The sequence below is a fragment of the Ips typographus genome, linkage group LG9, assembly GCF_016097725.1.
Source record: "Ips typographus isolate SLU linkage group LG9, UJ_Ityp_2.0, whole genome shotgun sequence".
Classification (NCBI taxonomy): Eukaryota; Metazoa; Arthropoda; class Insecta; order Coleoptera; family Curculionidae; genus Ips; species Ips typographus.
Window position 1 is genome coordinate 1,032,150 of NC_138430.1, and position 72,089 is coordinate 1,104,238.

General features: G+C 34.9%; 1 protein-coding gene and 2 long non-coding RNA genes across 3 annotated transcripts in view; 1 reads left to right on the forward strand and 2 right to left on the reverse strand.

Moving 5' to 3' along the window:
• The first annotated feature begins 26,077 nt into the window (after positions 1-26,077).
• On the forward strand, positions 26,078-26,907 carry LOC145733833 (uncharacterized). The gene has a single exon (XM_081986851.1). It carries the CDS (start codon positions 26,155-26,157, stop codon positions 26,782-26,784), a length of 630 nt encoding a protein of 209 aa, XP_081842977.1. The 5' UTR covers positions 26,078-26,154; the 3' UTR covers positions 26,785-26,907.
• Positions 26,908-50,017: 23,110 nt separating this feature from the next.
• On the reverse strand, positions 50,018-51,245 carry LOC145734150 (uncharacterized). The gene is made up of 2 exons (XR_014179353.1): positions 50,826-51,245; positions 50,018-50,695 (listed from the first exon to the last, which is right to left on the reverse strand). It is a non-coding gene; the product is annotated as an uncharacterized LOC145734150 (long non-coding RNA).
• A 20,538-nt stretch (positions 51,246-71,783) lies between these two features.
• LOC145733344 (uncharacterized) overlaps positions 71,784-72,089 on the reverse strand; it is a 5,167-nt gene continuing 4,861 nt past the window's right edge. Inside the window, exon 2 of the long non-coding RNA XR_014179185.1 lies at positions 71,784-72,089. This exon is cut by the window's right edge and continues 554 nt beyond it. This is a non-coding gene — a long non-coding RNA (uncharacterized LOC145733344).

Below are 72,089 nucleotides of genomic sequence, written 5' to 3' on the forward strand. Positions count from 1 at the left end.
ACCGTTCTAACTGTGTGGAAAGACCATTTCCTAATGCTGCCATTTGTTGCACTAATTGGCCGAACATTGATTTAATTTCATTCATTGGTGTAGCAGCATGATCGGCTGGCGGTTCTCTCTCCTCTTGAATAGTCGCGGCCCTGATCCTTGGCTTTAAGTCATTGCACGCAGCTTCAACTTCCAGCGCTCGAACTAGTAATTCGCTGCTGTTGCTTCCTTTGAACATCTTCAGCATTTTCTTTACTTCCAGATCTCGAATCCCATCTACAAAACACTGTGCCACAAGTTCTTCTTGGATTTCATCCGGGACGGCTGGGTAAGCCAGATGCACAAGGCGACGAATTTCGGCCTCAAACTCTTGTAAATTTTCACCAGTTTTCTGCAGTCTTGCCTTTAATTGTGTTTGGTACACTCCTTTCCTATGCTGATCCCCATAACGTCGTTCTAATGCAGCTACTAATGCGTCATAGTTGCTTTGTTGGGCGATAGGCAGAGTCTGTAACAGCTCCAATGCAGGTCCTCGTAATGCCACCACCAGTGCTACAGCCTTTTCCTCGTTACTCCATCTATTTGCATTTGCAGCGGCCTCAAATTGGAGTTGGTACGTTGCCCATGAAGTTTGACCGTCGTATGTGGGAGTCTTGATCTTGTTGAGCCCGTTTCCGGTGATTACTGTAGAGCTGGCTCCTCTGCTGTCAATTTTCTGCTCTAAGTCACGTAACTTTATCTCGACATCATTCTGGATTTTATTAATGTCCTCCCGAACATCATTAATGTCCTCCCGAACATCGTTCTGAATTTTATTAATGTCCTCCCGAACATCGTTCTGAATTTTATTAATGTCCTCCCGAACATCGTCTAATTTTACCTGAATGTCATATTCCATCTTTTTGAGACTATGGGATACATACTCTTGGATTTCTGTTTTGGTCCCCGCTAGACCATTCAATATTTCTACGTTACGTTTTTCTTGCCGCTCTCTATCTTCTTGACGCATTTCTATATCTTGTTGTAGCATTCTTTCTTGTTGTTGTCGAATCCTTTCTTGTTCTTCCTTGTCTTGTTGTCGAATCCTTTCTTGTTCTTCCTTCTCTTGTTGTCGAATCCTTTCTTGTTCTTCCTTGACTTGTTGTCGAATTTTTTCTTGTTCTTCCTTGTCTTGTTGTCGATTTTGTTTAAGCATTTCCATCATAGCTGCAAGTTGGGCCTCCATGTTTGCACTTTGACGTCTTGTTATTGGCATAAAATAAATTTAACACACCACTGTTCCGAAAATCTCTAGTCCGGTTCTGAACACAAGTCTCTAACCCGAAGTTTAGTTCCAATTCACGTCGCACTAAAGTCTCATCGCACTTCTGACGCCAATTGTTACGATTTTCCCGTGGGTTCACACAAAGTCAGTTTAACTTAACAATTAATAAATTTATTAACACTTCAAAACACTCCGTACAATAATTAACACAGCTACTAAAAACACTACTACAATTCCACAATTATTCCACTATTTAAACTTAACCTCGTTCCCAAATTCACTACTACTGCGGTCGAGACCGCGTCTTTTATATTCGCAAACCACGTTCTAGAATGACCGCGAAACGCTTCGCGGGTTGCCTTGATCATTCAAGAATTTTCCAGGTGCGGCGCTTCCTAACTGTGGCCTACTTTAATACGCGCCCGGCCAGATATTGCGGCGCATCGGTTTCATCCCGAGGCGAGCGCTCGTTAAGAAGTATCGAGCATAGTAGGCCCAGACCGTAACAATAGCTTGTATGGTGACAGGTTCACCCACTCACACTCAATCTGTGGAACAATCACTGTTTATGTGGTAAGACCAGTTTTCTTTGCCACCTATTGTACCTAAGCTTTTCACTTCAAGAAAATGAATACTGTACCTTCAACTGTGAATAAATAATTAATACAAACGTTCAGTGTACAAAGTTTTATTTGGAACACTTGAGTGTGTGGAAAAAAGAACACAATTATAATGTTAATACCTAAACCTAGAATAGAATAGCTCATGTAGATAGCTCAATTGAAAAGTTGGTTTTTCAACAATACCTACCCATATACAAAAAGTTTTGTCACCTGACTGATAATTTGACTGTGTAAGTCCATATTCTCTTCTTAGAAGGGGTTTCTCAGAGGTTTTATAGCCAGTTTAAGATTATTCACATTTCACATGCACATCAAATTTTGAGATTTAAGTCAGATATCAACACTGAATCATTTTAAGTTTTAGTTGCAACACTGGTGAAGACCCTCGCTGATGATAGTCCATGAAGTTAAGCACATTGAAACTAAATCACATCACTTTTGAAGGAAGTATTTGGCCCCTTTGTTGTTGTCCCTGTACAGTAGGAAACTTATCTTCATTGTCCACTGTTTTCATCACTTTAAATCGTCTGGTAGTGTTATGAAGAGGCTTGAGATAGGTGATTCGGTCATCCTCATTAAATATTTGCAGGCAAAACCAGTGTTTTCTTTAAGAATTTTGCTACAAAGTAAATAAGTTTAGTAGAGACATTGAATGAGGTTATGAATGCAACTTACCAGATTTTTGGGCTGTGGCTACTGATAAAGTGTTTTTATCACGATTTGATTGTATTTTCTTCGCATTATGTGGGTAGTAACTCAAAATTATTACTAAATAAACTTGTTTTGAATGTTTTTATTACAGAATGACTGACAACGATTTGTTATGATTTTGAAAGGTTGGTAACACGACCGGATATAAACTTTCCTTAACGACCGCTTGGCGGGAGATTTAAAATTTCCGAATTTTAGATCCGTTTTTCGTCTTAATGGTCAAATCTACGATATTGAAAAAATTACAAGTTGATAGCCGAAAATGTGCACTACAACTTTTATCTAAAACGTTTTTCCATCAAATAAACCGTACAGGCGCAAAAAAATCAAAACCGTTTTCCCATGTTAATCTCCTATGTCCAGGGTGCTCTTGTACACCTGGTATGTTCTGTATTTAGAGATATAAAGAAAATAGGGTTTCCTGTGATTATTTGACGAAAATTCTATTTTGGGTATTCTGAAGGAAAGCATCAAACAAAGATCAGGGTTTTCTATGGATACTTATGAGTCTTGAATGTTTAGAAATGAATGTTACCGTGTGGCCAGAGTTTCTGGGATACTTAAGAAATGTTAAAAGATTATTTTGTTTTTAATCTTTCACTGTTCCTACTGCTGGGATTTTTCAGAAATGAGAGTTGTACCGTTCTTGCGTTCTGGCATTAAAATTGTTGATTTCTGTTTTAAATGTTGTGTGATTGTAAAATAGCCAAAGCTCGAATTGATTTGGAGATTGGAGACAAATCTAAACATAGTAATGGGGAGTCCTCAGAAACTAAAACTCTCCCGGCCAAAGATCAGCCCTTATTTCAGACAACGACTCTTATACCTTTATTCGTTTTTGAGAAAACCCTTGACTTCTTCATGCGAAGCTAAGATGCACAGGAGAGTGTCAGGAAAAGTTTCAGCAAGGTGTTCAGAGCTTTCGGCCAACGTAAATGCGGCAAAGCTTCTTGTAAACTATGCACGATATACAAAAATCAATAGACTTTTTAGACACTCTGTATACGAAACATTGAGTGAGTTCGTTCAGATCCCCACTCCTTTGCTAAATTAGAATGTCTATTTTGGAGAGTATTCTTCTGCGAAAATCCCCTAAATCTTATTCTTAGCAAAGCCGTTAACATCAAATACGTCCATATGTACTCCGTCAAATTTGTGACTTTTTTTTTGCGAAATTCACATTATTTTTCCCCAATACTCGATTTCCGCATAGTCCATGTAGTTAGTTATGAAAATGATATCTCTTTGCAGCAATTTCACGGTCACTGCTTTATGAATTACAGGAAATCGATAATATTACATATCAAATTTTCAGCAAAAAGGTTAACCGCATTTACACTGGCCGAAAACTCTGAACAAATTGCTCAATCTTTTCGACAATCTCCTCCGGTCAATAGCTATCATGAAGGTGTCAAGTGTTTCGTCAAGAAATCTTGGAGATATTAGGAGTTTGTGTTTGAAGTAAGGGCTTCTGTTGGAAGGGTTTCAATTTCTGAGGGCGGATCAATTCTAGCTTTGGCCATTTTACAATTATTACACAACACTTATAACAAAAACAAAAACGAACGAATTTAAAGCCAGAACACAAGGACCATACAAATCTCATTTCTGGAGAATCCCAACATTAAGAGCAGTGAATTATTCAAATCAAAATAAGTTTCTCACACTCCTTAAATGTCCCAGAAACCCTGATCACACGGTCACTTTCCATTCTGAACACTCAATACTCCGATGTATTCGTAGGGAACTTTGGTCTTTGTCTGATTCTGTTCTTCAGAATAACTAGAATAAAATTTTCTTCAAATTGTTACAGGGAATTTTATATTCTTTACATTCCAAACGATTGTCGTTATTAACTAAGAAATTACAGAACCTATACTTAAAGTATAAAACAAGTTTTTACACTTAAGTTTAATATATGTTCTGTAATTTAATAGATAAAAATTACAATATTTAGAGATATAAAGAAAATAGGGTTTCCTGTGATTATTTGAAGAAAATTCTATTTTGGATATTCGGAAGGAAAGCATCAAACAAAGATCAGGGTTTTCTATGGATACTTATGAGTCTTGAATGTTTATAGAAATGAATGTTACCGTGTGGTCAGAGTTTCTGGGATACTTAAGAAATGTCAAAAGGTTATTTTGTTTTTAATCTTTCACTGTTCCTACTGTTGGGATTCTCCAGAAACGAGAGTTGTACCGTTCTTGCGTTCTGGCATTAAAATTGTTCATTTTTGTTTTAAATGTTGTGTGATGATTGTAAAATAGCCAAAGCTCGAATTGATTTGGAGATTGGAGACAAATCTAAACATAGTAATGGGGAGTCCTCAGAAACTAAAACCCTTCCGGCCAAAGATCAGCCCTTATTTCAGACAACGACTCTTATACCTTTATTCGTTTTTGAGAAAACCCTTGACTTCTTCATGCGAAGCTAAGATCCACAGGAGAGTGTCAGGAAAAGTTTCAGCAGGGTGTTCAGAGCTTTCGGCCAACGTAAATGTGGCAAAGCTTCATGTAAACTATAAACGATATAAAAAAATCAATAGACTTTTTAGACACTCTGTATATAAAACATTAAGCGAGTTCATTCATATCTATGACTTGTTAGTCATTAATACAAATTTCGTTGGGCTCTGACTCTATGATTTCAAGTGTACCAATTACCTAAGAGTTTTAAGAAACTTAACTTACTGAAACAAACTTTGTTTTTATTTTGATAAACAGCAAGCTAAGAGTTTCGGAGTGATGATGACCGCATTTTAAGCATAATGAAAATAATTTATTTGTTTATTATGTGTTACAAACAATTAAATTTCGAATTTTGATTGTGAAAAGATCGGGCCATTACAGCGGCATTGTTTGTTATTTTTTGTTGATTATTTAAATAAAAATTGTGAATATATTTGTATTATTTTTGTATATTCTTGTTTGTTTAGATATTATTTAGGATATTATAAGTTTGTTTGTTTCTTTAATGTGTTTGTAGTTTTTGATAATTGTAATGTTACTAATTTTAAGTATGAACTGTTACCATTGGTAAATAGGTTTAATAAAAGTGAATCCTTTATATGCATATTAACATTTAAATTAGGAGTAAAAGCGCTACTAAAAGAAATATTGTTCCTCAAAAAAACTTCTACCTCACTTTGTTATTAATGTGTTAATAAACAAATTATTGTAAGCTTGGTTTTGAAATTCAAATAATTAGGATTATTTTTTTTTTCTTTTTTATTATTATTACCTGTTTATTTTGCAACTTATTTCGTTCTTGTAATCCTACAAGACATATTTTTGTGGGAAAATTAAAGAAGTTCTGTGTAATAAAAGTAATTCTACATATACCAATTTCCACACAACTTGAAACCGGTGAGAAACAACAAAATTGATAACATTCTTGAAAAATCTAAATAAGTACTTATGTTCTGTTCTTAGATCTCAGATTCTAGAAAAAATATCCAAAAAAAAGTTCTTGTATACATAATGCTTTAAGACTTTCTAAGGGAGCTAGGAGCTTTTTTAATGGGTTCTCTGAAGTCGGGTTTTAGGTGATAATTTAAAAACAAATTGCAATAAATAATTTAAAATTTATTCTTAGACATATATTCTGAGGATTGCTGATTACTAAAAAGCGAACATAAACACCAATTTTTTTGCTCTTTACATTTTTCAGTTTTGGAGGTTAGTTCAAACAAGGAAACAAGGGATGCTTCTTGAGAATTGTGATCTAAAAACATTCTGGTAAACGATACGTTGTACGATTAGTTGCGTCACAAAAATTTCAGATCAAAATCTTATGTGGTTTTTAGATAATTTCGTCGAATTTGTATCTATCTTGTTTAGCTAAACTATTATTTTGACATAATAATCGTTAAATTAAATTATTAGTTAAAAAATGGGTTATTCCAGAAATTTAAGCAACTAGTTTGACATTTGTAAAATAGGTAGAATTCTAAAATTAGCCTTTTAAGTGGAAATTTCAAGCTTCTCAAATAGTCTAGTAAAATAAGGTTGCTGATAGTAACAAAGAACCTAAACGTCGGATATCAAATTATGATATTGTTAAAAAGGAAAAGTGGCAATATTAGTGTGTTCTTTTAATTTCATTTATCTCATCAAGTCAAATAAATTATAAAAAATCTAGTTTTAAAAAAATTATAATACTAATAATAAACAATAATATAAAAAAATAAATAAAAAAAAATTATATGTGGTAGTACTATAATAATAATAATAATAATAATAAATCATTTATTTCTCCAATTAAGCATGCAAAACATGCAACTGAGGAAAACGTCAATACATTTACAAGAATCCTCAAATAATGCGAATACATAAAATTGAATGAATACATAAAACTTAATACAAAACTACATAGATTACGTTACATCTAAAAACTCTTCCACACTGTAACAGTTTCTCTCAAGTAAGAGCCGCTTTAATCTAGACTTAAACACATTGACGTTAGGTGAATTTTTAATGGAATCGTCAATGCGGTTATAAAACTTACACCCGTTAAAGAAAATGCCTTTCTGGTATAACCCAGTTCTGTGATAATTCGGCAGCAACTGGTCCTTATTACGTGTATTGTGTGAATGCGATGTACGATAAGTTTCAAACTTGGTATTATTTTTGAACACGAAAACACATACTTGATAAATATAAACAGAAGACAAAGGAAGAATTCCAAGTTTTTTAAACATAGGGCTACAGGACTGACGTGGACCTATCCCAGTCATTATCCTGATGGCGTACTTCTGAACTAAAAATATTCGCGACACATGAGCACTGAGACCCCAGTTTAGTATGCCATAACGCAGGTGTGAATGAAAGTTTGCATAATACAGAGATAGGAGAACATCAATTTTAAAGTGATTGGCCATAAATTTAAGAGCATAACAGCTTTTGCGCAGCCTACCACTGAGTATATTTATATGATCCTGCCAATTCATGCCACAATCAAAAGTAATGCCCAACATCTTCGAAGTAGAGCAAGAAGATAAAGCATTATCCTTTCCCTCGAAAATACCAATTTCTCCAAGTGAACTTCTGTTATTAGAAAAATGAACAAAATTAGTTTTATTTATATTCAACTTTAAGTGATTTTTTTGGGACCATAAACAAATTCGATCGTAAATTATTTCTGTTTTCTTAATTACAGCGTCAGTACTCCGATCAATTATCAGAATATTTGTGTCATCCGCATATGCTGTGACCCGTACATCAGAAGCACCCTGCTCAATAAAGTTTAATAAATCATTAGCAAAGACCAAGAAAAGGTCCAATAATAGACCCTTGTGGAACACCGGTAGTCAAAAATGAGCATTACTCTGTTTATTATTAATGGTAACATATTGTCGTCTGCTGCACAGATAAGAGGAAATTAGGTCAAAGCTTTTACCACGAAAACCACATCTGTGCAACTTTGCAAGTAATATATCATGGTTTACCAGGTATACAAAGTAGCTGGTTAAATAGTTGATCATCTAAGGCGTTAAGCACAAGTTCTACGAGTTGTGTGGGAGAGAGCGTCGATTTAGCTTCCTCAAAAGTAAAAGTCGCGATGTCGTCGTGTACAGACGTCTGTGCTCGATGCTCGGAGAATTTTATAGTCAGTACTAAGTTAGTTACTTGCAAAGCGTGTTTAAATAAATTCCATGCTCAATGCTTATCAATAAAGGATTATGTGTACAGAGCTCTAAGTAGCGAAGGCAGGAATTTGTTCTGGTGCTGTGATGATTGTGTCAATGTTATGGAAGTGAATCTACAGATTGGTGTAAAACTGTCTAAAATGGAAAAACAATTTGAAGAAAACCAAATCCAGACAAAAGAGCTAATAAAAAAGCTTGGAGAAACACATCCACCAGTGGTAGCGAATATTAATCAGTGGTCTTCCACAGTCAAAAAAGATAAATTTCCGCCGTTAATAATAAAACCTAAGCAAGCCGGCCAGGACAGTGAAGCAACAAAGAACGCAGTTATAAAAAAGATAAACCCAACAGATATATCAGCAGAAGTAAAAAGGTGTAAACAAGCAGGGAACGGGTCAGTGGTCATAGAATGCAGTGATAGAGACTCTTTGCAAAAAATGCAAACCAAGGCATTAGCTGAACTATCGGATCAATACACTGTTGCAATTCCTAAAATTATATTGTCACGTTTTGGGGGTAGCGTAGGAAGAGAAACAAAATCGTAGCTCAAGTATGTCTTCTTTATTAGGCTAGGCAGTGAACACTGTCCAAGAGGGGGTTGTGTGGGTGTATGTGCGTAAGGCCTTCTGATGTGCCGCCAAGCGGAACCCGCTCGATACGAGCAGGGTGCCCCTATGTCCGACACGCCCAAAGGATTTACTTAAGGCACTGCAACAGGGTAACGAGCCGTCCGGGCACTAGAAAGTTCGGACTGTCGCTCGTGACCTCCCTCTGGGGATGACAGTACGGTGCATCTTTTATACTCGGCAGCTAACCTCATTACGTTAACCTTGCTGACTATGGTGGTTACTGGGTGTGCACCGTAACTACTAACACGGGTGTGACATCTCCCCCTTCCAACAAGTGTTCGCCCCGAACACTAAAAGTCTATGTTTACTCGAACAACTTACTTATTCTCTATTCTTACTTTATAAAGCAGGTGGGGATATACTTTATTCAAACCAACTTCTTAAAGCTAACAGGTGTTACTTATCTTCTAGAAAAGGGGTGGGAAAAACTTTGTTGAACAAATATCTTAACTACTCCTCGATTTTTAGACGTTGCCATGTTTGCATACTCAAAAAACAATTATTCCTTTCATTGGGTCACCTTTCAACCTTGTTGTTGCGTCCATCTTCTTGCCTTCTCATTTAAGCGTAAATTGTCCCCTGCATCGGGCAATCTTCCAGTACCTTCTCTCGGCACTACATTGTCTAAGCGGAAATCCATCGCTTAGCTTCGACATCTTTGGTCCATTGCGTGCTCTCTTTTTAGCACACGTTGCTTTAGACTACCATACATTGTCATTTCTAAGCCCATCTGGAGAACCTTCTTCAGCCCGTCATTTAAGGGACTCTGGGTGCACGCGGGTGTATAACCGACGGTGCGGAACCCATCCGAAGATGCTGGTTTCTCCTAGGCTTGCTCCTCTTCTTCTCGCTTCTTTGATCAGGTCAATTTGTCGATAGACGCAACGAGGTAATTAGGTGGCCCCTAAAGTCAACAATTAATTAGCAAACAAGCCCGACTCCAATAACATAAACAGACATAACATGTATTTATAAACAAAACACCTGATACTTGCGCGATTTTGCTACCTCAGCAAAGTACCTAGGTCGGGAATTGTGTCACTAGAAATCGAGATATTGTTATTTCATTAACTATACATACACTTATTTTACGAAACCTAGTCATCAAAAAATTTAGTTTTATCTTACCCAATAAAATACAAAACTAATATGTGCTCCTATGCACTAAAATGTTTAGGGCAACCTACAGGCCGCTCTTGATATTGCCCTACTCAGTTCAAGCAACTGCGGACCTGCAGGCTGGTTCTTCAAAACTCGTCTTGATTCTTCTGGGGTGTGCTTGAACTTGTATGGGTGGGCATTGTTGTGTCGTCTTCGTGATCTCTCTTTGTCTCTCTTCTTTCTTCTGGTCTTTGCCTCTCTTCTTTCTTTTCTGTTATTCCTTCATCTTTTTCCTGTGACTTAATTGGCTTCAATTTGCGAGAGTGTGTCTATCAATATGAAGATTAATAGACGGGGATTGAACGGAGCGCCTCCACCATGTCACGTTTAAGGGGGTAGCGTAGGAAGAGAAACAACAAGATCGTAGCTCAAGTATGTCTTCTTTAATAGGCTAGGCAATGAACACTGTCCAAGAGGGGGTTGTGTGGGTGTGGGTGTATGTGCGTAAGGCCTTCTGATGTGCCGCCAAGCGGAACCCGCTCGATACGAGCAGGGTGCCCCTATGTCCGACACGCCGAAAAGGATTTACTTAAGGCACTGCAACAGGATAACGAGCCGTCCGGGCACTAGAAAGTTCGGACTGTCGCTCGTGATCTCCCTCTGGGGATGACCCCAGGGTTCGGTGCCTTAGCCGAGCTACGGTGCATCTTTTATACTCGTCAGCTAACCTCATTACGTTAACCTTGCTGACTATGGTGGTTACTGGGTGTGCACCGTAACTACTAACACGGGTGTGACAATATGTCCAAAGATTATTATAATCGGAGTCGAAAATAAATATGTAGATGACGAGGCTGACTTTGTTCGGAGAGTAAAAAATCAGGGTTCATTACAAGCCTTGGAAAATGTTGAAATTAAGTTCATTAAAAAGTTTGTGCCGAAAGGAAAAACCTATCATAATGTAATTTTGGAACTATCTCCGGATGCTTTTCAGTGCCTGGTAAAAAATAAGAGGGTATTTTTCGACTGGGATAGTTATGCGGTGTACGAGTACATTGGTGTCTTGCGCTGTTACAAATGTTGGAAATATGGGCACAAAGCAGTAAACTGTCAGCAAAACAACATAATTTGTCCACTATGTAATCAGAATCACAAAATTGAGGAATGTACTTCCAATGTAAAAGAATGCACAAACTGTAGATTTGCCCACGACGTCTTGAAAATCTCAGATATTGACTACAGACACAGTGTATTCGATAAAAATTGCATTAGTTATCAGAGAGCGCAGGAAAAGGTTAAAGCGAGAACACAGTATTCATAGCAACCAGAGCCGTTTGACCAGAGTGATTGTGATGGACACTTTTTAATGTTACACATGAACGCCCAGGGATTATTGTCACATCTCGTAGAAATTAGGAAACTGCTGCATGATGTACAACCTGAAATACTCTGTATTAGCGAAACACATGTAACTTCCGAGATTGGAGATAGTGAGTTACACATTCCGGGATATATTGTTACACTTTGTTATTCGAACAGTACACATACAGGGGGAACAACCATTTACATAAAAGAACATCTTAAATTTACTACATTAAAACAGGTTTACATTGATTATAATTATTGGTCTACCTGGATTAAGATTGACCTAGGATTCGAAAGCATTATAGTGGGGGCTATTTACAGATCACCGAACGGTAACTGCAGAGATTTTTTTAAATTTCTTGAAGAAGAATTAGATGCAGACAGCAGCCAAAAGAACAGAACTTTTATATTGGGTGATCTGAATATAGACTTTTTAAAGAATGACGGTAATGTAAAATGTGTAAAATAATCGGAACAGAATTGACACTAAATGAAAAATTAACAAAAGATACAAATACTTTCAGAAGGAAATTAAATGAGGAAGCAATTGCAAATTTAACTCAGGAATTGGTCGGAGCCAGCTGGAATTTTACTTCTACTGATGTTAATGTGTGTTATATGCTGATTTTATGAGCATAATACTAGCTGCCGTGGATAAGATAGCACCAATTAAGAAAATCAGCATTAGAAAATATCCATGGATTACCGATAAAGTTTCTGAAGTGCAGAAAGACCGCGACAGAGCTTATAAAAAATTTGCTATAACTAAACAGATAACAGGGATTGGGTAGCCTACAAGAATCTTCGCAATAAAGTTACAAACACAATAAGGACTGAAAAAAGAAAACATTACAATGACAGAGTGGATAGGTGCAAGGATGATAGCAAAAAAATGTGGAGGACCCTAAAAGAATTATTAGGCAGTAAAAAACCTGCTACGGAAACTTCCCATGTGCAATTTAATAGCATTAGACCACCAGAAGAGAACTTCAATAACTTCTATTGTGACAGTATTCGGGAAGTTTCGGAGAGTATAGAAAAGCGGAACTGGAATTATATGTTCGTATCTCAGCAGACAGAATTCAGCATGTTTACACCGTTGAACTTAAGTGAACTTAGGTCAGTTGTAAATGAGCTTAAAAGTAAAAGTACTAGTGATGACTATTTTACTGTTAACATGTTAAAAAATCTATTTTGCGTAATAGGATTTGCCTTGTTATATCTGGTTAACACATCACTAAGCTCAGGTTGTGTTCCAAACGAACTGAAAGTTAGTTTAATTGTGCCAGTGCCCAAAGTTCCTAAGCCATTATCCGCATCAGATTTTAGGCCTATAAATTTGCTCCCTCTTATTGATAAAGTAATAGAAACAATTGTATGTCGCCAGCTAAGAAATTATTTTGAATCAAATAAATTATTATATTCGGGGCAATCAGGATTTAGATCAAATCACTCGTGTGAATCTGCTCTCCAATATGTTTGTGCTGTGTGGAGAAATGAAATGGCTCGTGAAAATGTGACTGTCAGCGTTTTTGTAGATCTACAACGGGCGTTCGAAACGATTGATAGGGATATTCTGCTAAAAAAACTTCATAATTATGGTCTAAGGGATAGTGTACTTATATGGTTTGAGAACTATCTACAGAGCAGATTCCATAAAACTAAAGTAAATAATCGCATATCAGAAAAAATAGTAAGCCATTGGGGGGTTCCTCAGGGTAGTGTACTTGGGCCTGTCTTGTTTATAATATATGTGAATGATTTGCACTTGTTATTAAAAAGGTCTTTTATAAGTCTATTTGCGGACGACACTCTTATTTGTATGTCGGGTAGGCCGAGCGAAAACATTGCGGACTTATTAAATAGTGAGCTTAGCATTTTATATGATTGGTTGTGCCAAAATAAATTAAAACTGAATGTTAACAAAACTAAATGTATGGTTCAACAAGAAATTGTCAAAAATTTGCAGAAGAAGGGTGTAACTTGTACATTAATGGTTCCTTAATTAAATGTGTAACAGAAATTAAATATTTAGGAGTAGTCTTAGATCCACAGTTAAATTTTTCAAAACATATTGATTTTTTATCTAAAAAATTGGGCAAGAAAATTGGATTTTTTTACCGTGTCTCACAATACTTGTCAGTGTATGCAAAAAAGTTAGTATATAATTCAATAATTTTTCCACATTTTAATTACTGTTTTTCGCTGCTGATTTCTTGTACCCAAGATAACATCAATAGGTTACAAATTTTACAAAATAAGGCTATGCGTATTGTTCTAGGTTGTAATAGGTACACCTCTACTTATGACATGTTACAGACATTGAAATGGTTGAATATTAGACAACTAATTGCTAAAGCAAATATTGTTACTATTTATAAGATAGAGCATAACTACTATCCTGGCTATTTAAGTGATTTTCTGGTACGTAGATGTAGCTCTGTACGATATAACATCCGATCGGGCTGTGATTTCAATATCTCTTTTGTTAAAAGTACTTTACTACAGAAATCATTGTTATATGATGGATTGCGCCTATATAACTCTCTTCCTGATAAACTTAGAGAAATTAACAACTTAGGATTGTTCCAGAAGAGGATAAAACGCTTTTTGTTTGATGAAATAAAGTACTACTTTACTTTACTTTACTTTAAAAGTCATTAGGTGACGTTGACACAACTTCTCAAATGTGAGATCAGCATCGCCATCAGACGTGGACGTACCAAGGCGTGTAGCAAAATCGTGTAAGGTAACCTTTAATCGAGTTTTATTATGAGTCTCTTTGAAATAGCGTAGCAGTTCCAGCTGGCCTTCAAGAAGTGGTCGGAGAATATCGTCTTGCAGAATTTTAGTAACCGCTTTATTTGTAACAACAAAACAGAAGAAAATATATAGAATTAAAATACTGACTTCTCACTTGGCTACTCACTTGACAACCAACTACCACCTTTCATCTCCCTGATACTTTTCAACTTGGACCCAATAAAGATGGCAACAAACTTCGTAAGTGACACAACTGCCGAAGCCGATGTGACTTAATTGAAGAGTTAGTCACAAGATATTATTCAGGGGTCATGTGAGCAACTGTCAAATGACGCCACATTCCTTTTGGCAGACTGACACATGTCACTTTGTGACTAACTTTGTCTAGCCTATTGATTTATATTTCTTCCTTCTTATTACCACTAGTTTCCTATGAATAATTTTGAAATTTCCAGAACTGTATACCTTTTCATATTGTCAATTATTTAAAAGGAAAATATAATTACAAAGAAAAGTAGTACCGTACTGCTTAGAAGAATATGTATTTTCCTGCGATTTTTATATATTATCATTTGATGAATATAAGTGGGATAAACCTTAAATTGTATAAAATTGACTTATCCTTACAATTCTAATCATGTAAACTTGTGAACATATCTGTTTGTAACTTGACGTATGTTGATCGATTTGTGGCTACAGACCAACACTCGGTTTCAACAAAAGGTTCTTTTCTCGTAGAGGAATTTGTAAACAAATTTGGTCTGATAACGGTACCAATTTCCAAGGCGCTTCAAATACATTAGAAAATCTTAAAACACATTTAATGAGTATCAATGATGATAATGAATTTCAAGATGATTTGCTTAAAAATCAAGTAAAGTGGCATTTCATTCCGCCAAGGGCTCCACACTTTGGTGGATTATGGGAAAGTGCAGTTAGGCTCATGAAACATCATTATCACTTGAAACACAAGAGTTATAGGTGATGCTCATCTTACTTATGAACATTTCAATACTTTACTCATACAAGTCGAGGCCGTACTCAACTCTCGTCCCTTATCACCCATTTCAAATGATCCTAACGACCTTAATCCCCTCACCCCCGGACATTTTCTCATCGGACGTGAACTTACATCCTTACCGGAAGAGTCGATAAGACATATTCCAACGAACCGATTGAACCTTTATCAACGAGTCCAGCAAATGATGCAGTCATTCTGGCAAAGATGGCAAAGGGACTATTTGCACACTCTGCATCAGAGAACGAAATGGATGTTTAAGCCTCCAAACTCTTTGCAAGCTGGTCAGATGGTGCTGCTCAAGGAGGACAACCTCATTCCTATGAGGTGGAAGTTAGGAAGAATTGTGAAGACCTACAAGGGCAACGATGACATCACTCGAGTGGTCGACGTTCAAACGACATCCGGTGTTGTTAAACGTGCATTTTCAAAAATTTGCGTTCTGCCAATTGATGGATGCGTTGAAGGCAGTCATACTTAGTGACGTTAAATTACCAAATTCCGACTGGACTGTACGCGTAAGTGTGGTGATTTCGTGGCCTTCGGCATTTGTTTGAAAGTTTGTAGATACTTTCATGGTCGGCGGTATGTCGAGGTATAAGTGGCCGAAAGTAGTGTTAGTTTGTAAAAAGACGAAAGGAAGGTTTCATGTATACCTAACCTAATTTTAGTTGTTAATCGTTTTTTGGCGTTGTTGTTTTTCTGGCTCAAGCATGGCGGCATGATTTTGTAAATCTGTTCACCTTTTCATTGTTTTACCTTGATGCATGTTCAAGAACCAAAGTTAATACAGTCCACTCAAATTATTACACAGTTTTATTGATTACTCCAACAGCTATCATGAAAGAACGGAAAGCTGAAGAGACTAGCGATTTGAGTACAACAGATTTTGAAAATGATCATGTTTTCCAAAAGTATAAAAGACAAGTAAAGAGGAAAATGCCTTTTCAATCAGATTATGATGATTATGAGACTGACAATGAAGATGATAGAAGTGACATCCATACTCAAACTAAAAAAATGTTAGGCAGTAAAGCTCAGAAGCCAACCCCAACTAAAATTAATAACTGCTATTTAAACAGTATGTTTCATGTTGCTAACAATAGTGTTTTTGTATTTTTTAAAAACTTTTTTAGCTTGTATTGGTGAATACTCTGGCAGTCATCAAAGAGAAAGTCAAAATAGTGACCAGAATTTGACTGAAAAAGACTGTCAAAATGTGGTGTCCTTAAAACAAAATGATAAGCTTACGGATTTCATTAAGGTTGTTTTTTTTTAAAGCTTAAAATATTTTTTGTAGCACAAATAGATCACAGTAAAGCAGTTCCCACTACCGATGACGCAAGAATTGTTAAAGGTAAATTTAGGTTTGCTGCATTTCAGAGAATTACCTAATGTTTACCCTCAAATTTACTATTAGTTTCACTGTTTAACCACAACATTTTTTGTTTGTTTTTAGACTCAATATTAACTGAAGTTGTAAAACAAATATATTTTATTAAAAGTATTGCCATTAATCTGTCAAAGGATGTTAATGACTTGAAAAATACAATGGAAAGGGAAAACACCACGCATATAATGGACCAAAGAGAGCCTCATCTACTGTCAAATTTCAAAACTCCTCTAGAAACTACAGAAGAGTTTCTAAAAGTAGAAAAATTCTTAAAAGAAGACAATAATGACCTTAAGTTGGTAAGTAAAATTATATTAATTGGTAATCTAGATATCGTTATTAATTAAACTCTCAAACTGATTTGAAAATTAGTTAATATTAATAACTTAATAATTATCAAATATGTTTTTCTGCAAAAGTGGAAGACTAAATCAATTAATTATATTTTTGTATCAACTTTCAGATATCTGAATTATGTTGCATTGGAGGAGGCAACTTGAGAGAATTTGTGCAAAGGACAATGCATTATTTAATTGACTATAAATTAGCTTCACAATATAGTTATTTGGGAAGAAGAACAAAGGAAAAGTTTTCCGATAAGAAAATTGCTGAAGTTGTAATAGGTAAGCCATTTTATTATCTCTGTGCTATTTTCATTTCATTATTATCTTAATAAAGCATAAAGTAAAAAAAAATAAAATAAATAAAGCAGCAATAAATGCATGTGTAAGTATGGGACCTCGAAGACAGTAAGAGATACAGAGTTGGTCACGGGAGCAAAGTTGCGCAAATTATCATCATCAGTACTATTCTGCTTTAAAATTTGAAATATTCCTATTACTTTCAAAAACGTCCGAATGAATACGACATTTTTTAGCTTTTCTTCAATTTAAATAACTTTGAATAATTTACTGTTTTTGAGATCCCCATACTTTTTTTGACAGGAATTTATAGCACTTTGCAATGTTAATCACTACTAAATTAGACTAGTATTTTCAGATATACAGGTGTTGCATAAAAGCTGGACAAAAAGCGTTCGTCACTTTTTAAAAATGGAACACTTTTTATATTTATTAATGTTTAGCTTCTCCCTTTAATTAAAAGCAAATTTTGGGAAAAATGCTGCTTAAAAATTGAAATTTTAGAGTTTTAAAATGCGCTAAATTTTAAATTATTGAAGTTATAGGAAAATAGTTTGGAATTATTTTCAATCTTAGTTTTTATAACCAAATTAAAGATGTCAATTGGATGCATGCTTTTTGGATTAACGTGTACAGATGTTCGTAGGTTAGCGTTTCTGTTAGCAGAAAGGAACAATTTGAAACACTATTTTAATAAAAATAAAAAAATGGCTGGCTGGGCTTGGCTCCGATCTTTTATGAAAAAAAATCACCTTTCCCTGAGGAGGCCAGAAGCAACATCGGCAGCTCGCGCTAAAGGTTTCAATGCAACTGCCGTAAACAAATTTTTTGATTTGCTGGAGCCCCTGCAAGATAGATACGCGTATGCACCATCTAGAATATTTAACGTCGATGAGACGGGATTAACAACTGTACAAGGGTCTAAGGAAAATCTAAGGTGATTGCAATGAAAGGTAGGAAGCAAGTAGGAACGTTAACCTCAGCAGAACGAGGAACACTATGCACTGCGGTAATATGCATAAGTGCTGCAGGAACATATGTTCCACCCATGGTCATTTTCCCACGAGTTCGCGTAAAGGAGGAGTTTTCAATTGGGCTACCCCCTGAATCCATAGTAGCCTGCCATTCTTCTGGTTGGATGCAATTGAACCTCTTCGAAAAGTGGTTCGACCATTTTTTAAAATTTACCAATGCCTCAAAAGAAAACCCTTCTTTGCTTATATTGGACGGCCATAAAACTCATACCCAAAACATAATTGTGATAGAGAAAGCCAGGGATCACGGTGTTACAATATTGTGCATACCACCACATTGTAGTCATCGCATGCAACCGCTAGACGTTTCTTTTATGGCACCTTTATCGACATTCTACAGTCAAGAGGTTGAAACATTTCTAAGGAACAATCCAGGTAGAGTCGTTACAACTGGCTTATTTCCCGTTAATCGCCACGTTTTCACTGACGATATGTTTATAGCTGCTGATCCCACTGATCAGACAGAAAATGAATTAATTTCAACGGAAGACGGCTCACCAGACGGAGAACCACCATTTCCAATCAGGCTCCAAACTCCCCCTCCATCAAATTCATATTCGACCCACACACTGCTACAATCCAAATCAACCTCTCCAATCAGACATCAAACGCCACCGCCATCAACTTCATATTCAACCCACACACTGCCACAGTCAGAATAAACTCGTCCTCTTGACTCAGATGACAGCTTCTCCAGTGATGATGATAAACCTTTGGCCAATATTTTTCAAATTTCACCAGAAATAATTCGTCCATACCCAAAAGCAGCATTAAGAAGGCCTGCGAAAACTGGAAATAGAGGTAAAGCTGCCATCTTAACGAGCTCACCTTATAAGAATGAATTAAATGCCAGTATAGAAGGGAAACAACGTGTCAACCGGTAAATTGCCATCTTTGAAAGGAAAGGCACTATCGAAGGAAAAATCAGTAAAAAAAATCTCCAAACTACGGAAAAATAGTTCGGCCGAAGTAAAGACTGATAAAGCAACAAACAAGATACCAAAAAGATGTGAATGGGAAAAACAAGACCAAAGACAAGAATATCCAAAAAATAGACATGACCAAAGAAAACAGTGATGAGGAAGAAAATCCAGTGTGCTTTTATTGTGAAGTAGATTTTATAAGCAGCAAACCTGGTGACCAGTGGATTCAATGCAGTTCCTGTCAAAGATGGGTCCACGAAGCTTGCGGTGTATCAGACAACGAAGCCAGCTATTTCATATGTGATCTGTGCGTATGCACATAATCCAATTTTAGAAACAATACTGATCCCGTTTTAGATATACGTGTTCCTAAAATGGGAAATTTCACTCACCTAAGAAGAAAAAATGTTTTTGTTCTATGTTTAATACTTTCATATGTTATGTTTATTTTTTTAATAAAGTTATGTTTGATATATCCATCATGACGTTTGTTTCTGATTTTGTAGCTAAACTTTTTTATAAACCAGGTTCAAACCTTAAGTATCCCATTTTAGGTAAACTTCCCCAACTTTAAAAGACCTGATCATAAGGAAATTCCAAATAAGGTCTTTTTCAAAAAAAAATATAAAATAACTGCAATAAAGGGACTTTTGTGACACCCCCATTGCGTCACCCTGTATATTTATAACTTACTTTACTGACTAAATACACATTATTAGAATAAATTCTAGTGCAATAAAGTGCAGCAATTTGTACTGTGTGTGTGTAGCATTCTAATCTCAGAGTAATATACTCTGTGTACAATATAGCACTTTGTCATAAATATTTGGTTTTAGAGTCGGCAATCAGAGCAAAGAAGTGCACAGAGAAGAAAGATGCTGAAGCACAACTTGCGCGATGGCTAAGAAGGGCTCCTGAAAAGAATAGAAAAAATAATTGATTTAAAGTATTTCATATTTGTATTTGTTGTTTGCATGTCTTTTGTTTGTATCAATATTGGTATTTAAGTGCATTTAAGTTGCGACATGCACCTAATTAAAGTCGTTTGCATTATTTTAATATTTGGAGTTTTTTATTCAGCTTTTTTTTAATATAGGGTCAAATAAAAAAAAACATTTCTAATTTTTGTTTTAAAAAAAATTGCCCAGCCTAAATTAAAACTGATATTATCACATAGCTTATAAAAAACAAAGGTCACAAAACGGTGCACGCTAGATGTAACAAGTCTTCCTGATCAATCAATCAATGAGTAAATTCAAAAATTCAATAATATGCAGGATGTTACATTTTACAAGATACTTTTTGTAGCTACCCAAATAGTTTACTCTGATTAAAATAATCAAATCAACCTTAAGGTTAATTCCCGTCTATCTGAGATATTATTTATAGAAAGGGAATAGCTTGAATAATAAAATTATCTAAAAATTCAGAAGAATTTACTTGGTTGTAAAAACACTGCAACCCTCACAAAGGTGTTTGCTTTATAACCATAGTACTCATAAGATGTATCATGCAAGCGGTGTCTTGAGTTCATCATTTGTACTCACTGCAGACTACCTCATTATTACTATTACTTTAAACATGCTTTTAGATAACACTAAATATAATACATATTGATTTGACGTTCAATAATGCAATTTAGTAAAGTGAATAATGATGATTATTGCTGAGACTATTGTGTTAACATAAAACAGTAATGAAAACTGCAATGCTTTTCATTTTAATGTCAATTTCAGTAAAAATAGTTAACTAACATTAAAACTGGCTCTTTTATACACTGTTGTAATGTAGTACTTCTTGGTAGGTAATTTGAGCCTTGTTTAAGTCAATTTCTTCATAAAAGTTATGCTTTCTCACATGAAAAAGTAGTGAAGTATTCAGCATATACCAGATATATTTTTGTAAGAGAGGCCTAATTTGCTACTTGAACTATACTTAAAAAATACCGAGAAAAATGTGTAGTAATGATGCATCAGCAGGGTTAAATACCTAGGTTAAGTTTGAAATTGGCACTGTAATTTTACTTAGACCAGCAGGCTCTATGTCCTTCAAAAAATATACATTTACTTGATTTTAGTGTATAATTTTCAACTATTATTGAAATATTGTATTAAAATTAAAAATATAACTATTTTAGCTGCATGGGAATCTGTTTGATATAACATAATATAAACAAAAGCAAAGTGACAAATTCGAACTTTAGTTGACATAACAACAGATGGAAGATGGCTTAGATGGCTTAATCAGCTGAATTTGTTTCCTCAAAGTGATAAGGCGCGTGACGTTGCAGTAGGGTGCTCAGGCTGCACAATATGCACTTAAAACTTTTTATATTATTTTTTACATTGAACATTAGAAACTAGAAATCTACTTTCACAGAATGTACGCACTACTTTCCATCTAAGACCATATTTATAGAAAATGGTAAGCTCAAATAATCAAAATATCAAAAAATTTAACTTTATTAAGTATTTGATTGTTAAAAAAACCATTGCAGCTGCACAAATACAGGGTATATCACACATCATTAGTTTCAGAAGGGTTGTGGCTACTAAAAAACGAAATAAACAGTTCAGGTCCGTATTTGAAAATTTGAAGTTGGTTTTGGTATCTAAAAAACGAAATGTCGGAGCTGAAAACTAAAACAATTTTCTTGAAGAGAATAAAAAAGTGCCTCCAGAAGGTGCCATTGATTAAAGTGGTAAAGAAATTAAATAGAAAATTGAGTTTTCCGGTTTTTGTCGGATATCTCCGGATGTGAAACTTTTTTGAATTTTTTTTTACCAAATTATTTAGCAATGAAATGCGCAACTTTGCCTCCATTTTGTTGAGAATTGAGGAACTCATGTTTATTTCTGACTTTTGACAGCCGTCATTTCTTTTAGTATTCTATCCTAAGATATAAGTGAAGTTGATGTTGAGTTGTCTATGTTGTAACGAAGTTACTAATTTTGGGCTGTTTCTATCGAATTTGATTTAAATACGCGTGACCTTCACTGCTGGGTGCTAGACCGCGGCCGTCGTGGCGTCGATTCTATCGGGGCCGTCCGGGGCCGTTCGAAATGGTTCGGTGGGCGCTGAGAGTGGGTACCGCCACTAACAGCCCCCACCGTGGGTTTTGGGTATAAAAGAAGGCCCCGAACCGGAAAATAGGGATTCTTCGATCATCAAAAGATCGAAACCAGCCAGCTAAGCCGATCCGTGCCGACCGTTATCTCTTATCTCCGCGAATATGTAAGTAAAAAATAGGCACATACCGACCGTCCGGTATTTGTTCTGTTTGCTGTTAAAACCCGTACCGTTAACTGTAGTTATTTTAATAAACTGTAAATTGGGGCATTTTCAGTATTTTCCCGGGGTTTCCGTTTGGGGCATTTTCAGTATTTCTCCGGGGATTTTCATTTGGGGCATTTACTATATTTGTCCGGGGGTTTTCATTTGGGGCATTTACTATATTTGTCCGGGGATTTTCATTTGGGGCATTTACTATATTTGTCCGGGGATTTTCATTTGGGGCATTTGCTATATTTTTCCGGGGTTTTCCGTTTGAGGGTATTTCTGGTGAAACGGCGCCGGCTTCAGTTACTTTTTTTTGTGAAAACAGTTAGGCAATCCTTCTGGTCCTGTTCCTGTTTGTTGAACACCGGGGAAACGGTGTAGCAAGCGGGAACGGTGAAACCTGTGACTCGTTTGCTTAGCTCCGGGGAAACGGAGTAGTAAACGGGTTTGGGGATACTGGAGGGATTAGCGGCTGTGTGACTGGCAGCGTCACGAGACTGGAAAACCTCTGTTGCGTGCTTGGGGAAACAGCGAGCAACGGAGGCTCTATTTGTCTTACCCCGGGGAATCGGGGCGGCACCTAGAGGTTAGGTCGAGTGACGGGAACACCGCTGGTCACGTAATTGGGCCTCTTTGGGTTTTGGAACGAATTCCGGCGCCGAATAGTCAGTTTTACATAACCGTACCGTACCGCTGTTCTTTCACCGTGTCACAGTCTTAATCTACAGTAGTCAGGCTAATCAGTAGTGAAGGGTCCGTAGGTAGTTTTCATTATCGTTACACGCTTTCCCCGTACCACCGTATAAGGTAATTTCCGTTTCATTGGGTGTTCGTTACCGTGAGTATTTACTGTAAGTATTGAGAGCCGTAATACAGTGCAATTAGTGAAAACAGTTGTTTTAATTTTGTTTTCTTCCCGAACCCTTTGGAACTTTTCTCCAGCTGTCTAAAGGCTACCCAGGTACCGCAAAGTGGACCTTCAGCCACTATAAATAACGAAGGTGGCGCCCGAGGCAACGTAACCGAAGAAAACCGCGAGAAAACCGCTACAATGTACACACTTCTTTCACACATGTTTCTATTGTTAATATAATTTTGTGTTAAATAAACAGTAGACCTATTTTGTTAATAAATCCCTCAAGATTTTATCAGGTTTTGGGCCCAGAACACGCAAGACGATAGTTTCTGGAGAAAGAAAACAAAAAAAGGACAGTTTGAATGATTGATGCTTAAAAGGTTTGCTAAATGTTAGTAGAGAACTTTAGAAAAAGTGTACTATTTAAGATAAATTACAAACATTCGAAGAGATGAGTACCACGGTGGTATTTCCTCAATTGGGAGCTGAAAATTTTTTAATAACTGGAAGTTTCGTGTCAGAGCTTTCATGGAGGAAAAGAAACTTGAAGATGCATTGGAGAAGGAAATTGAATTGACTGAAGAAAAGGAGAAATCGAAACAACAGCCAAACAAATGCTAAGAGCTTTAGAAGAAATTTTCCAAAGAAAAAGTGTTTTTAGTAAACTCACTCTTAAAAAGAAACTGCTTACAATGAAATGTGGAAAAAGTGAAACACTCGAAGATCATTTTTTAAAATTTGATACTTTAATAAGAGAGTTAGAAGATATAGGGTCAAAAATGGATGATTCTGATAAAGTGTGTCATTTATTACTCACTCTAAATGAAGATTATGACTGTTATAACTGCTATAGAAACATTAAACTCAAATATAACAATTGAGTTTGTGAAATCCAGATTACTTGATGAGGAACTAAAACTGAAAACAAAGTTTAAAACAGTTGTTGAAAGCACATTTAAAAGTGATAGTTTAAACTATGGAAACAGGAATTATTTTCAATCTGGCAAGCCAGGACACCGAATAGCAGAATGTAGACAAAATACTAATAAGGATAAGCAAGGAGTAAGACAGGGATATACTAAGCCAAGTTTCAATCCAAGAGGTACAAATCTCAACAGAGGTCAAAGGGGATCATATAGAGGACACAATTGAGGATATAACCACTCAGAAAGTAGATTCTTCTATTGCATTTGTGGCAGCAAATTTTGTAAATAAAATGAGTGAGAACACATTTATCTTGAATTCAGGAGCAACTGAGCATCTTATTTCAAGTGATCTTGAATACTTGATGCAAAATGTACGAGTTCTAACAAATGAGGTTCACTTTTGAGGGATATAAATACTTTCAGGTTTGGATTGATGATTATTCTAACTTTTTAGTAGTTAAGCTTTTAAAAAATAAAAGTGAAGCCACTCAAAATTTAATTGATTTTATAAGATTAATAAAAACAATACATAATAAATTTACTCAACATATAAGGTGTGATAATGGTGGTAAGTTTACATCGAATATGTTCAAAAAATATTGTCAGGTAAGAGTTATTAGTATATACACAATGGCTTATAGTGCACAGCAAAATGGACAGTCAGAGAGAATGAATCGAACATTAATGGATAAAGTACGGACAAAACTTATTCAAACCAACTTGCCTAAGGAATTTTGGTGTAAAGCAATTTTATGTTCTGCCTATGAACTAAATAGATGTCCTACTAATGCAAATAAAGGTTTAACTCCATTTCATAAATGGTATAATAAAAACGAGTTATCAAAACTTAGAGTATTTGGATGTCAAGCGTGGTATGTAGTTTTATCAAGACAAAACAAACTAGAAAGAAGGTATAAACCAGCTATAAAGATTGGATACTGTGGTGGAGGATACAGATTGTGGGATTTTGAGAACCTAGAAGTGGTGTGTGCACGAGATGTAAGATTTGATGAAACTGAAATGAATTATATAAAAATAACTTCGATTAAGGGTAATAACAATTCAATTTTTCAAGAAACTCACGTAAGAATTATTGAAAATAATGAAGAATCGGAAAATGAGACCGAAAAAGGAACAGATCTTGAAGAAACTATTAATCAAAATGATTATAACTGTGAACAAAACAATGAATTATGTTCAGAAGAGGAATTAGAAAATGAAAATAGAGCAGATCAAATAATTGAGAACATGTGTAATGTACCAAATTCATCATATCTATAGAAATATTGACTAGGGTGATTCAACTCTAGATTAAGTTGTTATCGAGTTGTACTAAATTAGGTTGTTGTTATTATTACGTTCTAATCAGGGTCTCACGATTAATTTCGCATTAGTACTATTTATTGTAAAATCAAATAGTCATAAGAATCACAGATAAGATAGTTCTGTATTTCAACCCCTAATTATCATAACGATAGTAGTAACAAGCAATCATCAAATAATTAGTACCCTAGTATAAATATGCTCGGAAAAAACTATTAAGGAGAATTATATCAAAACTCATTACAAAACTGGTGTCAGAAGTGGGATTATTTTCGCGACGTTATTCCGAAACAGTATCCATCGTATTCGCGTTCAACGGAAGGCCGGATCTACAAGTTTCGTACGTCAAGAATCCAATTGGAGATCTTCTTGTTCCTTCAGCCAAACAAAGCCGCCTTATTCCAGAAAGGAACAACAAGGACCAGCAAGACAGATCTTAACTTGTATCAGCCACAACACTGCAAGAAGACAGCTAGAGGACATCAGGTAGACTCCTTCAAGAGCAGCTTACCTCCTCCTGGGAAATGTATATAGGTTCTTACATCACCATACTGTAAGTTCCAAGATAATTTAAATGTCCTTATATCCTAACTTAGAACAAATATCATTACTAGAAAACTCTGATAAAAATTTAAACTCAAAAACTAAACTAGAACAAAAATTCAAAATGTCTAAACTATCGATAGAACTTGTAAAAGATATGCTAATTAAGTTCGACGGAACAAAGTCTAAATTATTCGAATTTGTTGACAATTGTGACAAAGCCTTTTCCATTATAAAAGTAGAACAAAAAGACTTACTATTCACCTTAATCGAAACAAAACTCACAGACAACGCTAGAAGTATCGTTCGAAACAGACATTTTGACAAATGGGAAGAATTAAGACAATTTCTCTTAGATGCATATTCAGATCGAAGAACTAGCAGCCAATGGCAGTTAGAACTCAATTCATGTCGTCAAAACCTATCTGAACCTGTACTTTCTTATTCTACAAGAGTTGAAAATTGCTATCTAAAACTCATTAATACTCTAAATCCATCTCTAGACCAAAGAAGTCGTGAAGCATGCGTAGAATTACTTAAAGAACAAGCCTTAAATGTGTTTATATCAGGTCTGCAAAGAGATTTATGCATATTAGTAAAAAGTCAAAAACCTAGTTCCTTAGAAGAAGCGATAGCGATTGCTCAAAATGAAGAACAAGAAATTAAATCTAAAAATGAGATGAATAAGCTACAAAACTTAAGTTTTCTTCCTAGATTTTGTACTTACTGTAATAAGCCTGGTCATACAGTGTGACCCATTTAGATTGGAAACCCCTATAAAATTTTAGGTTATTAACCGATTTCAATGATTTTTTTTTTGAAATAATTAGGAATGAAATGTCTATTACGGGAGAAAATTTTAAATATTTATTTCAGTTTTCAGGTCATATTACGATACTTTTTCTAGATAGAAAATGGAGAATTTTTATTAGCGATTTTTTTATTGAAAAAACTACTACGCCACTGGATCTATAGTGCTTTCAAATAGCTGTGACCAAAATTTTTATTTTTTTTTGTTTTTTTTTTTTTGATTTTTTTTTTGATTTTTTTTTTTTGATTTTTTTTTTTTATTTTTTTTTGTTTGTTTTTTTTTTTTAGAAACTAATCAATTAATAATTAATAATAAACAAGTAAATAGTAACACCATTTCTATGGCAACAGTTGATGCAGAGTGTTCTTTTGTGACCGTTAGCTTAGAGGATTTTTGAATTTTAATTTGTCATAACTTTGTTATTAATGAATGGATTTTCATGAAATTTTAGTCACAGCTATTTGAAAGCACTATAGATCCAGTGGCGTAGTAATTTTTTCAATAAAAAAATCGCTAATAAAAATTCTCCATTTTCTATCAAGAAAAAGTATCGTAATATGACCTGAAAACTGAAATAAATATTTAAAATTTTCTCCCGTAATAGACATTTCATTCCTAATTATTTCAAAAAAAAAATCATTGAAATCGGTTAATAACCTAAAATTTTATAGGGGTGTTTCCATTCTAAATGGGTCACACTGTATAATTAATAATTGTAGAAATCGAAATCACCTTCAACAAAAAAATCAAAATATCCGTCATGTGACACAAAATCATAGCTATCAAAATCCTAAACCACCTAACTTCAAATTCTGCAACTATTGCAAAAAACAAGGGCATGTCATCAATGAGTGTCGAAAACGACAATATAATAATGATCGAAATTCTCAAAACCAAAGCCGCTATCAAAATAAAAATCCTCAAAATGATAATCGAGATAATCAAACTAGAAATTTTCAAATCAGACAAAATAATCAAAGCACAACCAATTCTTTAAACGATCAGGGCACTCAGCAGGCAGCGACTCCGCCGAGAAACGCCCATCTTATCAAAGTCGCATATCGACAATAAATCACGCTGTCACCACCTATGTATCCCTTAAAATACCTAAATTATACCAAAACCCATCCTCATTTCTACTTGACACTGGTGCAGACATATCCCTCATAAAACTTAGCAATCTACGTGATGACATTCTTTGTCACGAAGACAACCTCATTACTCTAAAAGGGATTGACAACACAGCTAATCTTCAAAAAACTCTTTGCTATTGCTATCTTCCTGTTGATCTAGATAACACTGTTCTGAATCACTGCTTCCATGTGGTACCAGATAATTTTCCTATACCATTCGATGGATTATTAGGGAATGATTTCGTAAAAGCTAATCAATGTGAAATTAATTATAATACTAACACTCTCTTAATCGGAGCTCATACAATTGATTTACAGCACATAGTGCAACCTATTCAAAACAGTGATGTTTTTAATAATAATCCAAAACCTAAATCAGAACTGGTGCTTAAACCTCGCTCAGAGACCATGGTGCAAATTAAAATTATAAATTCTGACTTAAACGAAGGAATCTGTGAGCACATCCAGTTGTTAGAAGACGTTTTTGTCTGTCCGAGTATTGTCAAGGTCACTAATGGCCAAATAATCACTTCGATTCTAAACTGCTCTGATAAACCTGTAGTAATATCTCATCTTGAAATACAATTAGATCCTTTGCCTAATCCAAACGATGATAATAATCACCACCAACAAATACCAATACCCATTCAACCAGACTACAAAAAATCACCGAACTATTAAGAATCGATCACCTAAATAAAGAAGAAAAGGAATCTTTGATCGAAATTTGTCATGAATACAACAACATCTTTTATCTAGAGGGAGACAAACTATCATACACTAACGCGATAATGCATGAAATTCCAATGACGTCATGTTCACCAGTTAATACAAAGACTTACCGTTATCCTGAAGTGCACAAAGAAGAGGTCAATAAGCAAATTAACAAGATGCTAGAAGACGAAATTATTCAACCATCCACGTCACCTTGGAACTCACCTGTATGGGTAGTACCTAAAAACCAGACGCATCAGGGAAAAAGAAGTGGAGAATAGTTATTGACTATAGGAGAGTTAATGAACTCAGCATAGGGGATTAATTTCCTCTCCCCAATATTACAGACATTCTAGACCAACTAGGTCATTCAAAATATTTTACTACAATAGATCTCACCTCGGGGTTCCACCAGATTCAAATGGCTCCTCAAGACGCAGAAAAAACCGCCTTCTCTACACCAATGGGACATTATCAATTTAACAGGATGCCATTCGGACTTCGAAACGCACCTGCAACATTTCAAAGGTTGATGAACACAGTACTAACTGGAATTCAAAACATTAAGTGCTTTGTATATCTCGATGATATAGTAGTATTTTCCGACAACCTTGAAAATCACAATAAAAGGTTAATTGAAGTATTTCAGAGACTATCTGAATATAACCTTAAGATCCAACCGGACAAATGTGAGTTTTTAAGGAAGGAAGTAATGTACTTAGGGCATTTAATTACAGACGAAGGTGTCAAACCTGACGCAAACAAGGTCAAAGCTGTAAGGGAATTTCCAGTTCCAAAAAGTCCAAAAGACATCAAATCATTCCTGGGTTTAGCCGGATACTACCGAAGGTTTATCCCGAATTTCAGTAACATTACAAAACCACTAACTAAGTTACTAAAAAAGGATATTTGTTTTGCCTGGACAAGCCTTCAGCAAGACGCTTTCGAGAAACTCAAGGATGTCCTATGTTCAGAACCACTTCTTCAATATCCAGACTTCTCCAGAACGTTCTACTTAACGACTGATGCAAGTCAATATGCGATAGGGTCAGTTTTATCGCAAGGCGACCCACCAAACGATCTGCCAGTTTCATATGCAAGTCGTACTCTCAATCGTGCAGAATCCAACTATTCTGCTACAGAAAGAGAACTTTTAGCAATCGTATGGAGTGTTAAACACTTTCGTCCATATCTATATGGCCGTAAGTTTACTATCTTAACTGATAACAAACCTCTAATTTGGTTATTCAACGTGAAAGATCCCAGTTCAAGACTAGTACGCTGGAGATTACTGTTAGAAGAATATGACTACGAAATCCATTATAAACCTGGAAAAAGTAATTACGTAGCTGACGCACTGAGTCGAAATCCAGTACAGACATCATTTGAGCAGGACGAACTTCAGATCCACCATATCAATACTCAACCAACGAAACCTAACCCAACCTACCAAGATTTCCTAGAAAAGATCAAACATTCCTTAATAACATGCGACAATCTTAATGAAACAACTAAAGACATCACTACAACAACAAATGATATTGTAACTTTTCTCTCAACAGACTTAGAATATGGAGGGAGTAAATTTTTACAAACAATAGATTCAAAATTTAATTATGTTCAACTATTAAAAACTGAAGAAAATACATTCAACGAAATTAAATTAATCAAGGTCAATTCAAAACAGATTATATGCGTGTTTTACAAAGAACACTATTGGGAAGATTGTAGTTACGAATCTATTTTTCACCTGATCTTAAAACTACTAGAATACTTAAAGACTAAAGGAATTAATAAAATTGCCTTACCTGAAATAGGAAATAACTTTGATAAATTTAAATCTCATAAGATTAGATCAATTCTAAGATTCATATTTCGCAGTACTAAAATTGAAGTAAACATTTATAATAGATTGATATCAATACCTGATCCTGATCAAATCCCTATTATACTCACTGAAAACCATTCAAATCCGACATCGAGGCATTCAGGATTCCATAAAACTTATAACAGAGTTAAACAAAACTATAAATGGAAAAACATGAAATCAGACATAAAAAATTTCATTAAAAAATGTGAATCTTGTCAAAAAAATAAATTAGTCAGGAAAAAGAATCGAGCACCTATGGAAATAACAACTACCAGCTCCAAACCCTTTGAAAAGATTTTTATTGATGTCGTCGGACCTTTACCTTTAACGGAAAATGGGAATAAATTCATATTAACACTACAGGATGATTTGACTAAATTCTCAAGAGCTTACGCGATACCTAATCATGAAACCGAAACCATTGCCAAAAAACTTGTCGAAAACTTTATATGTACATTCGGAATTCCAATAACCATAGTATCCGACCAAGGTAGAGACTTTACATCCAACCTTCTGAAGAATATATCTAAACTTTTAAAAATCAAACACATCAATTGTACCGAATATCATCCACAATCTAATGGGGCTTTAGAAAGAAGCCATGCAACTCTTGCCGACTACTTGAAGCATTTTATCAACGAAAATCAGACCGACTGGGACAATTGGCTTGAATTTACCATGTTTAGTTACAACACCAGTGTTCACACTTCAACAAAATTTTCACCATATGAATTATTGTTCGGACATCAAGCTACCTTACCTTCTTCACTTACGAAACCTACGGAATTCAAATACACGTATGACGACTATTTATCTGAAATAACCTTAAAAATGCAAAAATCGCAGGAATTAGCAAGAGAAAATTTAATAAAATCAAAGGAAGTGAATAAAAGATCTTATGATAAAAAAATAAATAGTCAAGATTTTAAAGTAGGAGATGCCGTATACCTAATAAACGAACAAACCAAACTACATCGTTCAAAGAAATTAACTTCAAATTATAAGGGTCGTTACAAGATAATAGAAAAAAACTCTCCAGTAAACTATACAATTAAAGTAAAATCTAAGAAACAAAAGGTGCATGCGAATAGGCTAAAATTAGCTTTTGTTACAGAATCCCAGTATGGGAACTTCGTCCTAGCAACCAAACACTATACGAGACGACGGAATTACCATCATCAGGAATCTATTACGATCAAATAGCAAACATAAAATTTATAGAAAACTCATGGGAAATCATAACTTATCTAGACCTAGAAGTAATTAACAATAAACTAGACTTTATCGAAAGTACATACGGTAAAACTAGATTATTATGTCAACATGAAAAATTAAATATTCTAGCAATATGCAAAACAGGACTGAAAATTCTAGAGAAAATAATACCATCTTTGTACAATCAGGAACAAACCTTAAAATCACTTACGCGTACTGATAGAACAAAAAGGGCACTAATAGATATAGCTGGTACCGTTTTCAAAACATTATTTGGAACTCTAGACGCTAAAGATGGAGAATACTATGATACAGCTATTAATAAGGTAAATTCTAATGAAAAAGAGTTACTTAACCTCTTAAAACAACAATCGCATGTAGTACAAACAACTATTGCCAATTTTAACGCTACTGTATCAAGTCTAAATGATGATAGAACTATCCTTAATAAAAATCTAAAGAAAATAGAAATCGCTCTCGAAGAATCTAGCCACCAGGGTTTCAACTTAGAACTAAAACAGTCAATAGAAGAGCAGCTTTCACTAATTGAAATAATGGTAAATCAGCTAGAAACCGAATTTTCTGCTATCATTAATGCAATCCTATTTGCTAAATCTAATATATTGCACCCTTTTGTCATGACACCTATACAATTGATTAAAGAATTAAGAACTACGATACCTCATCTCCGAGGAACATCTTTTGTACTACCTTTAGAAGATGACTTTGCGTATCAATTACTGGAACACATTTCAATTCATACCTACTACAAATCAAAACGTATCATATTTGTAATTTCCAACCCATTGGTTAATCTAAACGTTTTTCCTCTTTATCATTTGATTCCCCTACCTATATTATTATATTTTTTTATTATGATATAGGGTTTTTTAAGATGGCATCAACTGACTGCGTGCTCTTAACTACCGAGCTAAATAACTTAAGAAAAAGTGAGTTAATTGAAATAATAATTAGTCAGAAAGTGCCAGATCGCATCACCAGTGAATGTATATTAAAATACGTGCGGGAAATTCAATGGGCCCTTGGAAAATACCGGGCAGACGAAGCAGATGCGTCCTTCTGTTCTTTGTCATCCAGCGACAGTGGGAACGATACTGTTTTGAACACACCGATGCCAAGTGAAAACCATATAAATTTAGGGTTTCTATCGAGTCAATCGCAACCCCCGGACTCACACCCTCAAGGCTGTGCGGCCCCAAAGAAGGCAGAGAACTTAACCCAAGGATCCCAAGGTGAGCGCGTAAATCGGGAGACTGTCATAAATGACCTTCTCCGTGAGCTGGAATGTACAAAAAATGAAAATTTGCTTCTTGGAAGGCTTGAAAATGAGATGAGAGAAAGGATAGGCCTTATGGTCTATAAAATTAAAGTTTTGGAGAACACAAAAAACAATAAAAATTATGATATCCAAATTCCCGCCGAAAAAAACAAGGTTAGGCTGGACGGCAAAAGTGTAAACAAGGGCCCCCGTCAAACTCCACCATCTAGCGCTCCACATCAGAAGCCTGAAACCCAGGCCAGCAGGGCTCCGGCCATGGCCCCGCCACCCCACCACAACCGACAGCAAGGCTCATCGACCGCGGCGATGACACATCGACCGGCCGATAAAAACCGATCGGCAAACGAACATGCCACCAATCAGGCCGCGTTTCTCCGTATTGTTGGAACTGGGCCGACGCAAGGTGGCATCATCGCATCAGATGTTAACCGAAATGACCTTACATTTCTATTTGTAAACAACGTATCAAAAACAACCAGTGAAGAAATGCTTAAAAACTTTTTCAGGGATAAGCAAATGGACAACATATTTGTAAAGAAATTAAACGAAAATGATTTCTCATGCAGCTTTCAAATAGGAGTCCCAACAGAAAAACTGAAGGCAGTAATGGAACCTGGTTTTTGGTCTGCAGGTGTTACCGTGCAGAAGTATAAATTCCATAGCAAGACGTTTTTTCGGCGATATAATGGAAACGGGAAACCATATAAGAAACAATGGTACAAGTAGCGATCAACATAATTTTACTATTGTACACTTCAATATGCAGTCGGTAAGAAATAAACTTCTACTTATTGAGACAGAATTAGGAAATAAGAAATTTGACGTAGTGTGTATGTCCGAACATTTTTTAAAAGACACTGAAATAATATGTTTTAATTTAGATAAGTACAAATTGGCATCCTATTGTGTTCGTGATAAATCCAGAGGTGGTTCACTAATCTTATGTAAAAAAGATTTATGCTTTATAAATAGGGATGATTTAACAAATTTCAGCATAGAAAATGTATGTGAAGTATCAGCAATTGAGCTGCCAAGCCAAAAAATTGTTATTCTATCTATTTACAGAACGCCTCTTGGAGATATAGACTGTTTTATGTCTTGTTTGGATAGAATTCTTAATAAGCTTCGGTCCCACCCATATGAAATCATTATTTGCGGGGATTTTAATGTTCACTTTCACACTTCAAATCGTGTCTATGCAGATTTGCTAGATTTATTAAATTCTTTTAATTACCATATAGCAATTACTGAGGCTACAAGGAAAGATAAGTGCATAGATAATATTATAACCAGAATGACAAGCAAGTATTGCACTGAAGTGTATGAGCCGGGGTTCTCTGATCATAAAGCGGTAAAAATTTCTGTGCAAGTTAAATGGGTAAATAAAAACCCTGCTGACCAAACTTATATCAGACCGATTACCCAGATTGGGCTTTTAAAGTACCACAAAGCCATTGATGAAATAAACTGGAACATTTTAACGGACAACCAGGTAAGCACTACTCACTCTTTTAACAACTTTGTATCCATCTTATCTGAAAGAGCCACATCATGTTTTCCATTAAAAAATATAAAAAATATAAAAAATATAAAAAATAAAGTAAAAAACCAATGGTTTAATGATAATCTAAAACAAATGCGTGACCATTTGAACCTTCTATGCCAATTTTGCCATAATTTTGAGTCGGAATCTGTTTCGAAGCTAAAAAATGAATACAAACGCAAATATCAAAAGGAATTAAGGAGGGCAAAATTGGAGCACAATAAAAAGGCAATTGAAAACAGTACAAACCCAAGTAAAACCTGCTGGGACTTAATAAATATCAAGCGGCCTCCAACAAAAAATGAATTGCCCAGTAACATAAATCTAAATGAAATAAATACTTTTTTTGTAAATGTCGGTAATGAAATTAAAAAACAACTAGAAAGTAAGAATCTTTTTAATGAGAAAATTTGTAAGGATGGAGAGGGGTTTTGTTCTCCTATGTTTAGTTTTGTGCCTGTTAGCTACAATGATGTGCGAGACATAGTAAAAAATCTAAAAAATAAGCCAGGCCTTGATTATTGTAATTTGAACTCCAAAATAATTAAATCTGTCAGAGAAGAAATTTTATATCCATTGACCGATCTCATGAATGCTTGCATGAGAGAGGGGGTGTTTCCTGACAGCTTGAAAGTAGCGAAGGTTCTGCCTATTCAAAAAACAAGGAACATAGGTGAATTGAACAGTTTTAGACCTATCTCTATAATTCCAGTAATAGCAAAAGTATTTGAAACCGTACTAAAAAATCAGATTGTGGAATTTTATGAGTCAAATAATTTATTTAATTTTGGGCAATTTGGCTTTAGGGCAAGGAAGTCTACCACTGATGCTCTAGTATATTTAATAAATAGGATCATAGAGGGAACAGAGAACAGAGAGATTGTGGGGGCGGTCTTTTGTGATCTTACCAAGGCATTTGACTGCGTTTCTCACAGTCTTCTTATTTCTAAATTAAAAAATTGTAATTTTGATGAAATCAGTGTTAAACTTTTAAGCTCTTATTTGGCTGACAGGAGGCAGTACGTGTCTATAAATAATAAAGTATCAGACACACTAAAAATCACCTGTGGAGTTCCACAGGGGTCGGTGCTAGGACCGATACTTTTTTTGCTTTATATAAACAACTTTAATTTGGGTTCCAGCTCAGGCTCCATACATTTTGCTGATGACACCACAATTCTTGTTAAAGACAGGGAGATGAAAACTGTATATGAAAAAATTACTGCTGCTCAAGAATCAGCACTAACTTGGTTTGGTAAAAATGGTCTAAGCCTGAATGAAACAAAAACTAAAACAATATTGTTCAGTCATAAAACAATAGAACAGCAGGAAAGTTCAATTTTCCTGGGGTTTTGCTTGGATCCCATATTATCTTGGGAGCATCATGTTGAATTTATAGCTGCAAAACTCTCAAAGAGTATTTTTGTGATAAGGTCTTTGCGAAATGAGTTGCCAAGACAGTCATTACTAACAGCATATCACTCGATATTTCTATCTCACTGTAAATATGGATTACTTGCATGGGGCCACTCCCCACATGCCAACAGGATATTTGGGCTGCAGAGAACCCCTCTGCGAGTCATTTTTGGGATGGGCTATAGGAAAGATGTCGCGGAAGTATATACCAAAAATAAACTATTTACAATTCCATCCTTGTGTATATATATACGTGTTTAAAATATGTGCGAGAGAACCTTGGTTCTTATACAATAAATAGTGACATACATAATCATAATACCAGGCAGAATTTACATATAAACATACAAAAATTGAGACTGAGTCATAGTCGGTACGGGGTGAACTATTATGGACCCCTATTTTATAATGCCTTGCCTAGTGATGTGCAGCTTCTGGACAATAAGAACTTTTTTAAGACTATTAAGTGTTATCTACTTAAAAATGCATTTTATAACATGAACTTATACCTGGGTGGTGCATTTCATATGAGTGTGACCGAGGGGGGAGAGTTTTAATTGGTGTTGTCCTGTCAGATTTTAGTTTATATTAGGTTGAGCAATAAATTGTCATTTTAATACATGTATATATATATATAAGTACTATGAAATACCATGACGTGTGCAAACAAATGTACTTAAATTTGTAACGCATGTAATATATTGATTTGATTTGATTTGATATACTAAAAGGTCATGGTAATATGATCTTCATACTACCTACAGTCGAATATATAGCTGTATCCGAGGATAAAAGCTCCTACGTTATCCTAAAATCAACAAATTTATGTAAACCTGCAAACAAATTTCTTATCTGTCCAAACCCAGATCCTTACTTTAGTTCTCACATAAGACCTATTTGCGAAACCAAAATTCTATTTCACCCAACATCAATTCCAGTAGAATGCGATACTCGAATCACTTCAACACCAGCCGAGATATGGCAAAAACTAAAATCTTCCAATAGTTGGATCTATGTTTTACCATCCCAAACCGATGTTACAGTCACTTGTAGCGGATCACAATCTGCAAACTTTTTGCTTAATGGGACTGGATTAATCTCAACAAAGAATAACTGTAAATTATATACGAGTTCGACCAAATTAGTTTCAGAAACCACACATTTTGAAAGCCCATATAAGGCAATAGTTTCAGATTTTGAAATTGATATTGATAATTGATGCGATCAATATCAAAAGAAATTAAATAAAACTTCAATTGAATTTTTGTCAATTCCGCCGGTTGCCTTAAATAAAGAATCACTAAACATCGCAAGTCAAAAGTTAAATCACATTGACAATACTATTGACCAACTCTCAAAGGAAAGCGTTTTTTCAAAAGTTGTCAACAATTCGTATTTTTCTTATACAGGGTGGACCATAAGTAATGGGACATAGAGCTACAGCATATTCCTGACATCAAAATAATACGATTTAGCGAAATTGTTCTATACCGAAAATTAATATTAAGAAAGATACAGGGTGTGAAAGTTGAAATTTTATTTTTGTTTTTTTATCATATCTTCACGGTCGTTTGATATAAATTACTGAAAGTTGGTATAAAGGGGTTTTGGCAGGCGGGAAATACGATGCTTTCATTTGTTTTGTAGTAGCTGATAGGGGGCGCTAGCTGCAACCATATCCGTTCCTTCAAGAGACTCTAACTTTTTTTTACGGAACTGAAACGACCATATGCTCTCAAAACATGATTCTAAGATGTTTTCTATGTAAAAAAGGTATACTTGTTGTAAGTCTTAAAAGTTGACTGTTTTCGAGTTATTTAATGTTTTATTATTGCATGCATTGTCATATGTTAATACGATATGTGCTGTATACCCTTAAGTTACACACATAACAGTTTCTGTATGTAAATTTGACCGTTTAAAAAATGTTTGTAAACTTTAAAATAAAGCTAGTTGTTATAAACGCCCTTTTTGTTTTTGTATCAAATCCTACTTAGAATTTAAAAAAAAATAGTAATTAAAATCTGCTGTACATGTAAATGCATGCAATAATAAAAGATTAAATAACTCGAAAACGGTCGACTTTTAAGACTTACAACAAGTATACCTTTTTTACGTAGAAAACATCTTAGAATCATATTTTGAAGTCATACGGCCGTTTCAGTTCCGTAAAAAAAAGTTTGAGCCTCTTGAAGGGACGGAGATGGTTACCGCTAGCGCCCCCTATCAGCTACTACAAAACAAATGAAAGCATCGTATTTTACGCCTGCCAAAACCCCTTTATACCAACTTTCAGTAATTTATATCAAAAGACCGTGAAGATATGACAAAAAAGCTAAAATAAAATTTCAACTTTCACACCCTGTATCTTTCTTAATATTAACTTTCGGTATAGGACAATTCAGCTAAATCGTATTATTTTGATGTCAGGAATATGCTGTAGCTCTATGTCCCATTACTTATGGTCCACCCTGTATATTTCTTAGTATTGTTAAAATAATATTAGTTTACTTAGGCTATAGAATATGTAGAAGATGTTGTAAGAAACGGCGCAATAACAAGGAAAATGATAGTGAAAGTAATAAGTGTTGCGGTATGATAAGCAATTGTTTAACTTTTAACATAAATAAAAGATCCAATAAAGTTAAGGATATAGCAATAGAACTAGACGATATTCGCAATGAATCATCTACAAGTGAAATTGAATCAACCAAAAATGAGTCGACTCCTTTAAGACGTAGCCTTTAAGTAAACTTAAGGATAAGATATAGACAATAATATTTACACCCAAAATATGTTATTGTAACAAATTTTATGCACATTAGTTTATAAAATTTATTCTAAGGGAGGAAGTGTAATGTACCAAATTCATCATATCTATAGAAATATTGACTAGGGTGATTCAACTCTAGATTAAGTTGTTATCGAGTTGTACTAAATTAGGTTGTTGTTATTATTACGTTCTAATCAGGGTCTCACGATTAATTTCGCATTAGTACTATTTATTGTAAAATCAAATAGTCATAAGAATCACAGATAAGATAGTTCTGTATTTCAACCCCTAATTATCATAACGATAGTAGTAACAAGCAATCATCAAATAATTAGTACCCTAGTATAAATATGCTCGGAAATAACTATTAAGGAGAATTATATCTTAAAACTTAACAGAGTCCACAACTACATCTCGTGAGAGACATTTTGTAACTTAGCAATAAAGTATAGTGATTAAGTGACCCTACGACTACTTTCTTTCTTCCTGCTCATTACACATGGACAATATACAAGATCAGGAAGAAAAGTAACAAAACCCAAACATTTAGATGAATATGAAATCTATTCAGCTTTTTGTTTGCTGTCTACGAAAAATGACCCACAGACTTAAAAGAATGGAGAGAAGCAATTGCGAGGATTGTGTTTCGATCACAAATTCTATACTTCAAAATCACGGCGGGGAGAATAGCCTAGTGACATCCTTTCTTAAACCAAATGCTCTTTTCGAGGAAGTTTTAAATGTTATTGGCTTGCAGTGATTTTAATTTCAATGATCACATTTTTATTTTAGCAGGTACCAGCGACTCTTGACATCCTTGTATCGTACTAATGTTACAATATTTAGCACTACTTATTGTCATGGTCGTGTGGTTTTGAATGATCTAATGTACAGGTTCAATTGTGATCTGGTTAGATTTTCTAAGTGCTTCTCGCATGTAAAGTACATCGAAACTAACAAAATTTTAAAAGACGCTAATGTAACAAATTTTTATCCAACAGTCGGTTATCGCAATAAAAAAAATATTTTAAAATCTGTACTTTTCTCCACAATTTTATACTTAAGTGTAAATAAGAATCTAATTGTGGTGCCGTTATCTGAAAGTATTAGCGTGAAGACAAGCACTGGGGGAAAGTTAACCCAATCGTCGACGTCGGTTCCTTTGCTCGGTTCTGTAACTGATATCTGTGACGCAATTGTCTTATCTACTCCGGATAAATCTAATCAATCCGCGCACATCAGTCAAAATTTTCTACAGTAACGTCGCCGAAATGTCCAATGAACCACAACTGCGTTACATTTGTCCATCAAAATATTCAGTGCCTCGCAAATAATTTAATAATTTAAACTTTATTATGGAATCGCAAACTGGTGATTTTTTACTACTATCGGAACACTGGCTAAATACTGAATATATTAGCGAAGTGAAACTACGGGATTTTACTCTTTGCAGTAGCTTCTGCAGAAGAGCTTTGAGACATGGTGGTGTTGCCATTTATAAACGCGATAGATGTAACTATTGTACTGAATGTTTGGACTTGTTTGAATATTGTGTGGAGGGGACTTTTGAGTGCGCTGGTTTGGTTGTCGCAGACTTAAAGTTAATTTTAGTTGTAGTATATAGGCCTCCTAACGGTCTTTTTACCGACTTTTTAAAATATTTTGACTGTGTTTTAAACAATCTTTTTAAGAAATCACTTTATTTGGTTATAGCTGGTGATTTCAATCTAAATTTCGCTGTACCTAGTTTATTCTATCGCTTTTTAATGATTTGTTATGCACATTTAATTTGTTGGCTACTATTAAGGAATCAACTAGAATTACTGGTACGTCTTCAACCTGTATTGATAATTTTTTAGTTAGCGCTCCCCTTTTGCATTCGTCCCTGGTGGTGGACTTAGGGTTGAGCGATCATTACGCGCAGGTTCTGGTGGTTGATGTTGATAATATACTTTTTTCCCCGAAATCTGAGACGCAGTACGCGGTGAGAAGGAATTTTTCAGAAACAATATAAATAGATTTGTGGAGTTTATCGAAACCGAAGATTGGGCCGACGTTTATTCTCAGAGCTGCCCTGATAGCGGTATTCAGCAATAGCGATATTCAAATTACAGAGCAATTAGTTTGTTATCATGTGTTTCTAAAATTTTTGAACTTAACTTACGAAATCAAATGTTGTCTTTCTTGCAGAAATATAATTTTTTCAACGCCTCTCGGCATGGATTTACACAGTCTAAAAGTACTGAGTCTGCACTATGCGACTTTCAAATTCGAATAGTTGATGAACTGGACAAAAACCTGTCGGTTGTTGGCCTTTTTGTGGACTTCTCGCGAGCTTTCGACCTGGTAAACCATGATATATTACTTGCAAAGTTGCACAGATGTGGTTTTCGTGGTAAAAGCTTTGACCTAATTTCCTCTTATCTGTGCAGCAGACGACAATATGTTACCATTAATAATAAACAGAGTAAATGCTCATTTTTGACTACCGATGTTCCACAAGGGTCTATTATTGGACCTTTTCTCTTATTGGTCTTTGCTAATGATTTATTAAACTTTATTGAGCAGGGTGCTTCTGATGTACGGATCACAGCATATGCGGATGACACAAATATTCTGATAATTGATCGGAGTACTGACGCTGTAATTGAGAAAACAGAAATAATTTACGATCGAATTTGTTTCAAAAAAAATCACTTAAAGTTGAATATAAATAAAACTAATTTTGTTCATTTTTCTAATAACAGAAGTTCACTTGGAGAAATTGGTATTTTCGAGGAAAAGGATAATGCTTTATCTTCTTGCTCTACTTCGAAGATGTTGGGCATTACTTTTGATTGTGGCATGAATTGGCAGGATCATATAAATATACTCAGTGGTAGGCTGCGCAAAAGCTGTTATGCTCTTAAATTTATGGCCAATCACTTTAAAATTGATGTGCTCCTATCTCTGTATTATGCAAACTTTCATTCACACCTGCGTTATGGCGTACTAAACTGGGGTCTCAGTGCTCATGTGTCGCGAATATATTTAGTTCAGAAGTACGCCATCAGGATAATGACTGGGATAGGTCTACAGGACTGACGTGGACCTGTTTGTGGTGGATATGTTTAAACAACTTGGAATTCTTCCTTTGTCTTCTGTTTATATTTATCAAGTATGTGTTTTCGTGTTCAAAAATAAAACCAAGTTTGAAACTTATCGTACATCGCATTCATCATCACAATACACGTAATAAGGACCAGTTGCTGCCGAATTATCACAGAACTGGGTTATACCAGAAAGGCATTTTCTTTAACGGGTGTAAGTTTTATAACCGCATTGACGATTCCATTAAAAATTCACCTAACGTCAATGTGTTTAAGTCTAGATTAAAGCGGCTCTTACTTGAGAGAAACTGTTACAGTGTGGAAGAGTTTTTAGATGTAACGTAATTTATGTAGTTTTGTATTAAGTTTGTCAATTTGATGTATTCGCATTATTAGAGGATTCTTGTAAATGTATTGACGTTTTCCTCAGTTGCATGTTTTGCATGCTTAATTGGAGAAATAAATGATTTTTTATTATTATTATTATTATTATTATTATTGAAAAAGAATTAGAGTCACATAATAAATTACAAACATGGTCTGAAGCTATTTTACCAGCTAATATAATATAAAACCAATAGATACCAAATGCGTATTTCGCACCAAAGATCAAGGGTTAAAGAAGGCAAGAATAGTAGCAAAAGGTTTTCAAGCTAAGGAGGAGGGTCAATTTAATATGTTATATGCACCTGTGGCGAGAATGTGTACAGTTAGATTATTGTTATCTGTTGCATTGAAAAATAATTGGATTATTCAACAACTTAATATCCCAACAGCATTTTTAAACAGTAAATTAGAGAGTGATGTTTATATATATCCACCAGAAGGTTATGTAACTGAATCAAAAGTGCTAAAGTTAAATCGTGCTTTATGTGGTTTGAAACCAAAATTGTAGACACAAACACAAAAAGTGTGGAATGATACATTTAATAAATTTGCATTAGATCATAACTTTGAGAGGTCAAAATATGATTGCTGCTTATATACAAATGGATATTACTCTATGTAGACACAACACATTATTGAAATTATAGAGTTACTAAAACAACATTTTAATGCTAAAAATCTAGGTCAAATTCAAAATTTTCTAGGTATAGGTAGGAAATAAATAAAACAGGAAAAGAAATGAAAATTACCCAAAGAAAGTATATGTATAATAAAGTTGTTAGAAAGCTTTAACATGCATGATTGCAAAGGGAAAAATACACCAATGGAAAAGGGATTCCAATACAATGACACAAGTCCAATCATAGACGTACCATATAGACAATTAATTGGAGGGTTAATGTATTTGTAAACTTCAACTAGACCAGATATAACCTTTTCTGTTTCATATCTAAGCAGATTTTTAGATAAACCAACATCAGAAACGTGGCAAGCTGGCAAAAGAGTTCTATGATATCTGCAAGCTACAAAAGACAAGGGTCTTCATCTCGGTCTTCATTATATTAATGATAATGATACTAAAAACAATCTTCATTTGAAAGCATATTCTGATGCAAACTGGGCAGGAGACAAGACTAATCGCAAGAGTGTTAGTGGATGCATAATAATGCATGGCAATATCATGGTTCTCTAAAAAACAGAACAGTGTACTTTCAACTGCAGAAGCAGAATATATAGCTGCTGCTGCTAGTGCCCAAGATTTGGTAAATTTAAAAGGTGTTTTACTTGATTTTCAAATCAATTCAGTTGATATACTTTATTGTGACAATAAAAGTTCCATTTCAATGTCAAAATGCAGTGAAAATTCTAAACGTGCCAAACACATAGACACCAGAAATCATTACTTGAAAGATTTAGTGTTCGAAAAAGTAATATCAGTTGAATATGTGCCTACGGAGCAAAATTTGGCTGATATGCTTACAAAGCCTTTAGGGAAAGATAGGTTTGTAGATATAGTGACAAATCTAAATATTAAATAATGTTTAATGAACAAATTAATGTTTAGTATTACCTGTTATTATTATTAGTATTGCGATTTTGTCGTTGTCATTCGTAGTCGACACTCGAAATCGAGGAGGAGTGTTGAGAAAATTAGTTGTAGGTAGTACTTTGTAGTGAGAGTTAATTGAGGAACTCATGTTTATTTCCGACTTTTGACAGTCGTCATTTCTTTTAGTATTCTAACCTAAGATATTGTCACGAATGGAAAATCCGTTAATTGAAAAGATGGACTGATTAACTTAAAAAACATAAAAGTATTCGAGGATTGCGAAATATTAAGCGCACGAGGCAAGGTCGCATCACGATGAACCGAATGTGTCATGCACCGAGTGCACCGTATCGGTGATGCCTGATGGTGATGCGGTCGACCACCTGCTTTACAGAAATGTGAAAAACAAGCGACAATAACAAACTGCGTCAGCCGATCAATCGGGTATAAAATACGCCGATTTTAGCAGTATAGGATAAGTGTGAACCGATCAACGGTAGTGCGACCAGCTGACCCGAGAAGTCGAAATGTCGACTCTCCTCGGAAAAAGATCAAGTTAATTAGTCCGTTCTCCAAAGTTGTTCAAACGCGAAGTGACCAAGCCAGCCACCAGGAAATGCTAAGTCCTCAGCTTGTGACTATGTAAGTACAATTGTAAAATTGTCAACTTCTAGTATGTTTACAACCGTATTGTGCATCCATTTGTGTATACTATATTTAATAGATTTAAGTGTTTAATAGAAAAACTCAGCGTTTGATTCCATCCCTAAAACTGAGATCCCGGCGCGACGTTTAACGTCGTGAGTCAGTTTAATTGGTGAACCCAGAAGGGCTCATAAATTAAACGTGACATTTGGTGGAGGCGCCGGTCTGTTTTGGGATGGATAAAAAACAATAGTTGAGTTTTTTATTTTTATTTTTTGGGGTATGTTAAAGATTCAGGAAAATAATGTGTGGGCTATAAAAGAAATTTTAAGTATTATTTTCTTTTGGCTAGGGATAGTGACGTTGATTTATTTAGTGATTTTTTGGGGATTACCTTTGCTATTGAAGCGCTCATTTGATAAAATTTTGGTTTAATATGGGTGGTACATCTTCAAAAGAGGAGGAAATTATTATTTCTCAAGCGGGAAACAGTGGAGGTGTATCAAATAGTTCGGGAAAAGATAATTTATGGTCAGCTAAGAAAATTTTAATTATTATTTTTTTGTGCATGGGGGTATTAATGCTAGTGTATTTTAGCGTTAAAAAATTATTAGTTTGATGAACAAGCAAATTCGTAAAGAAATTGCCAGGAATAATCAACTTTTTAAAAAAAAAAAAACGAAAATAATTTGAAAAAAATAAACATAGCACATAAATGAATTTAAACATTGTCCATGAGTGAGTCGAGTGACAAAGATCGAGTAAAAACTTGCAGTAGGGCTCAAAGTTTGTCGGAAAAAGAAAAATTCGTGTTACGTGAAGCTATCGCTAGAGGTCGAAACCCAGAAAAGGTGATAAAAGAATTAAAAGATTTCAAACCCGAACATCACAGTTCGACTGTGAGTTCTCTTGCTCCGACACAAACGGCAACTTCTTCACAAAAACAAAAGCTTGACAAACCCAGTTCAGTTGTTTGTTTGACAAGCAGTGAGGACGAAGAAAATACTCTTGACAATACTGTCGTGAGCGGTCAAGCTCAAACTCCCCAAGCCTCGACTTCAACTTCTAAGCCCCAATCCACGGAAGTTTATTTCAAACCAAGAGCTTCGTTAAGTAGAACTCCGCCTAAACCGCGAGAAACAGAAGGGCCTTGGCAGGAAAATCCCTTAGAAGTGGTAGTGCCACCAAAGCTTATCTCCATCCCGCCCCTCAGAATTATTACAAAGTTCTAATAATCCTTGCCCACCCCCTGTGATTCGGGAAAGAAACCGTGCCATACGCCCTAACAATACTTCAGTAATGGCTAACATGACTTTACAGGCAGCTTTGGCTGAGCCAAAAACTCCAGCCACCCCAAAGTTTACATGCCCGCCCATCTACATTTAACCCTTCTATTGACTCTCCCAGTATTTTTATAAATAAATACGAAAAAGCAGCGATTCTGAATAGCTGGTCAGAAAATCACAAAATATCTTATTTAGCTAATTTTTTGGAAGGTCCAGCCCATACATGGTTTGGTAATTATATTAGTGAGCCAGAGAATCAGATGAAAACATGGCTAAATATAAAATCAGATTTTTTAAAAGAGTTTTCTGGAGAACAGCCACTCCGAAAGTTAAAATTTCGATAAAACACTCGCAAACAGCAAGACGTCGAGGATATAAAGAAGTACTATTATCATCTAGTAGCAATTGCAAACGAAATTGACCCAGAAATGACTTTTGATGCGTTTAGGGATCATTTTGAAAATGGTTTGCATCCGTCTTATTATGACATGTATTATTTGCTTAGTTCTAGCAACAGAAATTTTGACGATTTAAAGCAATTGGTGATTAAGATAAGCGATAAAAAAGAAAGAACATTGGTAAATCAAATGACACAAAGTACAGCTTTATTGTCAGTATCTGCGGCAGTGAACAGTAATAATGTAACATAGTAATTACACTATGTTCCGTACCTGCATTTGCTTCGGTCTCCCCCAATACCAGACTTATGTAAACAAGATCGGCGAATTGGGGTCATGATGTGGGTATAAATACAGCTTCAAAGCACGTACTAATCACCGAACTCTGGGGTCTTCCCAGAGGGAAGTCACTGACTGATCTCTGGGTTAGTCTGGGTTCACCATTTGTGTAGCTTTTAGTGGAGCAGGTGGAGAACAAGTGCAAGCACCCGGGAATCAACCTGTTAAAGGAAATAGCACGGGCGAGCAGCATTAGTTGCCGTACCGACTTACCTCCCTTTAACAGTACCATAGCGTCTTATTCGGCCTGGTGAATGCCCTGGGACACTAGTCTAGGGTTCTATTCACCCCCGGTAAGCGTGCGCCATCCGCGAACCTCCACAACCATTCCCACAGACACCCCGCACATCATGATCCTCGCCTTCTTGGCAATCGGGGGGGTAAGATCATTGTAGTGTTATCTTAAATAAAAGCGGATTACCTGTATACCTGTGGTTTTCTTCTTCTGAGCTACCCCTTAACGTGACAATAATAACCCAACAAACCGGCAAAGGACCTGGAATGACACAAGGCCACGAACATTTTTTAATAGGAATTTTTCAAATACGGTTCAAAATCAGACACGAAATATAATGTTCCAAGGGTGAATAATTTTGGACCAAATCAAAATGGTCCAAGGTACAACTCATTCAATAGGGGGCGACAATTTGTAAGAAACAATTCGCAACAACCCCAGAACCATAATACTTTTAATAGGAACTTGACCCATTGATTTTACATTTTGGCAACAATGTCAACAACAACATGAGGAAAATAGAACAAATGGAAGATACTAATAAGGTATTTGCAAACGTCGAGATTGAGTAAATCGCGCGAAGTTTGAAGGTTACACTTGCAACCGACTACATGGTCAAGGTTGGTCGCGAGATAACGGTACGACTGAACTGTGCCTTATCTCCGCACGAGTTCACGAAGTACTGCTTTATCGAGAACGATAAATACCTACGACCAAGAGGATTGATTTGTTTAAATATTTTTGTAAGAAATGACAAATGGTACATCAAAATTAACAATATGAGGTTTAAAGAAGTGTTCATATTAAAAAATACTACAATCGGTTATTTAGAGAAAAATATAGAAATGGATATAACAAAAATTCCAGTTCATTGTGTTAATGAAACTGAAGATGATGAAGAAATGATTACCATGAAAGACCATAATCTAAGTGATATAACGAACCCAGAATTGTGTAACAAATTGCAGACATTACTTTCAGAATATAGTGACGTTTTTTCAAAAATACCAAAATATGTGGGAAAAACCGATGTCATTGAACATGAAATTGATGTAGGAAATGCAAAACCTATAAAACAGAAACCTTACAGAGTAGCACAAAAAGAAAGAGAGATAATAGATGAACAAATAAGAGAAATGGAACAATACGACATAATAAGGCAAAGTAACTCGCTCTGGGCAAGTCCCGTCGTATTAGTAAAGAAAAAGTCTGGAGAGATTTTGCGTGGATTATCGCAAGTTAAACGATGTGACGGTAAAAAATTCGTGGTCAGGATCTAATATTGAGGATATTTTGACTTACTTAGGAAACGCCCAATATTTCTCAATTCACAATTTCTTTGGCAAGTCAAAGTAAAAGAAGAAAGTAAGCCACTTACTGCCTTTACAGCGCAAGGCCACGGATTATGGAAATTTAATGTAATGCCTTTTGGATTGTGCAATGCCCCGGCAACATTTCAACAGTTAGGAGATGTAGTGTTTAGAGATTTAAAATGGAAAGAAGTTTTAATTTACATGGACGACATTATAATTTTTTCTAAAACAATAGATGAACATTTGGAAAAATTACGTAAAGTTTTCAATAGACTTCGAAGTGCAGGCCTAACACTAAAACCTAAAAAATGTGAATATTTAAAAGAAAAAATGAATATCCTTGGTTATACAATTTCGAAGGATGGAATTTTTCCTGATAAATCAAAATTCATTTTAATTGAAAATTGTCCAAGGCCAAAATTGTAAAGGGTGTACAAAGTTTTTTGGGACTTTGTAACTACTACCGGAAGTTTATAGAAAATTTTGCAAAAATTGCACGTCCTTTACATGATCTAACAAAGAAACAAAATAAATTTGATTGGCAGGACATACATGACAAAGCGTTTGAAACACTAAAACAAAAATTGATTAGTGAACCAGTTTTAGCACATTTTCAACCAAATAAAGGATGTGAATTAAGGGTAGATGCATGTAAAGATGGAATCGGAGCAATATTATTGCAGGAAGATCATGAAAATGCGTTACACCCAATAGCATATGCAAGTAGAAGCCTTAGTAAAGCTGAAAAGAATTATTCAGATAACAGAACTTGAAGGGTTAGCAGCTATATGGGCGCTATCCTATTTTAGACATTTTATTTATGGAAAACCTATAAAAATAGTGACTGATCATCATGCGCTATGTTGGTTAAAAACCTTGAAGGAGACTACTGGACGTTTAGCGCGTTGGGCGTTAAAGTTATCGGAATTTGACTACACAGTACATCATAAATCAGGAATTGCTCACAGAGATGCCGACTGCGTAAGCAGATATCCTGTTTTGCCAGCGAATACGAAAGTACAAGAAATTGACGAAATACCTACTTTTATATTGGATATACGTAATATTGCGGAATTGCAAGCAACAGACGGAAAAATTTTGGAAATTCTTCAAGCTATAAAAAATCCTGAAAAAAGTACAATTGGTTTGCAGAAACAGGCAAAAGATTTTAGGCTTGAGTTAGAAGTTTTGTACCGTATAAACTCGCATGAAGCGGGCCGGACTAAACTCTTGGGGATACCACAACAGTTAGTAGGGGAAATTTTGTATTCCCACCACTCACAACCGCTGAGTGGCCATTTGGGATTGTCAAAAACCCTGGCAAAGATAAAACAACGATATTATTGGCAAGGCTTGCAAAAGGACATTTGTACGAGGGTGTCCGGATTGTCAGGCTCGGAAAGGCCAAAAAAATCAGAAACCTATCGGTTTATTACACCCCATTCCGGTTGGCACTCCATTTGAGAAAGTTGGGATAGATTTATTAGGTCCGTTTCGCAAAACTAGCAGCGGCAAAACCATGATAGTAGTTGCAGCGGATTACGCCACACGGTGGGCGAAGACCGACGCACTACCGAGCGGCAAAGCCGGACCTGTATCGAAATTTATACAGGAAAAGATTATTACTAGACACGGTGCACCTAAGGAATTGTTGAGTGATAGAGGAAAGGTTTTTCAATCAGAGTTGGTTACGGAATTACTGAAAAAGATGGGGACGACAAGTCAGTTTACCACGGCTTATCATCCCGCAACTAATGGCTTAACAGAAAGATTTAATAAAACTTTAGCCAATATGTTATCTATGTATACTAATACAAATCAATCAAATTGGGATGAAGTTCTTCCACATGTGACTTTTGCGTACAATTCTGCAAAACAGGATGTACTCAATTCTCACCATTTATGTTGGTATACGGTCGTGAGCCAATTTTACCAACAGAGGCAAACCTGTTGCCGCCCTTAGAAAGCAGTAATAGTAACCAAATTAGCGACGTTAGTTTAGCAGTCAGGAATTTGGCAGCTGAGAATATAAAACGGCGACAAAACATAGATAAATTACGTTACGATTGTAAACACCGCCATATTGAATTTAAAGAGGGTGACCAAGTGAAAGTATTCACCCCTATTCGAAAAGTAGGAAAAAGTAAAAAATTACTGCTTAGATGGTTCGGACCTTACTATATAAATCGGAAGATGTCTGATGTAGACTATGAAATACGGAAGGGTATTTCACAAAAATTTAAAGCTGAAGTAGTCCATGTAAGCAGAATTTTACCATACCATGACCACTGAGCACCAGAGGAAACCCCGCAAATAAAATAAGTAATATTTGTTTTTTTTCAACTATTTTTATTAACGTTTTTCTTATTGAGTTACGAAATAAATGTTTTGCGCATACGCCCCGACGTGCATTATGCTCACCCGGGGCGCAGCTACTTGGAAAATTTGGTCGTCCGGGGGAGCCTCCTGCGAAGGCGGAGTAGGTTGCGGCGGCACCGGAGGAGGGGAGGCCTCCGCCACGTTGGCGGTAGATTCTCCCTCGGGAGCAGGGCGGTCTTCTCGGGGCCCGGGTCTTCGGGCCGCCAACATGGCCATCAAAGCCTTGCCACGACCCCTGCCGCTGGTGAACTGTCTTGGTGCGGTTTCCATCTAAATAGAAAGGGAATTGTAATAAAAAGAAAAATTTTTAAAAATTATAGAATCGGAAAGAAAAGACGAAAAAAAAACCCCATTGATCCTGGAAAAAAAAAGAGAAAAGGAAAACAAAAGGGATACTTACGGTTTGAAACAGTAACAATTTTAACACGACAACAACAAATGGAAAAACGTGTCACTTGAGGCTAGGTTGAACGGCACAATAATAATGAAACGTTGTTGAACGAAACCAAGTAAACAATTATCAAAGCCCTCTCCACTGGAAAACCAGTATGCTGAGACTAACAAAATTAATTCCAGACACTGAGCTTGTCATATAAGGTTATCAGGAAAAATTTTTCCCAACTGTTAATAAGTGCACCATGCTTAAACCCATGGGATTCGCTGATTTGGCCAATTTGGAATATTATTTCAATAAGACCAGACATTGTTTAGTACAGACCGAGTAATGCATAAAATACAAAATGCAATTAAAGCATAATGTTCAAACAAAGTAACAATTATGATGTACGGCTCCACATATCGAGTAGTGTACATATTTTGTTTTTTGGCAAAACCCAAGGATTGTATTCTTTTACCTGCGTCTGAATTTTTATTGCGCAAATTTCGAAGATTCGTGAACGGATATCAGTTTAATTTTCCGTGAATGTTAAAAAATAGTTAAATAAATGATTGAATTTAAGCATGTTTAATATTTTTCTTTTGTAGGCGCCTACCTATAATTATGTATAAAGATAAACCACTGATGGTTAAAAAGAGAGTATATTTTTGTCTGTACAATAATGCGGTAATAGACGTATTACCTTAGGCATATAAGTTGTTTATGCATTTGGCAAAGAATGTAATTCGCGAGCGATGAGAAATGAATTTGTCGCTGCGCGCATAAATAAATGACTAATTACAAAAATTATTTAAATAGTCCGAGTTGGGAAGACGTTTTACAGTTTTATTATTCGGTCTTGCAGCAATACTTGTGAAGTGAAGCCAATAAATAAATTTCGCGAAAGTGTCAAACATGAAGTGGATCGTAAATTTTATGTTTTATATTCGATATGTTACTGAGGTGAACGCTAAAATATATTTATACAAATTGGCACTGTACCACTTGTGGGAACTGCAAGAAGAGTTTAATCGAGTGGTACCAATACAACTATTAGGGATTACGAAATCTCTACTCGGCCTTTGGACTCTAGGACTCAAATCGTACATACGGAGTATACGATAGTTCTGCTAAATGAGAAGGTACGTCATGGAAGTACCCCATTACCACATACCTGTGATTGTGCATTATGTGCACCACCCCAACAACCACAATATCTACCTGAACATATACCGAATGCTACGTTTCACCAGTTTCGGGTACCAGTAGTACCCCGAACACAACAAAGGGATGAAACATCAGAAGTAAATACTGCTGGCGCATCTTCTGGAGGTGCATTTGGACCACAAACTTTTATGGGACCACCTGAATCACACGCAAGTCAGGTTGACCGCAATCCGACACTGTGCCCAAATCCGGATAACCAGGCGCAAGTGCAAGCAGGGGGGCCCATTAATCCTCAAACTGGAGAGAATCCTGAGCAAGCGGTAGCACAGCCGTTTGTTGCTCAGTTGGAGCCTTTTGGAAATATAGGGCCATATTCTGCTTATCAGCAGCAAAAAGGTCGACTTATCGATTAATCTTATTGGAAATTATACATTAATGTTTATACGAATATAATATACGCATATACGAGTATATCCACATATTGTTATTGTTGATATAAAATAGTTAAAATTCATAATAGTGTCATATTTAACCCTAATAACGAGAATAATATAGCCATGAAATTAATCTAATTATTTTTTAGTGCTTTACACTGAGAAGGTGCGAACCATATACGATGTTTCGCTGAAGATGCGAATAGTCCCGAACCAAAGCTCCGGCAACTTCGCTGGTTGATGCTAAACTACTAACATAAAAATTCGAGTTGTTTGCATGACTAATTTTGTTCGCGCGGTGTATACACGGGAAATTACATCCCAATCCTTGCTTGCAGTATTTTTTGTTGTTCTGCCATTGCCAGAACCGGATAGATTTAGGGTAAATAAAAGTGCATAATGTGGTTTATGGATAGTTTGGTTACATACAACTCACAACTGACTGTCCGTCGGCTCGGTCGGTTTATATATGTGTGGGTGATCGATTCTCGAATGTTCCTGTATGCACAGAATGTTCCCGCTATACGTCCAGTAAACGTTTATTGTATCGCGAACATTCCATCCGATGCGCCGATCCAAGTTTAAAGATATCGGGACATGTCCAAAAGTAGCTGTTTTGTGGATTTGCATTTTACATGGGGTTAAATGGGTAACTTCCTTATTTTAAGGCCTAGAGGGTTGAGACTTCGTATTAGGGGGGTAAGTTTGGGACACTCCTAGAATGCGGTGTTGTCATGTTGTGCACTTTTCCCCTAAATTTAGGGAAATTCTATATAGTGACCCCCTCGTTTTTCCCTAAATTTCAGGAAATCTTAATCTGGCTATGAGGCCTTTGTAATAGTATCATTGAATGGTCGGTTATTGGCTGTTGGAGGTTTTAATAACCGTCATGACAGTTTAAATTCGGTGTAAGAGTTTGATATTAAAACCAATAAATGGACATTAGTCACATGTATGCTTTTCCAAAAAGGTGGATTTGGAGGAGCAGTGTTGGATTTGGTCAATTTAGAGCACCTCGTGGGACAAACTAATACCTAGTTAATGAGAACAATGTGATATGTACACGGTGATCATTTATAATGTCCCCTCTCTCAACTTTTTTATTTTTCACATTAGAAAAAAATTATGAATAGAAAAGTTGTACGAGATGATGCAAGCTATTTGCAGAATATATTGTTATTTATACAGGACGTTTCAGAAATGCGTGACAAGTCAAAGTTATATTTTTTCAAATGGAACACCCTATATATTTTCAATTTTCTAGAATTATCAAACAATTCCGAACATTTTTTTTATAATATGTCCTATACCTAAATGTAATAGATTTCGAAATATTCGCATTTCCACTAAGCTGCTAGATTCTAGAAAATATTCGATAGATTCCAGTTCTAGGTGGCGGTGAATTACGCGGTCACAAAAAAAACAAAAACTTTGTTTATTACTGACAGTAGTGACAGTTACACGTTGAGGGAATATAACATTATTTTTATTAAAATGCCTTATTCCGAAAGAGAAAAACAATTTATTCTGCAAATATTTATTAAAACAAATAATAACGTTAAAATTGCTCAAAGGGCACTCCATAGAATTTGAATTGAGAAAAGAACAATGGAAAGAGATGAAAATATGGATTTGAATATTCTGCTAAAAGTTGAAGAAAATCCAAACATTTCTCTGAGAAAAATATCGAAGAGTTTGGAAGAAGAGCATGGCGATTCAAAAAATACCTCTTATGGGAGGATACAAAACACTCTCAAGAAATCAGGATATAAAGCATTCAAAATAAGGCCCACAAGAAAATTAACGCCGAGACAAAGGGAAAAAAGAGTTGAATTTTGCCAAACCATGTTGGAAAAATTAACTTGAATAACAATTATTTGAAAAATGTATTCTGTACCGACGAGTCATCATTTGCGACCAGCGGTATGATTAACAGGAAAAACACCAGACAGTGGGCCACAGTATATCCCCACGGCTACGGGGAATTTCAATTTCAACGTCGCCAAACTGTCACTGTTCGGTGTGCTATCCTGTATAACAAAATAATAGGTTCCCATTTCTTTACCGTTACTTTAAACTGAGATGTTTATTTGAATTTTCTCCATCAAGAACTAGAGGACTTTTTTGATGAGCTTCCGTTGGAACAAGAGAGAAACATTGTTTTCCAACAAGATGGCGCTCCACCTCACAGTGTCGTAGCTGTTAGAAACCATCTAAGTCAACGGTTCAATGAATAGATTGGGAGGGATGCACCGATAAAATGGCCTCCTAACAGCCCTGACTTGACGCAGATTGATGCATTTTTATGGGGAACGCTAAAAGATCGAGTGAATGCACATAGCATTGAAAATACTGAACATTTGAAAGAACTTATTAGAATGGAAATTCAAATTCTGAATGAAGATTATAACCAATCGCTCACTCCGCGTTAGAAAGGTTACAAAGAACGAATATCAAATGTATTGAAGAAAACGGGGGCCCAGTTGAGCAATTTGATTTGTGAAAACTACATGCTTTATTATATATTATTATATCTATAGTTGTTTCAGATATTGAATTTCACTCCAAAATAAAATCATTGATATTTTCTTTATAAAAAGGTCATGAATAGTCTTCTCGTATTGATGACTAATTCACCAATTCACTAATTATTCACAGCTACAAGAACGAGAACTTGTTTTTTTTCGAATGTAGCCGCTTAGTGGAAATGCGAATATTTCGAAAACTATTATTGGCCATGTGTTTTAAGTGTAGCGGTTTTGGACATGTAGCAAAACATTGCTCTGAAGAAAAGTGCTGTTTAAATTGTGGTGGTGAACATGAAGCTCGAAACTGTAAATCAACTACCCTAAACTGTCCAAATTGTGAAAAGATGAAAATTGAAGATAGAAATCACTCAGCAAAAAATTTGGACTGTCTATACAAGAGAAGAATGTTGCGTTATAAAAACAACATAAACTATGGTAGTAATCCTTTTTAGTGAAGGTCTCAAATAGCAGCAAAACTAAAAAGGAAATTTCAAGAAATGATTCCAAGAGCAGCAAGAAGAAGACATTTGGAATTTTACACCAGAATATCCAATCAATAGGAAATTCGTTAAATCAACTGAATCACTTAATCCAGGATCTAACAGACGTAAGAGTACTTTGTGTAACGGAACACTGGAAAACAAAAGATGAATTACAATTTTTCACTCCACATAACTTTAAATTGGTCTCTTCTGCATGTCGTGAACGTGGGGAACACGGAGGTAGTGCGATATTTGTTAATCAATCAATAAAATGTAAGTCTATAACTAAGATAACCAAATTGTCTATGAAACAAATATTCGAATGCTCCGCAGTTGATTGCGACATTAATGGGAAGGAAGTAGTTGTTATTTGCATTTATAAACCCCCTGCAGGAAATATAGAAACTTTTTTTGATTGTCTTGAACGCGCATTGAGCATTATATTTGATGTAAACAAAATGATAATAATCACTGGTGATTTTAATATTGAATTTCTTAAGGACAACAAAAACAAACATAGAATTTTATCACTTATGAACTGTTTTAATCTTCAACATACAATTACAGCAAATACCAGAATAACGAGTCGAAAAAGTTGCATAGATAATACATTTGTTAATTTTCCTTACATAGAAAGTTCTGTAATAAACACGCACATATCAGATCATTCTGCCCAATGCGTCACGTTCCAGATGTCAACTAAGGCTATTAATACAAGCTATTACACTCGTATCTTTTCTGAACAAAACAAACAACAATTTGTAAACCTCCTTAAGAGTGAAAACTGGGGAATAGTTTTCAGTTCATTTTATCAAACCATCGATGAGCAATGGAACTTATTTTTGTTGGAATTTACAATCCTGTTTAATCAATGTTTTCCTCAGAAAATAGTAACAAATAAAAGCAGAAATAAGTGCAAAACATTATACTGTAAAAAAGGAATATGACAACATTGTATTAAAATCAAGAGCGGATAGTTATAAAAAACAAATAGAATCTTCTGACAATAAAAATAAATGTATGTGGTCAATTTGTAATGAGATATTGGGGAAAACTCCCCAGAAGTGTTGGCTTGAGACTGATATAGCGGGTGATCTTTGTGTTTAGCAAATAAATTTAATGACAAATTCTTGTCGTTGGTCCCTGATATATTGGAAAATATGCAGCACACGGAGTTTAGTTGTAATATAATCCCCAATAGTGAATCATTTCACTTCAAACCAATCACTGAAGAGGAACTGTGTGATTTTTCAGCAAAATTAAAAAACAAAATAACAAGTGGTATAGATGAGATTCCTGCAAGTATAGTTAAATTGGTACTACCACATTTATCCAAGCCACTAACATACTTAATAAATAAAAGTCTCAAGCAGGGAAGCTTTCCAGATCAGTTGAAAATTGCTCAAGTTAAACCGATTTATAAGAAAGGTGATAAAAATGAAATAGGAAATTACAGACCAATAAGCATCCTTCCAGCCTTTTCAAGATTTTTGAATTGGTTTTATACACACAGCTAACAGATTTTTTTATAATGTGTGACCTCTTCAGTGGTTATCAACATGGCTACTTTGCCGGAAGATCAGTACAAACAGCAATTTTTCAGTTTACAAGTCATATCCTTGAACACATAGAAAACCATAAACTAGGAATAGGTTATTTTTAGACTTATCTAAGGCTTATGATTGTGTAGATAAAGAACTATTGTTAAAAAAATTAGAACTCTATGCAGATGCAGATGACACAAATTTACTTGTAGGTCAAGAGGAAATCAGCACTTTAATTCAGTCTGGAAAAGATCTGTTTATTAGGACCTCTGAGTGGTTTAAAAAAAATTAATTAGCTTTAAATATGGAAAAAACAAGTGTGATTATTTTTTCAACAAAACAAGGTACATTTGAGAAACATAATGAAATACACCTTCTCACTGACAGGAGCCAATTACTAGCCAAGAACACAAAATTTTTGGGAGTGCAGATTGATGAATTTCTAGATTGGTCTGATCACATAAATGTTCTGCTAGGCAGGTTAAACTCAATTTGCTATGGAATTCGAATTGTCTCCGGGTATCTAAACCTGGCGGCCCTTAAAATATTGTACTTTGCCAACTTTGAATCGATTATCAAGTATGCAATTATGTTTTGGGGTAGAAGTACTTCAATACAAAATGTATTTGTAATTCAAAAAAGGGCAATTAGATTAATGTTCAAAATGAAACACAAAGATTCATGTAGATCCATCTTTAAAAAAAAAAAATAATGACAGTTTATACAATTTATATATATGAGTGTCTCATCTTTCTTAAAAAGAACCGAAACCTATTTAACATCCAAGTCAATCATACATACAACACAAGACAAAAAGATGTAAACTGTCCAAAACATAGATTAACACTCACTGAGAAGAATGCAAAATATATGTGTATTCGCCTATTTAACAACCTGCCAGACAGGCTGAAAACATTGACGGACAAAAGTTTCAAAAAAGAAGTAAAAAATTTACTAATTGAATTAGAACCCTACACTATAGAGGATTATTTTGTTAAATAAATATTGCTTATTCTCTGAAATCTGTATATAGGGAAAAATCGCAGAAAATGTATATAAGTATCTTTAAGTACTTCATAGTTCATAGTTTACCATGACGCTATTTCCTTTGTATTAGTTGATAATGTACATTGTACTCTATCCTAATCACAATTCGAAATAAAGACTGGTGTTATTATTATTATTATTATTACATTTAGGTATAGGACATGTTATAAAAAAAATGTTCAGAATTGTTTGATAATTCTAGAAAATTGAAAATATAATTCTTCTGAAACGTCCTGTATAAATAACAATATATTCTGCAAATAGCAGCATCATCTCGTACAACTTTTCTATTCTTTTTTTTCTAATGTGAAAAATAAAAAAGTTGAGAGAGGGGGGACATTATAAATGATCACCGTGTACACGGCGTTAATTATTTTAACAGATTATTAGGCTAGTTGCTATATTACAAAACCAAAGCTTTAATTTTGCAAAAGAAAAACGAAGCAGTGTGTTCCGTGATATCGTACTTCGGTAGGTTAATAACCCAGCACCCCCTCTTCCACCATCCCCTCCCTCAACAGCGTGTTGGCCGGTGTTCGCACTTTTTCTGGGGTTTACCACCTTATTTGAGCCCTTAGCTACCCTCATCTTGCTCATTGCGTTGTCCACTTGCCACCTGTTTGCTAGTTTGGTGCATTGTTTGTCTAATTTTAACTTTAAATCTTGTTGTATGAATGGTTGCGACTTTAACCTTTTTATTGTTAATCTTTGATTGATTTGTGGGTTGCAGAACTATCTACCTGTCGTCACTTAGGTTATTGATTTTATTGTAATCCCCTCTTAAACGCTCCCCCTGCCTTCGAATTAACGGTTTATCATTGCGGTTTTTTCAAAAAAAATTAGCATCTCCATTTTGTTTCCTGTTTGATCGCCTCTGCCGTTGATGGTGAATTAAATCTAAAGTTATCTTTTCTCTCCCCATAGGGTCTAACCCAGCCCTTAAAAATGGGTCTAATTTAAGGATTTAGTTTTGTGATTAAATATGTAGTGTCAGGTTTTTTTCTCCATAATCAGGTAATTATTCAATTTTAAACCTATTTTATTCATATTACATGTGTTAAATTTTATAGCTTTATTCCGCCCCTTTAAACAACTTTTTAAATTCACAAAATCTTTATATGGGTCTCACTGTCTCTCCCTTTCTAAAAAGACAGCCGGCGCATTGATTGTCGAGTTGAGGTAGGTTTTCTCGTTTCTCAAACATTTGTTACACATAAGTAGAGTAAGTTATTCTTCTAGCACCTGAAGATGGCCATTTATATGTCCGAAACTAGTAGAGTAGGCCTTACCCTTTGAAGGTCGAAATAAAGTATTGTGGAGACGACTGCGTGTCATTCCTTTCCTTTTGAACTTAATAAATATTTTGTGGAGATCGACTTTGAGTTTTGTTTTCACTTAAATCAAAATCGGTTGGAACAGATGACTTGAATATCACCCTTATAAACTTCTGTTGTCCCACAATATTACCCTTCTTAACACACAGTATAAATTCTTGTTTAAAGAAATCGTACTTTCCAAAAAATTGGAAACACGGTAAGGTTATTCCTCTGCCAAAGAAAAATAATCCAACAGAAATAAGTGACTTGAGGTCGATATCAATACTACCAGTATATTCAAAAATTCTTGAAAAAGCGATGTATTACCAAATAGCTGAGTTTGTGACAACTTGTGGTGTAATACCCCTAAGTAATACCCCCTAAGCAATCTGATTTTCGTAAAAGTTACTCGTGTACTACCGCGTTATCTGATATAGTGGACGACATTGTTGATGCTCAGGATAAAAATTTAGCTACTGTTCTCATACTGCTTGATTATACTAGAGCATTCGACATGATAGATCATAAAACTATGATTGCAATTTTAAAGTTTATAGGGTTTGGAGAAAGAGCATTGTCTCTTCTCGCATCTTTCCTTGTTGATAGACATCAAACAGTTCAAATAGGTGATAAGGTCTCTGAAAACTTACACAGTTTTGAGTAGAGTGCCGTAGGGGAGCATCTTAGGACCTCTTTTGTACAGCATTTATACTTTTAATTTTACAAATACCCTTTCTTTCTGTAAATATCATTTGTGTGCTGATGATGATCAAATATAAAGGGTAATTCAAATTCGACCCTCACCATTAGGATCCCAGAAACCATAAGAGACACGAGAAAGTTTAAATTGGGGAAAGTTGTGCAATTTAAATCTTAACCAATCACACATTTGGGCGATAATTGATACCACTATACTAAGTTTACGTGGCTGTATCCGACTAAAAGCACTACTGCAAGAGAAACCATTGAATGCTTTGTAAGACAGCAAAAGACGTTTGGTAATCCCTGTAGGATTGTGACTGACAAGGGAACAGCATTTACTGCAAATGAATTTTAAGATTATTGCCAAGGGGGAGGCATTAAGCATGTAACAATCACCACAGGAGTTCCGCGAGGAAATGGACAAATTGAACGCGTTCATCGAACTGTTATACCCGTACTTACCAAGCTTAGTGTTGAAGATCCAACAAAATGGTATAAATACCTTGATCGAGTCCAGAGAGCTTTAAATTCTACTTATCAACACAGTATTGATTTGACGCCTTTTAAAGTGCTAATAGGAGTGAAGATGAAACGAAAAGAGGACATTTTGATTAATCAACTTATAGAAGAAGAAATCAAAAAAGAATTTTGTGAAGATAGAGAGAAGTTAAGAAAACATAGTAAAGAATCTATTGAAGGTTCAAGAAGAAAATCGAAAAGGATATAATTTACGACGGATTAAACCAAGAGGTTATAAAGAAGGAGACCTAGTCGCTATTAAGAGGACTCAGTTTGGTGGTGGGCTCCAAGTCCATACAAAGTTTTTAGGTCCTTATGAAGTAGTGAAACTTAAAGATAACGAGATGTACGACGTAGGGAAAGTGGGGTGTCACGAGGGACCTAACCGAACATCCACTTGCGCAGAGTTTATGAAACCGTGATATTTTTGTGAGTACGAATCGGAGTCGGATATAATATACAATAATTGTATGTGAATTGGCAACAGTGTTGTAGCTGTCTTTTAGTAAAGTGTGACGGTAAAGTGACAATAGACAGTTATGACTTTTGGCGGCTCTCTCTTATTAGGTCTAGATTAGATTAGTTCAGTTGTTGTTGACTTACAGCTGACTTGCTTTTATTCACATGTTAATTGTACTATTATTTTTCACTGCACTTAACTAAATTAAACTTAGTTAATTCAGAAAGAAGTAGTAGTCCATATTCTTTCAGTGGAGTCGCTAGAGTACGAAAGGAAGGAAATGACAAACAGTCTTCTCCACAATACTTTATTATGACCTTAGATGGTAAGGTCTGCTCAACAAGTTTCGGTCACATAAATGACCATCTTCAGGAGCTTAAATCTGTCGATCAATGTGACTACTGTCTTTTTACAAGGGGAGAGACAGAGAGACCCATGTTATAACGAATTAGTGACTATAACATAGTTAAGTAGGTGAACAAAGCTCATTATGGAGAAAACTAACTATAGCACATTAAATTAAAATTAAAACTTAAACTAGACCCATTTAGGGCTGGGTGAGACCCTAGGGGGAAAAAAAGATCTTAAAACTCGTGCACCATCCACTGAAGAGGCGATCAAACGTTTGATCGCCAAATGAAATTTGTTCAATATGTGCACAAACTAAAATAACAAGGTTGCCATTTAATATGAAGTCAGGAAAAGTAACAAAAAGACCACTAGAGTTACTACACACAGATGTTTGTGGACCAATTACACCAACAACTTATGATAACAAAAGTTACTTTGTTACTTTTCTAGATGATTTTACTCATTTTACCATGATATACTTAATTGAAAAGAAAAGTGAGGTATTTTATTGTTTTAAAAAAATTGAGGCCTTGGTTACAAATCTGTTAGGCTGCAAGATTGGTTCACTTCGTTGTGATAATGGTGGTGAGTATTGCTTTAATGATTTTAAAAATTTTTGTGAAGCTCGAGGAATCCATCTTAACTATACAGTACCTTATAATCCTCAGCTCAATGGATGTGCTGAGCGATTAAATAGAACTCTACTTGAGAAAGGGAGAGCTATGTTATTACAGTCCAGATATTATCTAAAGATATGTGGGGTGAATCATTGTTGTGTGCTACCTACTTGACTAATCGAAGTCCAACAGTTGTTTTAAAAACTGTAACTCCTGCTGAAATGTTTTATCAAAAAAAAAACAAATATTAAAAATATAAAGACTTTTGGATGTATTGCTTACAGTCATATACCAAAAGAAAAGCAAGGTAGAAAATTTGATGTAAGAGGTGAAATAAAAATAATGGTAGGATATTCAGATAATGGTTATCGTCTATGGGATCCTGTAAATAAAAATATAACTTTAGCCAGAAATGTTACTTTTGATGGAGTCATAACATAAAAAACTTGAACAATGATACAATTACTTTTATAAATAAAGTGTGTGACTCAAATGAAAGATTTGATCTTCAAGAAAACTTAGAATTGGATAAAGAAAAAGATGATAAGATTGGTGAAACACATGATTATGAAGAACCTCAAAATGGTGAGGAATCAGACAGTGATAATGGGATTAATGACAATAAAAGTTTAAAGTAATAGATTAAGACGAAGACCAAATTATTTAAATGATTATGTTGATCATGAAGATATTGAACATATGGCTTTAAATGCAACATTATTTGTGGATGAAGTACCCAGAAATTACAGTGAGATTGAAGAAAGGTCAGACCGAGTCTTTTGGCTCAATGCCATTGAAGAGGAGATTGAATCCCTAAATCGTAATAAAACATGGACATATTGTCACGAATGGAAAATCCGTTAATTGAAAAGATGGACTGATTAACTTAAAAAACATAAAAGTATTCGAGGATTGCGAAATGTTAAGCGCACGAGGCAAGGTCGCATCACGATGCACCGAGTGTGTCATCCACCGAGTGCACCATATCGGTGATGAGTCACCACCACCTGCTTTACAGAAATGTGAAAAACAAGCGACAATAACAAACGACGTCAGCCGATCAATCGGGTATAAAATACGCCGATTTTAGCAGTATAGAAAGAGTGTAAACCAATCAACGGCAGCGCGACCAGCTGACCCAGGAAGTCGAGATGTCGACTCTCCTCGGTCAAGAAGATCAAGTTAAGTAGTCCGTTCTCCAAAGTAGTTCCAACGCGAAAGTGACCAAGCCAGCCGCCAGAAAATGCTAAGTCCTTAGCTTACGATATGTAAGTATGAATTGTTAAATTGTCAGCTTTTAGTGTGTTCATGACTGTATTGTTTGGTTAATAGATTTAAGTGTTTAATAGAAAACTCAGTGTTTGATTCCATCCTTAAAACTGAGATCCCGGCACGACGTTTAACGTCGTGAGTCAGTTTAATTGGTGAACCCAGAAGGGCTCATAAATTAAACGTGACATTTGGTGGAGGTGCCGGTCTGTTTTGAGATGGATGAAAAACAATAGTTGAGTTTTTTATTTTTATTTTATCTTTTGGGGTATGATTCAGATTCAGGAAAATAATGTGTGTAAATGTGTGTATAACACTGTTAAAAAAAAGTGAATTTTTAAACCAGAAAAAATATTTTTGATTTTTCTCATCATGAGTGAAAATTACCGCTTTAAAGCAAAAATACAATTTTTCTTTTCGCATAATTAATTTTGTTCTACATTGTCATTTTGAATATTTGTTTTCTAAATTGTTAAAAGCATGTCAGTATTACTGAAACGATCGTGTCTTATGTTAAAAAAGTCAAGAAATTAATGGCTAATATAACTTTACGTACAGCACTGGCCGAACCAAAAACCCCGGCCATCCCTAAATTTACGTGTCCACCTACGTTTAATCCATCAAATGATTGCCCCATTACATTTTTAAATAAATATGAAAAGTCCGCAAGATTAAACAACTGGACTTATTCTTTAAAGATTTCATATTTTAATAATTATTTGGACGGACCAGCACAAGTTTGGTATCGAAACTATGTAAATGATCCAAAAAATGTTTTGAATACTTGGGCAATATTTCGAACAGATTTTCTAAAAGAATTCGCAGGTGACCAACCATTTCGTAAATTGAAATTTAGATTAAACACGCGTAAACATCGGGACAATGAAGACATTAAAACTTATTATTATGACTTACTTACCTTGGCAAATGAAATTAGCCCAGACATGTCTTTTGAAACTTTTAGAGATTATTTTGAAAACGGTTTAAATCCGTCGTGTTTTGAAATGTATTATTTGCTAAGCTCTAATAATAAAAATTTGAGTGATTTAAACCAACTAGTCTTGAAAATAAGTAATATTAAAGAGCGTGTATTATTTAATCAAATGAATCGGCAAAGTAAATTTTACATTTCGGACGGAATGAATTTTCGGTCTCGTAATGATCGATTGAAAAACAAATTCGGTGGTAATCGCACTTGGTCAAATAAGTATTGTAAAAATTGTGAATTTCAGTCCAACAATTATTGTGGAAATAATAATTACAAAGGGACCAAGTTAAACAAAAATGATTTTTACTATCAAAACGTGTCACGAGAAAAGCAAAATTATTCTAGGTTTGATCAAAATCGCGGTATAAGAAATAATAATACCAGAAATAATTGTTCATCAAAATGTAAAAATTTTAATCGAGGTAGCAACAAGTTTTACAATTTTGGACAAAATAAGAATGTTTCTACACATCAGAATCCTAGTGAATGTGAAAACTCAATGTTGTGTGTCGATGAAGTTGCTCTAAACTCGACAAACAGTAAAGATAGCAATTTATTGTCAATCAAAGCTTCAATAAATAACGAAGACAATTTGTTTGATGTAATTTTAGATACAGGATGTGAACCAAATTTAATTGATTTAAATCTTATAACTAACATGTCTTTATCATCAGAGAAAATCCAATTAACTTCAGTAGGAGGTTATACTGTTAACCCAATAGGTACTTCAAAAGTAACTCTAAAAATTAACAACATAAAGTTGGAGGTTGAAGCATTAGTAGTGAAAAACCTTTCTAAACCTTTAATTTTGGGACATAATTTTCTATCAAATTTTAACGCAATAATTGATAACAATAAAAATATTTTGAGTTTTTCAACAAACAACAACGATAAAGTAACAGTTAATCTCAATCGACCTGATTTAGATGTTACATCTAAAAACCAAGTTCAGAAAGAGTATCTAATGGGTGTAGAAATTTCTGACGTCAAAAACACAGTAAAACCTGTAATAAAATTAAAAGTTGCTCGAAAGTATATTGTAAAACCAAATACGCAAATAACGTTAAAATTGAAAACCGCGAATAATGTGCCGGATTTAACAAAATGCAATTTTATTAAAAGAGACAGTTATTTATGTCCAAGAAATCTGTGTGTAGACACACCATTTTTGCAAAATGGGCACAATTTATACATTAAAATTGTCAATAAGGGATTTAGAACAGTTCCTATTTTAAAGCATTCTGTTATAGGTAAATTCGACGTTAATGAATCAATCAACACAAATACGACAAAGGATTCAATGTTATGCATTTCAGAAAAACGCAAATCAAAAACTGCTAATAAGTTTCAGTCCGATTTTCCTGTTCAATCGAAAATGTTACATCCTAATTTACAGACAAGTAACATAAATGAAATCGATAATATAGATTATCGAAGAAAAGTTGCGATGTTTAAATCAACTCGTAAAACTTCACACCAAAATAGAAACACAGCCGACCAAGTCGAATTAAAAAATGTAATATTCCCTGTATCCCAATTTTGTGGATTACAATATTCAAAGCAAAATGTATGCTTTTAGCATTTCTATTTAGTAGAAGTTTGTATAAAAGTTAAGCTAAAAAATCAAATACTTTGAGGGAAAAAAATGAATTTTACATACTGCAGCATGCTATTAAATTAATTTTTACATGACTTCTAAATCTAAAGTTAAAAAATAAAATCCACACTGTAAAACAGCGGATTGTGTTATTTCGATGTCGAGGTCAAGCATTCCCGATAACGACAAAAAGTGTGCCGGAATGAAACTTCTAATTGTCGACAAATAATTTTTTTACTTATTATGTGTAGGTACCAGCTTTAAATAAAAGCATAGTGCAGAGTTAAAGAGGATTTCGATATGTTTCTATCGTTTGAAAACGAACAGTACATAAAAAATCGAAGGTTATTATTTGGTCGCTTGCAAAAATCGCGACATTAGTGGAAAATAAAGTGAAGGTGTCGATAAGAAAACTGCTGATTGATGAATTTTAATGTTTTTTTTTTTTTTTCTAAATGCACATGATATTTTACCTATATGAAATAACAAGTCGAAATATTGTATTGGCTAAGAATAATTAAATTTTGTTTTACTATGGAAAAAATGACAACTGATTTAAAAAGTGACTCAAGTTTTTTTTTTTAATACGAATGGTAAATCATACATTTGTAATAAAGTATTTCTGAAGTGATATTTAACACACATACTACTCGAATGAGACGATAAGACCCACACATCATGATAATGTGACTTTATTTTTAATTTATTTCAGCTGAATTTTATTATGTTAAATAATTAAGGTGAAAAACGCTAGCTGAGCGTAATACCTTATTATGTAAGTGGCACATAGAGTTTGTTTCTTTAACCGACCCATTGTAATGAGTTTTATGAGTACTAAAGTTTCAACTTACATGCAGTTGAACTATTTTTGGTGCATCTGTACGAAGATGTCCAGCTCAAGATTCATGATTAAATAAAATAATTACTGGATTGCCAATGAAAAAATATTGGTATCTTTTATAAAGGAGTAATTTAAATACTCAAGAATTCAACAGGAAAAACAGTATAATTCAATGTTGGTAGGAGTATTAGCTCTCAAAGTAGTTGTTTCTGATTTTTCCCTTCTCAGTTGAGAAGTTTCTGATACAGAAAGGTCTGTACATGTTGAGAGATATTTGTTTTAGTGCCACACAGCAATACTGTTTGCTGTTTTCGATGTTAGGGCGGTGCATGATTTTTTTTTTCTCAAAGAACAAACCAAAAGCATTTTTGAATGCGAAACTAATAGCAGGCTGAAATAATTGAATGATGAAACCTTATACATACGTTTATTAGGTTTTGAAAATTGGGTCTTTGAAGCAAATCGATACTAGACTTCTTTAAACTCGGATATAAAAAGGTCCATATAAAGTAGCTAAATTTGTCAACATTTTCAGGCAACGGAGATTCCTATTCCTGACAGCAATCGGTTATACGTTATCCTGGAAATTTGCGTATTAGTTGCTTTAATCGTTTACCTTAATTCCGTTTATAGGATCGTCTCATTACCATGTACAATAAGTTGTACAAATTTCTAGCAGACTGACTACGACTACTTTTTGAAACAAATATTGAACTGCTGAATAATTCAGAGTTACAAGCTACAAGCCCGATAAAGTCAAAATGCTCATAATTGAGTTATGAAAATGATTTACTTTTATTTGCTTAAATGAATTATCCTACAGTAGGATATATTTTGTGTTTTGTGCACATGAAAAAATGCGATATATAGGTACGTAACCTAAACAATTGATTAGATAATTCTTTTCTAATGCAGCATACAGTATGGTAATCACTTTGTTATTTAAGTCATCGTGGTAACGACGCGTCTAAAAAACTGCGTATGGATAAATATCATTGTAATTTCATTTTGACATGCAAATTTTTAGCATATGAGAATAATTAAGAAAAATGGCCATTGTTATTATAAAAGTTAGAAAGTGTACACTTGAGTTTTGTATCGTGATTTTTCATTGTATGAGTAAATTGATTAATTGAAGACTTTACGAAATAAAACTGGGCTAAATACTTATTGAACATTGACAAGTAAAGACTGTATTGCACGGTCAAGATGTCAAGATACTAGTAGCAAATTTTGAAACTTGAACACTTGTCATATTAGGTTATCAGAGAAATTTTTTCCCAAAGGTTAATAAGTGCACCATGCTTAAACCCATGGGATTCGCTGATTTGGCCAGTTCGGAATAATATCTCAATGAGACCAGACATTGTTCAGTACAGACCGAGTAATGCATAAAATGCAAAATGCAATTAAAGTACAATAATGCGGTAATAGACGTATTACCTTAGGCATATAAGTTGTTTATGCATTTGGCAAAGAATGTAATTCGCGAGCGATGAGAAATGAATGTGTCGCTGCGCGCATAAATAAATGACTAATTTAAATAGTCCGAGTTAGGAAGACGGTTTACATTATATGCATATTGATTTTCATTACGTGATTTTTGAATCAACCGAATCATTCCCAATACACGCATATTTATATACCGAATGCTACGTTTCACCAGTTTCGGGTACCAGTAGTACCCCAAACACAACAAAGGGTTGAAACATCAGAAGTGAATTCTGCTGGCGCATCTTCTGGAGGTGCGTTTGGACCACCTGAATCCCACGCAAGTCAGGTTGTCCGCAATCCGGCACTGTGCCCGAATCCGGATAACCAGGCGCAAGTGCGAGCAGGGGGGCCCATTAATCCTCAAACTAGAGATGATCTAGAGCAAGCGGTAGCACAGCCGTTTGTTGCTCGGTTAGAGCCTTTTGGAAATATAGGGAAGAATATTCCATATTCTGCTTATCAGCAGCAATAAGGTCTACTTGACATTTTGATTTGATTGATAAGGTCTACTTGACATCTGAGTTTTTAAACGTGACATTTTTAGTAAGACAAACTTTAGCCTTGATTCAGCTTTGTAAGGCAAAGTGAAACCAAGACAAACAATGCAAATTTGTGGTAATGCAATAATTAGAGTTTTTTTAATACGCCAGAAAAGATTTAAGTTAGTCATTTAATACCTACTTGCATTTACATACTAATGGCATATTTTTAGTTTTACAGAAATCAATGAAAGAAAAGCATTTGATTGAGGACATTATATCCAATTTTTGATAGAACAATCTTCTCCAAAAGGATTTGAAGTTGGTTAGAGACGGTTAATGTTTCTGTATTTTTTGAAACAGGCAAATACGTTCTACTTTCCATAAAATGAAAACTAGAGCGTCTTATACTTACGGAGTTCAAACTTTTTAGTTTCAGGACCGGATTCCTGTTTATTTTAACATGTCAGTTAACTTCATAAAGTAATACGTAACACTGCATGCAGAGTATACTTTGGATATAAGTATATTAAGCCTTAATGAACACATATTAACCTTTGTTCCTATTTTTATTTCATGTAAACGCACACATGAGAGTCAACAAGCCAGATCGAAATAATACCACACGTTGATCCTGCTCTGCTGAAGACATTTAATTTCTTCCACAACTGTTGACGTTGGTATACAACATAGTCCACACGCAATACCAACACGTCATTGGACTTTTACCCACGTCACATCCATCAATTTGATGCAAGTAATAAGGAATACGTACGTGGCATTTAGTTATGCGCAGTAAACATCTTCGTGGTAAGAGTGAACTATTCTCGGCTTAACAATAATGTGCTCTGTGTTGCGCTATTAAACTATGTTAGATTTAAGAAGTTATTTAGATGGAAGCGATGTAAGGCAAATGGAGTAAAGTATTTTACGCACATTCAATAATTGGTATTTTCGAAGCCTAGATACTTCTTTCTTTATAAATCTACTCCATTATCCTTTTCTGGGTTTATTAGTGTTAGTAAGTTATTTGTGTTCATCATAAGCAATACTATGCTTTAATCATAATGTACTTAGTAGTACCGTAGCTTATCGATTGTTCTAATGGTTTTTATGTACGTCAATCTGAAATTTTGGTTTAATTGTATAATACTGTTACAAGTTAGATATTTTTTCAAGATGGTTGTTTTTAAAGGGAGTATATAAGCGTCCTTTATTTTAAAACTGGGGACCAGTTTTTCTGGGGCGGAGGCATATGTCACGAATGGAAAATCCGTTAATTGAAAAGATGGACTGATTAACTTAAAAAACATAAAAGTATTCGAGGATTGCGAAATGTTAAGCGCACGAGGCAAGGTCGCATCACGATGCACCGAGTGTGTCATCCACCGAGTGCACCATATCGGTGATGAGTCACCACCACCTGCTTTACAGAAATGTGAAAAACAAGCGACAATAACAAACGACGTCAGCCGATCAATCGGGTATAAAATACGCCGATTTTAGCAGTATAGAAAGAGTGTAAACCAATCAACGGCAGCGCGACCAGCTGACCCAGGAAGTCGAGATGTCGACTCTCCTCGGTCAAGAAGATCAAGTTAAGTAGTCCGTTCTCCAAAGTAGTTCCAACGCGAAAGTGACCAAGCCAGCCGCCAGAAAATGCTAAGTCCTTAGCTTACGATATGTAAGTATGAATTGTTAAATTGTCAGCTTTTAGTGTGTTCATGACTGTATTGTTTGGTTAATAGATTTAAGTGTTTAATAGAAAACTCAGTGTTTGATTCCATCCTTAAAACTGAGATCCCGGCACGACGTTTAACGTCGTGAGTCAGTTTAATTGGTGAACCCAGAAGGGCTCATAAATTAAACGTGACAATATAGCAAAAATTCACCACATAAGAAACTAATAAACTGCAAGTGGGTGTTTAGAATTAAAAGGGATGAACAAGGAAATATATTAAAATATAAGGCAAGACTAGTAGCACGTGGTTTCTTGCAACAAGAGGGCTTTGACTATAATGAGACTTATGCACCAGTTGCAAGATTAACAACGTTAAGGACTTTGCTTGCTGTTTCAAATTTTAAGCATTATCACATAGAGCAACTTGATGTAAAGTCTGCATTTTTGCACGGGGAAATTGAAGAGGAAATATATATGTCGATACCTGAAGGATTCCAAAATGCAGGGAAAGTTTGCAGATTAAATAAGGCTCTATATGGTCTTAAGCCTGCACCTTTTTGCTGGAACAAAATGAATGAATTTGATTGTTTCATCAGAAGTGAACAATTTATAAAGTCTAATAGTGATCCATGTCTTTATCTGAAGAAACTTAGTGAATCAAACATCTATTTGCTGTTATATGTTGATGATATAATAATTGTCAGTGATAACAAAAGAGAGATAAATGATTTAAAAGTAAAATTACAGAACAAGTTTGAGATACAAATTATGGGAAAACTAAAGAATTTCTTGGGAATAAATATTAAATTTGATGAAAAAGGTATGTGTTTATGTCAGAAAAGTTATATTGAGTCCATTTTACGTCGTTTTAATATGAGTAACTGCAAACCAATGAAAACACCAATGGAAGTTGGAGGTTTTGAGATTAATGAGTGTACTGATACTGAAAATCAGTCAAGTGAAGAGAACTGGCCTATACGACAATTAATAGGTTCTTTAATGTATTTGATGTTGGCGACTAGGCCAGATATTTGTTTTGCAGTAAACTTGTGTAGTAGATTTCAATCAAAACCTTCACAACTACTTTGGCAAAAACTGAAAAGAATCTTGAGATATCTCCAAGGAACGGTAGAATATAAGTTATTTTATACAAATGATGATAATAATCTGCTAGTTGGCTATGCAGATGCAGATTGGGCAGGTGATCTAGAAGGAAGAAAATCCACAACTGGATATCTATTCAAGATTTTTGGTTGTGTAGTATCTTGGACAACAAGAAAACAGTCAACTGTGGCGTTGTCATCTACTGAGGCAGAGTTTGTAGCATTGTGTGAAGCTGCAAAAGAAGGAGTATGGTTGGTAAGTTTATTGGAGGATTTGAGTTTCCAAAAGACGGACCAATCTTGCATGCGACTGACAACCAGGTTTGAACATAAAAGGCTAAAACATTAAAAGGCTAAAACATGTAGATGTAAAGTTTAACTATATTAAAGACTTGATCACTGATAATGTACTTAAGGTCATGTATGTAGACACAAATAATCAGGTTGTTGATGTATTAACAAAAAGTTTATCATGTAACTTGTTTTCTAAACATGTTTTAAACATGAATGTATTCTGATTTGGTTTGTTTTAATTATTGTATTGAGGGGAAGTGTTGATTGTATGTGAATTGGCAACAATGTTGTAGCTGTCTTTTAGTGAAGTGTGACGGTAAAGTGACAATAGACAGTTATGACTTTTGGCGGCTCTCTCTTATTAGGTCTAGATTA

What these genes read in the sequence shown, in the direction of transcription:
- LOC145733833 (XM_081986851.1), top strand. Translation starts at nt 26,155, where the DNA reads ATGTCTAAACTATCGATAGAACTTGTAAAAGATATGCTAATTAAGTTC.